Source organism: Pantherophis guttatus, chromosome 2, assembly GCF_059756535.1.
Source record: "Pantherophis guttatus breed Tessera chromosome 2, ASM5975653v1, whole genome shotgun sequence".
Lineage (NCBI taxonomy): Eukaryota > Metazoa > Chordata > Lepidosauria > Squamata > Colubridae > Pantherophis > Pantherophis guttatus.
This window is the reverse complement of record NC_142064.1, coordinates 2,141,051-2,212,848: the sequence shown is the minus strand read 5'-3', so window position 1 is coordinate 2,212,848 and position 71,798 is coordinate 2,141,051. Positions and strand designations below refer to the sequence as shown.

General features: G+C 47.0%; 1 protein-coding gene and 1 long non-coding RNA gene across 2 annotated transcripts; both read right to left on the bottom strand.

Moving 5' to 3' along the window:
- Positions 1-20,447: 20,447 nt before the first annotated feature.
- On the bottom strand, positions 20,448-58,013 carry LOC148115008 (maestro heat-like repeat-containing protein family member 7). The gene is made up of 7 exons (XM_087885455.1): positions 57,960-58,013; positions 52,793-52,915; positions 23,837-24,013; positions 22,781-22,930; positions 22,404-22,529; positions 21,959-22,061; positions 20,448-20,923 (listed from the first exon to the last, which is right to left on the bottom strand). Exons 1-7 carry the CDS (start codon positions 58,011-58,013, stop codon positions 20,832-20,834), a joined length of 825 nt encoding a protein of 274 aa, XP_087741581.1. The 3' UTR covers positions 20,448-20,831.
- Positions 25,501-26,514, bottom strand: LOC148115009 (uncharacterized). The gene is made up of 2 exons (XR_015732018.1): positions 26,377-26,514; positions 25,501-25,935 (listed from the first exon to the last, which is right to left on the bottom strand). It is a non-coding gene; the product is annotated as an uncharacterized LOC148115009 (long non-coding RNA).
- Positions 58,014-71,798: the final 13,785 nt, after the last annotated feature.

The window sequence follows — 71,798 nt, the reverse complement described above, 5'->3', positions numbered from 1 at the left end:
CCCATGTAGAGAGCGTTGCAGTAGTCAAGGCGAGAGGTGACGAGGGCATGAGTGACTGTGCACAGGGAATCCCGATCAAGAAAGGGCTGCAACTGGTGGATCAGGCGAACCTGACAAAAGGTCCCCCTGGTTACAGCCGTCAGATGTTCCTCCAAGGACAGCTGCCTATCCAGGAGGACTCCCAGATTGCGAGCCCTCTCTGTGGGGGCCAACGACTCGCCCCCAATAGTCAGTGATGGAGTCAACTGACTATATCGGGATGCCGGGAGCCACAGCCACTCAGTCTTGGAAGGGTTGAGCCTGAGCCTGTTCCTCCCCATCCAGATCCGCACAGCCTCCAGGCACTGGGACATCACTTCAAGGGCATCGTTGGGGTGGCCTGGGGTGGAGATGTACAGCTGGGTGTCATCAGCGTACTGGTGGTATCTCACCCCAAAGCCACGGATGATCTCACCCAGCGGCTTCACATAAATGTTGAACAGGAGGGGCGAGAGGACCGACCCCTGAGGCACTCCACATATAAGAGGCCTTGAGATCGACCTCTGCCCCCCTGCCAACACGAACTGTAATACGGTGCCCCCCATCCCCAACTCTTCCAACCGGTGCAGCATGATACCATGGTCGATGGTATCAAAAGCTGCTGAGAGGTCTAACAGGACCAGAACAGAGGAACAACCCCTGTCCCGAGCCCTCCAGAGATCATCAACCAACACGACCAATGCCGTTTCCGTGCTGTGTCCAGGCCTGAAACCCGACTGGAACGGATCTAGATAGGATGTTTCCTCCAAGAATTGTGGAAACTGTCGCGCGACCACACTCTCAACAACCTTCGCCAGGAAGCGAAGGTTGGAGACAGGACGATAGTTGGCCAATATTGCCGGATCCAGGGACAGCTTCTTGAGGAGAGGCCTCACCACCGCTTCTTTTAAGGCGGCGGGGAAGTGACCCTCACTCAACGAAGCGTTGATAACACCCTGGAGCCAGCCTCGTGTAACCTCCCGGGAGGCCAGTACCAACCAGGAGGGACACGGGTCCAGTAAACATGTGGCCGCACTAAGTCTCCCCAAAATCCTGTCCACATCATCCGGAGTCACAGCATCAAACTCCTCCCAGGTAACATTCTCAAGACTATTCCTCGTCACCCTGCCCTGATCTACCCAGTCAGAGTCCAAATCCCCCCGGATCTGAGCGATTTTGTCATACAGGTATTGTCCGAAATCCTCCGCCCTGCCTTCCAAGGGATCCTCCCGCGCTCCCGGATGGAGCAGGGAGCGGGTTACCCTGAACAGGGCGGCCGGACGATTCCCTGATGATGCAATAGAGGCGGAAAAGTAGTTAAACTTTGCCGTCTTTATCGCCACTAGGTAGGTCTTAATATGCGACCTTACCAGTGTTCGGTCAGATTCAGCGAGTCTCGGCTTGTCGTTCGTTCAGAACTGTGATAGGAAATAATCACCAGTAACGCACAGAGAATCAGGGTTTACTTTGGCAATGATAAGCTTGCAGTCAAAAGTAAAGTACAAGTCGGTGTTTTGATTCAAAGTCAGCGCTGGGTGTAATCACACCACAGTGCTATTTAACAAAAACTCAGCCCCTTAAACATACATCCGGTGATTATCAATCAAGCACCCCCCACTCCCTTAACAGTAACAGCTGCGAGCACCAGAGCAGCGAGGACAGCAGAATCGGAGAGGCCCAGCAACGTCATCAATCATCGCCCTGAATGCTGCTATCCAGGAACTATTTGTGTGTTCGCTGCGGCTGCTTATCTCCACTCCTTTTCCTCCCACACCCTCCATTGATGGCGAGCTCCGGTAGGACTCGACAGGCGGCCCCCCCTACCGGGAGCTCATCGATAAATAGAAAGCATACAAATGTTAGTCACTGTTACGATCCTGTATTAGGTTTGTCTGGGTATTTCCGATGGAACCGTTGTATCAATCGGGCAGCGTGAACATCGGGTGCTGCCACCCACGAGGCCTGTGTTACAGGGTATCCTTTCCACCGCACAAGATATTGTAACATCCCCCTACGAACCCTGGAGTCCAATATTCGGTCTATCTCATATTGGTTGGTGTGCACGGGACCCGGTGGAGTAGTCGAGGTACCTGGCCTTTCTATCGTCACCGGTTTCACCAAACTGCTATGGAATACGGGATGTATCCTACTGAACAGAGGGGGAAATTTAAGAGCTACGGTTACGGGATTGATGACTTGTGTTATGGGAAATGGTCCTATATATTTAGGTCCTAATTTTTTACTGGGCAGTCGGAGTTTAAGGTATTTCGTAGATAAGTATACTTTGTCTCCTATCCGGAATGGTTTTGGATCAGCTCTTTTCTTGTCTGCATATTTTTTGTACTCGTCTGCTGCCTTTTGTAATGCTGTTTTTACACTTGGCCATACATGACTAATTTTATCGGCCCAACCGCGTGGCGTGTCACCGTCTATCATAGGGGGATCTAACTCTGGAATGGCTGAAAACTCTCGGCCATATATTACTTGGAAAGGGGAGAACCCAGTACTGTGGTGAGGTATGTTGTTATATGCCACTTCGGCGAAAGGCAGGAGTCCTGACCAATTCGTCTGCTGGTAAGAAACGTAGCATCTGATATATCTTTCGACCATGGCATTGGCCCGTTCAGCCGCCCCATTAGTGCTCGGGTGGAATGCTGAACTTAACCCTTGAGAGGACCCAATTAAACGGACAAATCGTCTCCAAAACTTAGAGGTGAATTGAACACCGCGGTCGGATATAATCCTCTTAGGTGCTCCATGGAGACGATAGATATGTTGTAAAAAGAGTTCGGTTAATTGTCGCGCAGATGGTATGCTTTTACATGGCACAAAGTGGGCCTGTTTCGAAAACAGATCTACCACCGTCCAAATTACAGTGTGGCCATGGCTAGGGGGGAGATCGACTATGAAATCCATAGCGATCTCTTCCCAAGGCCTGCTAGGATTCGCGACTGTCTGTAATAGTCCTAACGGTCGTCCAGACCAGGGTTTGGCGGTTGCACAGGTTGTGCAACCTTTTACGTATGTTTCTATGTCCTTACGCATTCGTGGCCACCAGAATTGCCTCCTCACAAGGTGTAGAGTTTTTAAATACCCAAAATGGCCTGCTGACTTGGCATCATGTCACCTGCATAACACTACGTTCCGTAAACGTTCTGGAACATATATTCTATTCTCCCTCCACGCTATTCCATCATTATAGCTAACCATAGAGGGGTTTTGGATTACCCATTGATCCTGTTGTAAAGCTGTTTTAAACTCGGTACGTAAGTGACCATCTACTTCTGTAAGTCTTAATAGGATTTGGGAAGGTGCAATTAGAGGTTCTATCACTTCCTCTCGCTTGCTATTATACTGTGGCATCCGGGACAGCGCATCAACCAGGAAGTTTTTCCCAGCAGGAACATACCGCAACCGGAAAGAGAAACGCTGAAAATATTGTGCCCACCTTATCTGTTTGGGAGATAGTCGCCTGGGCGTTTGTAAGGCTTCTAAGTTTTTATGGTCCGCCCATACCTCAAAAGGATGAGACGCCCCCTCCAAGAGATGTCGCCATGTCATCAACGCCCAACGGACCGCGAATGCCTCTTTTTCCCAGATCGCCCATGCCTGCTCTGTCGTGGTTAACTTTTTAGACGTATAGGCACAAGGTTGTAACCCTCCCTGCTGTGTTCTTTGTAGGAGTACTGCTCCTACAGCCACGTCGCTAGCATCTGCCTGGACTACGAATGCCTGCGTTGGGTCTGGATGCTTGAGTACTGGTTCTTGAGCAAAGAGTGTTTTTAACTGCTCGAAAGCCATTTGACACGCTGACGACCACGTCAACGCTTGTCCCGGCTTTGGTTTAGCCGTGGCCGGTTTGGTCCGTAACAGATCCGTTAGTGGTAGGGCTATTTCAGCAAATCTGGGAATGAACTGCCGATAGAAGTTTGCAAAGCCTAGAAAGCTCTGCAATTGCTTTCTGGTTCTAGGGGCCTGCCATTCAAGCACTGCCTGGACTTTTCTGGGATCCATCTCTACCCCGCTCTCTGATATTCTATAGCCTAGATAATCTATCCTCTTTTTGTGAAACTCACATTTGGATAGTTTCACGTACAGCCTAGCAGCTAATAATTTGTCTAAGACCTGTCGGACCAGAGATATATGTTCCTCTTCAGTTTGCGTGTAAATTAAGATGTCATCCAAATATACAAGGACACCCCTGTACAGATGTTCATGCAGCATTTCATTGATGAACTGCATGAACACCGCAGGGGCGCCCTGTAGTCCGAACGGCATGACCTGGAACTGATAGCTTCCCAAGGGACAATTGAATGTTGTTTTCCACTCATCCCCTGGTTTGATTCGTATCCTATAATACGCTTCGCGTAGGTCGAGTTTCGTAAAGATACGACCGGTGGCTAGGGCAGCTAACAGGTCCTTCATTAAAGGAAGTGGATAGAGGGGCTCCACACACACTGCATTGAGATCTCTGAAGTCAACGCATAAGCGTAAACCCCCATCTTTCTTCCCACGAAACAGGACAGGGGCAGCCATCTTTGATCGACTAGGTGTGATAAAACCCCGGGCCAAGTTCTTGTCTATATATTTTCATAATTCTTTTAGTTCGGGTTGTGTCATTGAATACATCCGGGGCTTGGGTAGCTTCGCCCCGGGTATTAACTCAATACTGCAATCCGTAGGCCGGTGAGGAGGCAGGGTCTCACATTCCTCCTCACTAAAGACTCTGGCGAGATCCTTATACACATTAGGATACGTCGTGTCTGCTGGTGGGCTCTCTACTTCTATTCCCCCTGCTGGCTCCTTTGCCTCCTTGGTAGGGGGAGGTCCCAACGGTAATCGAAGTTTGCGAAAACCCCCTTCCCACCATATCGTAGGAGCCCACTTGTCCAACCATGCTAATCCTAAAATTACTGGTTCTAACATTTTCTCCACTATAATAAACTGAATAGTTTCGGTATGCTCCCCAATATCGAGGTGCACCTTTTCTGTTATATGAGTCACTGGTGCCCCTCCCAGCAATGAACCATCCATTTGTTCAAATGTAATAGGGGTTCTCAACCGCACAACCCGCAGCCCAAGTTCGTCAACTATTGCCCTACGAATTAAACAACGAGTACACCCTGAGTCAATCAATGCCTCATATCGGCATCCAGTGGTTGCCCGTGGGTTTCGGAGTACGACTGGTACCACAAAAGGTCGGATGGGGTCGCTCACCATCGGGTCGTGTTGGTCCTCATCGTCGTCATCACTATCCGCAGCCACAATCGGGAATTTTTCCGCCACCACTTTCTTAGTATCTGTAGCCATGGGATCCCTCTCCATACAGGATGTTTGAGTCATTTGGGACCGTTCGGATGTTGGTCGGCCTCTGCCTCTCAACACAGCTCTAGGAGGGGGGTTTTGGTCCGAGTTGCGGGGCATGGGATGAGGACAGTCAGCTGCTCGATGACCAAGGCGATTACATCTGAAGCAACGAAACGCAGGCCGCTGGATCCTTTCCCCCAAGCCGGAGCCAGCATTCGGTTTAGTCTCCTTGGGTGTTTGTGTGCGTTCTGCTGGTCGTTTTCCTTGACTTGCAACCCCTTCACCCTGTATACGGAATTCTCGGAGACCGACATCCAATTCGATGGCTGCCTTGTACCACACACTCAACTTGGGGGGCAAGCCCCGGTACACGCAGGCTTGCCGTAAATCACGGTCTAGTCCTTTATGGAATTGGTGCACCAGAAGACGTTCTGGCCACCCCACCAACCGAGCCGCAATCTTTCGGAACTCCTGTACATACTCCTTTGCTGGTACGCCCCGTTGCTTAAGCGCAAACAAATCCCCCTCTGCAACCTGGGCGCTTGTTTCGTCTTCAAATCTGGCACGAAGAGCCTCCAGAAATCGTCCCATGTCCATGAGTTCCCTTGCATGTTTAGCATGGAGGCCTGCCACCCACTCAGCCGCTTCTCCCGTCAGGACCCCCGTAACAGCAACCACCATAGCCCACTGGGAGGGATACCACTGTCCATATTGGTCCATATGGCTTATCACCTGGCTTAAGAAAAGAGCCACTCGTTCAGGGCTTCCGTCAAAGGAAGTCTGCAGGGCAGGCGGTCCCCAAACAGCCTGCGGGACCCACAGCCCCGGCGGGGCCCCCGGAGGCCAAGGCATGGGGCCTGGGGTCCTCGCTGCTCCAGTCGCTCTCCTGTCCTGCCTAGGTCGGTCCCTCGTCGCCCCGCGACCCCCAACAGGTAAGCCCCCTGCCAATTGCGTTGGTTGGGGCTCAGGACCGGCTCCAAGGTCTCCCGACGAGGCACCTTGGTCTTGTTCTGGAGGGGGTTGGTCCATGGATCGTCTAGAGGTCCGCTCCATCCTCAATTTAGGACTTGTGAGCCGGAATTGGGTCTCCGAAGCAGTCACCCCTGTATCCTGCCAAGAAGAACCTGGAGGCTCCAGCCCTGCAACCCAGGGCTGCCAGGATGGGGCGTCACGAAATCCAGATTCCCCAAAACGCTCACGTAGCATATCCATGGTGCTGGGACCGGATGAGGCAGGATTCCCCCAATCCCCTTCATCCTCCTCAGTCCATCGTCTTTCCCTCCAGCCCTCCACATCTCCACCACACTCCTGCTCTTCCAAGGCTGTCCCTTCTGCCATATCCCCCTTTGCTGCAAGCCACAGGGACTCCTCACCTCTTGCGAAAAGGAACCAAGCACTGACTTTCTCTTGGCTTGTCGTTCGTTCAGAACTGCGATAGGAAATAATCACCAGTAACGCACAGAGAATCAGGGTTTACTTTGGCAATGATAAGCTTGCAGTCAAAAGTAAAGTACAAGTCGGTGTTTTGGTTCAAAGTCAGCGCTGGGTGTAATCACACCACAGTGCTATTTAACAAAAACTCAGCCCCTTAAACATACATCCGGTGATTATCAATCAAGCACCCCCCACTCCCTTAACAGTAACAGCTGCGAGCACCAGAGCAGCAAGGACAGCAGAATCGGAGAGGCCCAGCAACGTCATCAATCATCGCCCTGAATGCTGCTATCCAGGAACTATTTGTGTGTTCGCTGCGGCTGCTTATCTCCACTCCTTTTCCTCCCACACCCTCCATTGATGGCGAGCTCCGGTAGGACTCGACAGTGAGACTGGCCCTCCAACCGCTCTCTAGGCGTCTTTTCTGGCGTTTCATCTCCCTCAGCTCCTCGGTGAACCAAGGAGCCGCGAGGGATCGTCACCGGGTCAGAGGCCGCAAAGGCATGACTCGATCCAAGGCCCCACCAGCCACCCGATCCCAGGCAGCTACCAGGTCCTCGGCCGAGTCGTGTGCCAGATCTTCAGGAATTGGCCCAAGCTCTGTCTGGAACCTATCAGGATCCATCAGGCGCCTGGGGCGGATCCATCTAATTGGGTCCGCCTCCCTGCAGCGGGGTGTAGCGGTTCGAAGGTCCAGACGAAGGAGTGAGTGATCTGACCATGACAAGGGTTTCATGTCTATATCCCCTATAATAAGACCACTCAACCACTGGCCAGAGACAAAAATCAGGTCCAGCATGTGTCCCCCTCTGTGAGTGGGGCCATGAACTAACTGGGTCAGGTCCATGGCCGTCATGGAAGCCATGAACTCCCGAGCCATCTCTGACATTTCACCAACGGACGGCAGATTGAAATCACCCATGACCATAAGCCTGGGTGTATCAACTGCCACCGTGGCTATCACGTCGAGTAGCTCGGGCAGGGCCGTTGCCACGCGGCAGGGAGCCAGGTACGTAAGCAGCAAGCCCATCTGAACCCCATGACCCCATCTCACAAAGAGGGACTCACATCCGGCAATCTGTGGCACAGTTGTCTCCCTCAGACCCAGACCTTCGTTAATAATAACCGCCACCCCCTGCCCCTCCCCTGGGCCCTCGGCTGATGGAATACTCTGAAGCCTGGTGGACACATCTCAACCAGAGGGACCCCTCCCTCCGGGCCCAACCAGGTCTCCGTAATACCCGCCAGGTCCGCTCCCCCCTCTTGAATAAGATCGTAAATGAGGGGGGCCTTATTTACCGCGGACCTGGGGTTGCACAGCATCAGCCGGAGGCCCAGGTCCTGAGTATCTGAGCCACCTAGTATCCGAGGGGAGCCTTGAGGACCGGGGCGTGCAATCACTCTCAAGTAGCGAGTGCGCACCCCCGACACAAGATAAGGTCCTCTGCTCCCACCATATCTGCCCCTCCCATCCACCGTGCTGATGACATCCCCAATCCCTCGTCCTGCGCCCTCTAAACCGTTACCCTGTGCCAGGCTGGGCCCTGACCTAGGTGGATTACACCCCCCATCCCCTTTGGTCGCCCTTCCAGTTCCCCTTAAAAGATTATTAAAAACCCTAATTAAAAAACCCCTCAATCCCCGCTTTAAAACATGCCACCTCTCGGGGCTCCAAAGCCCGTCCTTAAGGTAGGCCTTCGATAGAGTGGAAGGCCATCGCCGCGAGAGGGGGCATCTCGCAGCGCAAGCAAATCTGCCGAGGTATAAGCCATACAAGTATGATGAGTAACATTGTCATAACAAGTAACATAACAAGTAACATTGCCATCCAATCGGTCAAGCTGACTGAGGAAGGGGGCTCCCTTTGGTACTCTGGCATGGGGACGAAATCCATACCACTTGTTAAGGATATTGGTGTTGTATTACCAACCAGCAGAGTAAATGCACAAGGAAACGTTGCTGAGAGCAATGAATAAGAGATGTGCAAACTGGTTTATCAAAAGTTTACTTTATAGTGAAAAAACAATCTCATAGTCTTTAAACAAATCCAAGTCTTTGCCAGTTAAATCAGTCCAGTGATACAAAATCTTCTTACCACACAAACAGTAGTTGGTTAGAATAACAAACTCACTCTGGTTCACAAACCATGATGGTAGCAGATCCATCCAACGATGATAGCACAATGGATAGCAACTCCTCACACTATGGTAGCTTATCATCAACTGAATACGTTACAGTACCTTTCTTAAATATGTTCACAACTAATTACAGCATGACTCAGTATTACAATGAATCATCAGGAAAACTTTAAAGTCACACAATACATATTCACATTAAAGTCACAGAACACATATATTGCCTGGACAACTTGTTAGGCTCAAACCATATCCTAACACCACTCACTATTTTAAACGGGGTTAATACCGTGCTATATAACAGCACGGTATTAACAGCATTATTATACGCGACCTCCGCAAAAGATAGAAGGTCTGCCCAATTGGACTGTTGGTAGTTGACATAGCATCTTAGGTATTGCTCTATCATGGCATTCAGTCTCTCCGTCCCCCCATTGGTGCTTGGGTGAAATGCTGAGCTGAGGCCTTGGGATGATCCTATGGATCGTAGGAACTCCCTCCAGAATTTTGCTGTGAACTGGACCCTTCGGTCAGAGATGATACTTCTGGCTACTCCATGCAGGTGGTAGATGTGTTTCAGGAACAGTTTGGATAACTGGCGGGCTGAGGGTAGCCTGCTGCAGGGTATAAAGTGTCCTGTTTGGAGAATATATCTATTACAGTCCAGATCACTGTGTTTCCACCACTCCTCAGCAGTTCTACTATGAAATCCATTGCAATCTCCTCCCATGGTCTTGTCGGTTCAGCTACTGGCTGCAGCAGCCCGGGAGGGCTTCCTGGTCGTTTCTTCATCATGGCACAGATGATACAACTTTTCACATAACTGTCTACGTCCTTTCTCATGTGGGGCCACCAGAACTGTCTTTCTGGTACTAAGTGCAGAGTCTTTAGGAAACCAAAATGTCCCGCTGGTTTAACATCATGGCTTCTCTTGAGGATCAGGGTACGTAGAGTCTCTGGGACATAGAGTTTTGTTCCCTTCCATGCTAGGTCATCCCTTTTTGTCAAGAGATGTTGATTGTCTTGGAACCAGGGGTCTGTCAATGTTTCATTTTTGAGTCTTGTCGTTAAGTCACTTGCAGGTTGGCCTTGCTGGTCGCAACGTTGCCATCTGGTGACTACTTGACTTACTCCTTGGGCAGAGGGGATGATGGCATTCACTACCTGCTCCCGCTCACTGTTGTATTGAGGCATTTGGAAGAGGGCATCGGCCAGAAAGTTCTTCCCCCCTGGGATGTGTTTCAGCTCGAAGTTAAAACGATTGAAGTATTGGGCCCACCGGACTTGCCTAGGCAACAATTTCCGTGGGGTCCTGAGGGCTTCCAGATTCTTATGGTCAGTCCAAACTTCGAACAGTCTCTGGCCTCCTTCTAGCAAGTGTCGCCAGGTCAACAGCGCCCATCTCAGTGTGAACGCTTCCTTTTCCCATGCCGCCCATCGTCTTTCTGTGTCGGTGAGTTTGCGGGATGTGAGGCACAAGGCTGTAGGTTCCCTTGGCTGTTCTTTTGGAGTAGCACAGCCCCCACTGCCACATCTCTGGCATCTGCTTGGATGACGAAGGGTTGTTCGGGGTCAGGATGCTTTAAGACCGGTTCTTTTGCAAACATTTCTTTTAGTGTTTTGAATGCCTGTTGGCAGGCTAGGTCCCACTGTAGAGGTTGTCCTGGGCGGGGTTTTGTTGCTGGACTCCCTGTTTTTAGGAGGTCTGTCAGAGGTTTGGCAATTCTTGCAAAGAGGGGGTGAATTGTCTGTAGAAGTTCGCGAACCCCAGGAAGCTTTGCAGTTGTCTGCGGGTGCAAGGGGGTTGCCAGTTTAGAACTGATTGTACTTTGTCTGGGTCCATTTCTATCCCCTCGTTTGACACTCGGTAGCCTAAGTAGTCTAGCCGTGACTGGTGAAACTCACATGTTGATAGCTTGACATATAGGTTCGCCCCCAGCAGTTTTTCCAGCACTTGGCAGATGAGGGGTATGTGTTCATCTATGGTTTCCATGTAAATGAGAATGTCATCTAGGTAGACGAGGACCTCCTTATAGAGGTGCTCATGTAGAACCTCATTTATCAATTGCATGAACACCGCCGGGGCTCCCTGCAGTCCAAATGGCATCACCTTAAATTGGAAACTCCCTAGGGGGCAGTTGAATGTTGTTTTCCACTCATCTCCTTCCCTGATGCGTACCCGGTAGTAGGCTTCGCGGAGGTCTAGTTTGGTGAAAACTTTCCTTTTGGCCAGGTGGGCTAGCATGTCTTTCATGAGGGGAAGGGGATATAAGTTGTGTATGCAGACAGTGTTGATACTTCTAAAATCAACCACCAGGCGCATAGAGCTGTCTTTCTTCTCTTTGAAGAGGACCGGTGCTGCGACCGGTGGTTTGGCTGGCTCAATGAAACCCCTTTGTAGGTTCTTATCTATGTAGTTCCGCATTTCTTGCATTTCACGGGGTGTCATGGCATACAATTTGGGTTTAGCTAGTTTCGCCCCAGGGATGATCTCGATGGTGCAATTGGCCTCATGGTGGTGGGGCAGAATGTCACACTCGGCCTTGCTAAACACCTCTGCAAGGTCTTAGTACTCCTCTGGGATTTGTTCTGTCTCATGGGAGCTGTCGGATGCAGCCGCCAGTTGCTCTTGTGTACCCTTAGGGAGAGACCCTTGTTGTGGTGGGAGGCATTGGGGCCCCTGCTTGGGGGGCGTCTCGCCTGGTTGGAGCGGCAGGGGTTGGGGGCCCTTTGCTATCCTCAATCTGCGGGTTCCCTCTTGCCACCAGATGATGGGGCCCCATTTGTCCAGCCAAGAGAGTACCAGTATGACTGGATCTGTCATTTTGGGGGCTATTATGAACCGAATCGTTTCCCAGTGATCTGCTAGCTCCAACTTCACTGGTTCGGTCAGGTGTGTGGCGTAAGTTCCCCCCACTAGAGACCCATCAACTTGTTCAAATCGAATTGGGTGGTTGAGCTTTTTGACTCGGATCCCTAATTTTAGGACTGTAGGTAGGTTAATCAGGCACCTCATGCAGCCCGAATCTATTAGGGCTTGGAAAGTCCCTTGGGTCCCTGTTTTTGGGGCCGTTAGACGTATAGGGAAGAGAAAAGGGTGGATGGGTCCACTCACCATTGGGTCATCTTCACCCTCATCCTCACTGTCATACGATTTGGGGGATTGATTTCCATCATCTGGGATCCCCCTTGTTTTGGTTAGGTAGGCGAAGACCTCTGGACCCTGGGGGATTTTCCGTGGTGTGTTGGTGGTGCACTTGGGCCCTCGTTCCAGTTGTGCCTTGGGCGGTGGGTCTGATCTCGGCCTTGGGGTTCCACACGCTGCAGCCAGGTGACCAATCCCCCCACACCTGTAGCACCTCAGCGGGCTCTGTGGGACGACAGGCCTCTGGGTAGGCTGTGGTGCTGTGGTTTCTCGTCTAATGGGTGGTCCCTGGTCCGGTTGGCCTCTCTGCTTGCCATCTGGTTGCTTTGACATGTCGTTGGCTCGCAACCCTCTGTCGACTTTTATTGCTACTCGGAACCATTCGAGAGTCGGTTCGGGATGTCCCAATAAGCGGTCACTTGGGCGATTCGCTTGTCCAGGCTTGTTCTAAAGAAATACACCAGTAGTCGCTCTGGTAAGGGAGGTAAGGTCCCAATGACTCTCCTGAATTCACGGATATGCTCTCTGATGGGCCTCCCCTTCTGCATTAGGTTCCTGAGCTCATCCTCCACATAGGGGTCCTCCTCTGCCTCCTCGAACTGGGCTCGTAGTAGTTGTAAGAACCCATCTGCGTCTTGCAGTTGGGGGGGGGCTGTTCTTGTAGAGGGCTATTGACCACCTCCTTGCTTCTCCCTCCAACCCTTCTGAAATGCCACTCACTAGGGCTCTGGGAAATGGGTAGAGGTGTCCATAGCGCTCGATGTAGATCTCAGCTGTGTCGAGGAATTGGGCTAGCTGGTCTGGATCACCATCGAACTTCCCTCTGAAATGGGGTGGGTCCTCCCTCGCTGCCCTCTCCTCCCAGTGCAGGGCTTTGTAAGCCTGGCCTCGGTGCTGCTGGTCCTCCTCCTCATCTCTCATTCTAGGGTAGGGAGGTGATGTCCTATCCAGGCTGCTCTGCTTGCTGTGTAAGGGAGGAACCCATGGATGCATCTTTGGGCTCCTTCTCCTTCTGCTGGGGGGAGGGGGAAGGGCTGTGCTTCAGTCTACGGCCTCTCGGTTCATCAGCCCAAACTGGCTCCCTCTTCTCCTTTGGCCTGCATGATGGCCCCTCCTCCCGAAGGATGGCACGGTCAAATTTCTCCTTCAATTCATCTATGGGGCTCTTGAGTGGCTTCCCTGAAGCTTTTTGATGCCTGGCCTGCTGCCAGTCCCATATCCAGTCTGCCCTCCCCAATTCACTTAGGGGTTTCCCCTTCCCCTGAACGCTCGGGAAGGGAAACTCAGCCTCTGCGGATTTTGGCAAAACCCCCGAATACTCATCTTTTCTCTTCTTGGGTTGTAGCACGATCATCTGATCTTGGCTGTCTGGCAGCTTCGATGGGTGGGGGGGGGGGGTTGAGACTCTGTAGTATCCAAGCTGGCTGGGATCAGAACTGGCTCTTTTCCAGTTGCCTGAATTAAGCTCTCCTCAGACAGTTTACTTTCTGCCATGACGTCCGGGCTGCGTCTCCATTCACTCCATACATCTGGAAATGAGCTGGAGGTTTGGAGGTCAGCCAGCTTGGCTTGGAAAGCAGTGATGGCTATCTGTCAGGTTTCAGTGTCATCTCAAATAAATTGCATTTCCAAACAAATATGATGAAATCTTTCATTTATTAAGCACGACAATCTGTCCCCGATTATATCATAGCCAACACTGACTTCCTGACCCCAAACCTTCCCTTTCCGTTCTCCAATTCTCTGCGTCTCATTGGCCATCTTCCAAATCACTCTCCCCATATCTACTACTTCAGCTCCCAGGAATGTCCTCCCTCCCATCCCATCTCCTAGGGGATATTATCTTCAGGGAAAATAAGTAGGTGAAAAGTCAAGCATCCTCTTGCCAGCTGCCCCCTCTTCTCCTCCTTATGTCAGCACTGGAACGAATGTAGTTTGGAGTGCTGACAGTAAGGAGTTCACTTCCCGAGTCTGAAGTTGCAAGTGCAATTGAGACGTTAACTGCATTCTTTGGAACTGATTTTCAGTTACTCCTTGCTCAATGTGAAACTGCAACTCGTATTAATACTCCCTCGATATCTACAACCCTCTCTTCATCTGTTGTAAATGGGGCGGGCACTCTCACAGTGCCCCCAGTTTTTGGAGCTACCTCTTTTGGACTATACCAACTGAAGTTGATGTTCCAGGAGTACACTCAAGGTTTTCTGCAGGGGGGCAGCCGAGGAGGTCTTCCCATTCTGCATCACAGGCATGGATGATTTCTGAGCACATACAGCCTGAGAATTTGACCCTCTCCATTGAAGGGGGGGCCATTATTGAGTGACCAACTGGCAGTTTTTAAGCCAACTGCCGTGATTCCTATGCCCTATTGTCAGTTTAAAAATCTGCGGCATCATGGGAGACAGCATTTTCCTAATTCTATGCCTACAAATGCAAATATTTTGCCATCTGGTTTTAAAACCTTACACATTAGTCATTACAAAAGGAATTGCCCGTGTAATGCTAGAGCATGCCAAAGGGCGCCCTCTGGTGGTCAGTATAAGAAAAAATCACCCACCCCACATGGGAAGTCACAAGGTAATACTTCTAATCAGAGAAGGGGTAAATGGTTGAAGAAAGATGATAAGAAGGACACATTTGGTTTTGCTGAGAACTTTGTTACTGTGGTTGAGACATCTGAATCAGATCTCTCTAGAAAGCAACGTGTAAAATTGTGGCTGTTGGATAGTGGGGCAAGCAAACATATTGTGAATAATCGAAGGCTGTTTACTGAATTGAGAGGATCTATGGTTAAGGTTGCAAATGGTAAAAGGGTAAGAGTTACTGGCATTGGTAAGATTTTTATTCCTGGGCTTGGGGAAGTTAATGATGTTTTATATGTACCTGACATTGATCATAATTTGCTCAGCACTTGAAAATAAGTGAGAATTCTAAGATAGAGATATTGTTCACAGAGGGAACTGCTGTGGTTACCAATGATAAGCATGTGGTTGGGGAAGTGTTGAAAATCAGCGGTTTACCTCATTACTCTCCCATTTCAAAGGCTGAGGAATCTGATGTTACTAACCAGTTTACCACTCTTGATAGTGATGATGACGAATTTCAATTTGATTCAGATGATGATTTTGGAGGTACACAAGAGAAGGGGAATTTTAAAGGTAATTGTAAAAATGTTTTAAGCAGTAAGAGGTCTGTAAGTTTTAACTTAAAACAGGGAAGGAGTGAGCCTGAGAACGCCAATGCAATCTCCATTGGCAAGCCGTTACATGATGAATGTGCTCATCTCATGCATCGTAGATTGGGTCATGTAAGCTTCCCAGTAGTACAAAAGGTATTTGAATGTTCAAATGGAACCAGGGTTAAAGATTGTAATATTTTTCTGGACTGTTCTATTTGCAGGATTGCGAAGTCAAAAGTGAGTCCTGCACCCAAGAAATCCCAGAGATATTCTGAGCACATATTCCAGTTTGTACATATGGATCTGGTGGGTCCCCTGAAAGCCTCTTTTGGTGGGAATTGTTACTTTCTGACAATTGTAGATGACCATTGGACTTGTTTACCCTATCAAATCCAAGGATCAGACATTGTCTAAATTTAAGGAATTCTGCCGCCTAGTGGAGAACCAGCATAAGGTCAATATTCAAAAGATCTTGACCGATAGAGGAACTGAGTTTAATTCAGCACAGTTCTCTGATTGGCTGAAAAGGAAAGACATAGTACATTTATGCATGGCTCCCTACTCCGCATTTCAAAATGGAATTTTAGAAAGACGGAATGGCGTGCTGCAGACAATGGTAAGGTGTGCACTTGAGGATGCTGACTTAAGTTTTTCATATTGGGCGGAAGCTGTTTGGTATGCAAATTATACACTCAACTGGGTATGGTCCAGTGTGGTACAAAAGACCCCATATGAGATAGTGTATGGCCATAAGCTGAAATTGGCGCATCTTCATGTATTTGGAGTGATGGCTGATATCCACATCCCAAAAGAGCTTAGAAAGAAGGGGGATAAAGTCTCAGCCAAACTGAGGTTTATGGGCTATGAGACAGGTTCTAAGGCTTTTAGGTTTGTGCACTCAAATGGGAGAATAGTAATATCTAGGTCAGCTACTTTTTATGAAGGCACTAATTGGAGCAGGATCCATGCAAATGAGATCCTGGCTCGAGATCTCCCTTGTAGTAAAAATAAAAACACAGAAAAAGTGTCTGAAGGCCTATCTACTGATAGCGACACCTCTGGTTTTGGAGATGAGGAGGACAGTACACCCCCCCAAACCCTTGAAGGGAATTTTAAAGTGGAAGACGGAGAGAGCATGGAAAGAAGGGCATAAAGTGGGATGGTGATGGTGAGGAGGACAACTTATCAGATAGTAATGGAGTGGATGAAGAATCAATTAAAAGGCCAGTTCGATCCACTAGGGGGAAGAAGCCAAAAAGGTATGAACGTTTTATCACTTCTGTTGACCAGGTTTTGGTCATATCCCAAAGGTATGAAGATGCGTTAATGCTATCTGATAAAGAACAACAAAATTGGCATGCTGTGATGGATACCGAATTGCAGAGTTTGAAAAAACTAGAGGTATTCACACCAATGGAGTTACCAATGAACAAAAAGGTAATTGGCACAAGATGAGTCTTTTAAAAAAAGCCCATCGAAGATGAGAAGTTTATTTACAAGGCGAAGTTGGTTGCACAGGGTTTTTCACAAAGATTCCCTGATGATTATGTTGACACTTTCTCACCTACAGTGCGGCCTGAAAATGTGAAGACCGCACTCACTATAGCTGCCACACAAGGGGAGAGTGTACCAATTCAACGTACAAACGGCATACTTACATGCCACGTTAGATAAGAAAATATACGTTAAGGCTCCTCAAGGTGTAGATCACCAGGAAAGTGATATTTGGCTTTTAAACAAAAGCCTCTATGGTCTTAAACAATCTGGCAGAAGGTGGTATGAATGCCTTACCAGTAGTTTGAAACAGATGGGTTTTACAATCTCATCAGCTGATGAATGTGTGTTCATTAAAAATCATCAGGGTATTAAAGAAACAGTTCTGGTTTACGTGGATGATATTTTGTATGTCTGCAAGTCTGAGGACAGATGTAAGATGTTTTCCAAGAAGTTAAGTAAGAATTTTGTCCTAAAGCCTCTAGGTTGAATTGATAAATTCTTAGGAGTCCAATTTGTAAAGATGGAAAAAGGGTATGAACTCTCCCAACAGGATAAGATTATAGAATTGGTAGAAAGATGCAACATGACAGAGGCCAAACCTTGCGACTCACCCATGCAGACAGATTTCCTGAAGAATATGTATGCTGAAAGTGAACCTTTTGAGCAGAAGACATTTTATAAATCAGTAATAGGATCATTGCTGTATATTTCAAGCTGGACTAGGGCAGATATTAGTCTGGCCGTAAACGTTCTGACCAGGCATTGTGAGAATCCCACTCAATACCACTGGAGTGGAATTAAAAGAGTTTTAAGGTACTTAAAGAACACTGTTAAACATTCACTTTTATTGGAGCCAGATACATCAGATAAACCAAGTTTATGCTGTTACACAGATGCTGATTGGGCAGGGGACATTAAGTCCAGAAAGAGTACCTCAGGTTATGTTATATTTCTGAATGGGAGTCCCATCCATTGGTACTCAGGTAAATAGAAGTTAATTGCCACTTCCACTGCCGAGGCAGAATACGTGTGTTCATCGAAAGCATCTAATAATCTGGTATGGTTTGATGATCTCCTAAATAACTTGTGGGAAGAACCAGTGTATCCTATTGAGATTTATGAGGACAACATGGCTGCTATCAATATCTCACAGGCTGATGCAGTGGGACAGAGGTCACATCACATTGACATCAAATATAAACATGTCAGGCAATTAACCAGGATAGGTTTCGTTAGGACAGTTTTCGGCGAGACAAAGGAGCAGATAGCAGACTTGTTCACGAAGCCATTGCCTAGGGATCAACACCAATATCTCTTGGATAAGATATCTATGATTATGTAAGATTGTATTTCTTACTACTATGATGTATATGCTCATGACTTGTATGTACATGCATTTCTGTAACCAATTATTGCAGAGAAGGGGATTGTGAGAGGAAAAACCTCTCAGCATATTGCTGCAGCTAATTGATTGATTGGTTTGAACAGTTTGAATGAACCAATCAGAGCACAGCTTGAGTTTCCCACACTTTCCAATGGTCCGTTGTTCAGTATATAAGCAGTAGCAGAGCACAAGAGCAGAGTTCACTGAAGAGCGCAGCAGAGAGCAGCAGATCATGGCCAGAGACCTCACCTGAGACCTTACTCCAGAGCTGAAGTTGCTACAAAGAGCTGAGTCACTGCTTTGCTCCTGAGAAGACTGACAAAGAACACAGAGAACCTCCCATGCTTGGGAAGAAGATTAGAGCTAATGGACTTTGCTGAGAGGAGAATCTTTTAGGCTGTTGGTGCCTTCTTGTAGGTTTTGTTTTTATGTGTTTTTATTAAACCAAGTAGTTTTTCAAGGCTCCTCTGTCAATTTCCATGCTTCAGTGCGTTTGTGTGCATATCGGGTCACGGTCCATTCGAATACAGAACCTTTCCTTCACAATTTCCCACAGTCACATGATCCAGATCCAGATACTTGGCTACTGATTCACATTTACGACTGTTGCAGTGTCCCTGGTCATGCTATCAACTTTTGTGACTTTCTGATAAGCCGAGTCAATGGGGAAGCTGGATTCGCTTAACGATGGTGTGACTAATTTAACAAGTGCAGTGATTCACTGGCTGGAAAGGTAGTAAAATGAGGCAAAACTCACTTAACAAATGTCTCACTTAGCCTCAGAAATGTTGGACTCCATTATGGTCGTAAGTTGAGGACCACCTGGGTTTAGCATCAGGCAGTTCTCGACTTACAACCATTCATTTAGTGATGCTTTGAAGTGAAAACAGAAAAAAGAGTGGTTGAGGACCATTTTTCACTCTTATAACCTTTGGAAATCAACCATGTTTCAACGGTCATCAGTGTGAAAATGGGACGTAAATCACTTTCTTCAGTGTTATTGTAGCTTCGAATGGACACTAAACGAACAGTTATAAGTTGAGAACTACCTGTACTGATATTTCTATGCCTTTTTGGTCCACCTTTCTCCACTTTGGGGCATCCACCATAATTAGACGCTATTCTTTTCTAAAGAAAAGAAGAATTAGGGGGCGACATGATAGCAGTTTCCCAGTATTTGAGGGGCTACCCCAAAGAAGAGGGGATCCAATTATTCTCCATAGCATCAGAAGGCAGGAGAAGAAACAATGGAAACTCATCAAGGAGAGAAGCAACCTGGAATTAAGGAGAAACTTCCTAAGAAATAAGACAATTAACCAGTGGAACAGCCTGCCACCAGAAGTTGTGGGTGCTTCATCAGTGGAGGCTTTTAAGAACAAATATTTATCTGAGATAGTATAGGTTCTCCTGCTTGAGCAGGGGTTGGACTAGAAGACCTCCAAGGTCCCTTCCAGCTCTATTCTATTCTTCTTCTATTCTTAAAAACAATTTCCCCTAGGAGAGGCACATGAATATATGATTATTTACAATGTCTGTACTTTTGAACAACTCCCTTAATCCATTCAAAGGTCATTAAATCGATCACGGACCCAAGGTGACCTGGTTTATGACCGGTGCAACTTACAACCTATAAGGCTGAGCTCATTCAGGGCTGAAAGTTGAAACGACTGCCAGGAACAGATATGAGGAGGGGACCAGTGCTCAGCCAACTTCTGGCTTAACAAACTAAGTTGACAAACGTCTCATGCTTTCCAAATACAATCAGGGCCCATGGGAAGACGCTTTTGGGATCCAGAGGTTTTCATGAAGGCTTTTATTCAATGCTCCATCTATGTGGATAATAATGAGCATCTTTTTGGAGGACATTTGATCTCCCCCCATGGGAGTGTTCAGCTCTCTGCATTTGCCCTACTCTAGGCGTTCCTATTTCTGCTGGAAGATGACCAAGAGTGGAGGTGTTCCAGATATCATCGATGGTTGATGGTTGCTACCTTCGTTCTCCAATAGCATTTGTGGCTCTGTGACCTTCTCATGGAACCTTCTCCTCTCTGAGATTAAATTATCCTGTCTCAGGTGCCCAGAGAGTCATTGGTTGCCCCCTCCCCACTTTGGAAGAGCTTTATACCTCCCACTGCCTTAAAAAAGTTCAAAACATCCTTAAGGATCCATTTCATCCTGCCCCCCCCTTTTTTTGAACTATTACCATCTGGGAGACGGTACAGGACAATAAAAACAAGGACAAATAGACTAAAAAACTGCTTCAATCCCAGAGCAGTAACTGTATTGATTCTACTGTAGAGTGCAATATTAATGCAATATCAGGGGTTTTCAATTCAATTGCATACAATGTGAAGGAGGTGTGTTTTTGTTTTATTTTTATGGGGTTTTTTAAAATGTATAATATACAGTGAGGATGGCACTTAATTTCATTCTATGAGATGCCGTGACAATAAAGAAAACTATTACGCTATTAACTATTATTGCTTGGTCTCGGAGATCCTCCTGATGACCTTGGAGAGGAGTTGACTACTAATAAGATCCGGATTGATCCGATGGCCACACTGTCGAAAGATTTCTTCCATTGAGTCAGCTGCAGCCTGAGCCACCGAGGCTTCACAATCGCCTTGCAGATCCCGGAGACCTGAAACGAATCCAGAAAACAAATGATTTCTGGGATCTACATGAGAACCAACCCTGATCAGCGAAAGAGCTTCCGGAGAACAAATCACCGGTTCAAGTGAGGGAACTTTGAAACTCACCAAGGAAAACTTCTTCGATTTGTTTTGAAGTCACCACATCCGGTTGCATGTATTGTGCGCAGCAGCCTAGGCGCATAAAAAGAAAACGTTGGTGGGGTTCACAGAGATGGCTAAATCGACTGATTCAAGAAAAAAACACGCAATTCATTGGTTTCCACTTGGAAGAGTCGCTTTGGGACTTTACGGGATGGTTCCAGGGATTGGGTATGTCTAATAAAAAGAAGGACTTTTTATTAGGAGTAGTTTTATTAGGAGTAGTCGTTCTTCGTATGTTTTTGTCTCCAGGCCTCACTGGAGGCTTTAAAGAAGAGATTAAAGAAGAGATTGGACAGCCACTGGTCTGAAATGGAAGAGGGTCTCCTGCTTTAGCAGGGGGTTGGACTAGAAGACCTCTAGGTCCCTTCCAACTCTATTATTTTATGTTCTAGGACTGTGCAAACAACCATCATCTTGGGAAAAAACCTAAGCAGCCTTGAATCCAGTTAATACTAGAATGGGAGGCCAGCTGGAAATATTTCCAGAGAAAAAAACACTGCTGTGGGGTTGCCTATACAAGAGAGAGGGATACTGAGTCCTTCGGGAGAAGGGTGGTATAGAAATAAAATTATTATTATTATTATTATACAGGCCAGGTAGTCCTCGACTTATAACAGTTCATTTAGTGACCATTCAAAGTTACAATGGCACTGAAAAAAGTAACTTACGACTGATTCTCACATTTACAACCGTTGCCACACCCCCAAGATCAAAATCTGGATGCTTGGCAAACAGACTTGTATTTGTGACGCTTACAGTGTCTTGGGGGTCAAAGATCACTTTTTGCGATCTTCGGATGAGCAAAATCCAGGAGGAAGCCAGATTCACTTAACAACCATGGGACTAACTTAACAACGGCAGCGATACCCTTAAGAAAGAGGGCAGGAACTGCCTGAGAAACCGTTGTGCAATCGTAGCAGTTCTGGAGAAGCCACACGGTATAAGAGCAGCTTCCAGTCTGATTAAGCGACATGGCTTAATTCTGCATAGATTCTTTTGGTGATAAGGCCGCCCGCCTGTCTTGGGTTTTCCTGCCCTCCTTCCAGAGTTGGCATTGGTGATTACCAATTAAGAGGGCAGCTGCCTCGCGATGGGAAGAGTTCCGGCTCCTCAGGAATCCCAGCATCTGATCCAACATCGCAGGAAGGTTTTGCTTGCATTTATTCATCTGGGGAAAACAAGGCAACAAACAAGCCACTCAACTAGAGAGCTTCCTTTTTTTTTTTTTTTTTTTTTACCAAGGGGCCGCTTTCTTGGTCAAAGCCAGCTGGGTGACTTTGGGAGTTCTAGTCCCTCCTTAGTCATGATGGCCAGCTGGGTGACTTTGGTGCAGTCCCTCTCTCTCAGGGCAACCCACCTCACAGGGTTGTTGTGAAGAAAAGAACAAGTATTAGGGATGTCCACTGTCTTGAATTATTTATAAAAATAAGAAAGGCAGGGCAAAATAAAGAAATAAACGGTTAGTATACTCTAATCTAGAAGAAAACTGGCCAGCTTGGCTCCTACTTACAACCACGAAGCAGATGTTGGAGTACATGCTATGGAGACTGGTATACATTTCATAGTCAAACAAGTCGCTGGGAACATCCCCCCAGTTCATAAAGGACACGCAGGAGTCAAGGGACTTCCTGGAGACCTGGCCGAGGGAGGAAAGAGGGAGATGCTGTCACCTAGTTAGTCATGAAACAAGTCTTCAAGGAAACAACCAAGTTCAGGGAGCACCAAGGACCCCATAACTTCAGGATTGTCCAGAATCACATTGGATACTCCAGAGTGTCCACATGGTACAACCACATTGCTTTGAGTGAAGATGGGGGTACGGGGTGGTCTCACTGAGAAGGTAGCATGAACAGAGCAGGAGCTCAGATTACACAGCCTTCAACTCACCTCTTTCGTCCAACCATTTGACAGTTGTATGAGTAGGGGAACAAAGCTGTTCAGGATGTTTTCAGCCATATTACTATTCTGTATCTCCTTCAGTCCTTTCAGGAGCATGCCAAAAATGGTGATGGAGGTATTCCTCAGTTCGATGTCGTCCTACGAAGGAAGAGAGACAGGTTAGTCCCTCCAATAGCAGAATAGCCATTCAGAAGCTTCTTGAAGGAGAACACACAAGTTCAGAGCCCACCTATTCCCAGTTCAATGTCCATGGAGATGGTCAATCATCCAGGTCATGGTTGCCCCAAAGATGGGGACCCCAACTCCAGTATGCTGGCTGGAGAATTCTGGGAGTTGAAGTCCTCATCTCTTAAAGTTGCCAAGGTTGAGAAATCCTGATCTAGACCAGTGTTGTTCAATCTTAGCAGCTCCTTCTGGACTTCTCAGGCCAGCAGAGTTGAAGTCCACACATCTTAAAGTGTCTGAGATCAAGCAACACCAATCTAGATGACCAATCTAGGGCATTTTGCTAGATAGGCTGTGTGGTGTTGTAGATTTTCTAGGTGGACACCTGGTTTGGTGAAGCTGAAGAGAGGGGCAACCTTCCTTCTCGTCCACCTCCTCTGGCACTTCTCCAGCTCTCTAGAAGGGCTCAAGAATCATCTGCTGTTTCAGAACAGCACAACACAGTTGTTGCTGAACTTTCTAAGCATTTTCGATAAAATTAGAATTCTGCAGACCCAGGCCTTCTTTATGGGAGAAAGAGAGAGATAGAGAGAGAGGGAGAGGGAAAGGGAAAGGGAGGGAGGGAGGGAAGGAGAGAGGAAGGATGGAGGGAGAGAGAAAGAGAGAGGGAGAAGAGAGAGGGGGGAGAGAGGGAGGGAGGAGGAGACAGAGAGAAAGAGAGAGAGGGGGGGAGGGAGGGAGGGAGAGAGAAAGAGAGAGGGAGAAGAGAGAGGGGGGAGAGAGGGAGGGAGGAGGAGAGAGAGAGAAAGAGAGAGAGAGAGGGAGGGAGGGAGGGAGGGAGAGGTGGAAACCCAGTTTTTTATGATTTGGTTGACTTACATCATGAAAATATTTTAGAAGGAGCGGAATGAGGTTGACTGCCTTCCATGCATGGGTTTCTATATTGAGGTATCTGAGGAGGAAATGCAGGGTCCTTATAGCTTCCTTCGCCACGGTCTTCTGTTCGTGAGAAGCACAGTTTAGCACTGGAATCAAGAGTGGCTCTAAGATGTTTTTCTGGAAGAAGCAGGGAAAGAAACGAGCAATTAAACACGGTCACTGGAGTTCTCTGAGTCTCGCAGCGATCATGACAAACACAAGAGAAGCCCACAGAGCAGAGAAGAGGGTTGAAGAGGAACTTGGAGGTCTTCTAGTCCAACCCCCTGCTCAAGCAGGAGACCCTAGACTCTGCTGGACAAATGGCTGCTGGTCTCTTCTTGAAAAGGTCCAGTGATGGAGCAGCCACAACTTCTGGAGGCAAGTCGTTCCAAGGATTAATTGTTCTCAGGAAATTTCTCCTTAGTTCCAGGTTGTTTCTTTCCTTCATTAGTTCCCATCCATTGCTTCTCATTCTGCTTTCAGGGGCTTTGCAGAATAGGTTGACCCCCTCTTCTTTGGGGCAGCCCTTCAAATACTGGAAGACTGCTCTCAGGTCTCCCCTGGTCCTTAACAGAATCCCAGAGATGGAAGGGACCTTGGAGGTCTTCTAGTCCAACTCCCTGCTCAAGCCAGAACCCCTAGACGATTTCAGACAAATGGTTATCCAAACTCTTCTTGAAAAGCTCCAGTGTTGGAGCACCCACAACTTCTGGAGGCAAGTCGTTTCACTGGTTAATTGTTCTTGGTGTCAGGAAATTTATCCTAAGTTCTAGGTTGCTTCTCTCCTTGATTAGTTTCCATCCGTTGCTTCTTGTTCTGCTTTCAGGTGTCCTCCAAGAGGATCTGGCCTCTACTTGCTCCTTCAGATCTTCCAGGGGTGCAGCCATCTTTGTAGAAGAGACACCACTCTAGCTGTCCTCTTTCTGCTGGTTGCCTTCTTCTTCTCCTTCTTCTATCCTTCCCAGCCTTGTAGACTTCCCAGAGAGTGAGGTCACACCTGCTACTACCTTGGAAGCCACTCACTTCCTGCCCCCCCATCTCTTACCTCAAACGGGTGTTGGATGAGGTTCCCCAATCCTCTAACGCTGAAGATCTGTATCAGCGGATATGGCTGGCTCATCCATTCCATCAGCACCTGGAGGATGTCTTGGATGACAAAGAATTGGCAAATTTCCGGATGGTACAGCAGCTGAGGAAGAAGAGTGGAGATACGGAGCATTAGCCAAGCAAAGGAAGGGAACTTCCCTGAGAGCCTCGACTAAAGATGCCACTTTCAGCCATTACGGGGAGAGAAAAAGAAAATAAATACAGTCCTGGTTTGGTGACTGCTGAAAGTCTCAACGGCACTGACAAAAGGGATACGTCCATTTTTCAGAATTATGACCATGGTAGCATCATCATGGTCATGTGATCAAAATTTGGGTACTTGCTGGTCCATATTTATGACGGTCGCAGTGTTTCGAGGTTACGTCATCCCTTTTGTGACCGTCTGATAGGTAGTGTAAATGATAGTTGCAAGAATACAAAAAATAATGCAAAAAGTAAAAGGAATTTGGGGTCATTGAGTCTTCCTTCCTCCCTTTCTCCCATCCTCCCTCCCTCAATCTCCTTCCTTCCTTCCTTCCTTCCTTCCTTCCTTCCTTCCTTCCTTCCTCCCTCCCTCCCTCCCTCCCTCCCTCCCTCCCTCCCTCCCTCCAACTTCTGGAGGCAAGCCATTCCACTGATTAACAGAATCCCAGAAGACCTTGGAGGTCTTCTAGCCCAACCCCCTGGTAAAGCAGCAGACCCTCTACCATGTCAGACAAATGGCTGTCTAGTTTCTTCTTCAAGACCTCCAGTGATGGAGAACCCACAACTTTCAGTTTCCAACCATAAAGTTCTGTTGAACCCTGGGCAACTTTCCTTGAGCTCCAGAAGGTTGGGATGCATCTCAAGGTCTCCTCACCTCCGAAAAGAAAACCATCCCAATGGTTTTATGTCGTAAATCGGGGTGGCGCAGGTAGGTGTTGGCCTGTCGGAACATGACCTTCAGCTCATGTTTCGAGTAGGTGAACAAGTTCCTAAAAGAATAAATATGGAGAGATCAGACAAGATCTGCTGGTTAGGGAGAAGAAAATCACCAAGCTAGAGAAATCATGATCTGAATTATCGATAAATGAATTACTCAATGAATTATTCCATTTAGAGAATTTCTCACTCTCCCTCTCTTCCTCTCCCCTTCCTCTCCCTTTCTTTCTCTCTCTCCTTCTCTGACTCCCCCTCTCTCCCTCTCCCCTTCCCTCCCTCCCCTCCCCTCTAATCTTTTGTCTCTCTCACTTTTGCCTTCTGTGTCTCTCTCTCTCCCTCTTTCTCTCCCTCTCCCCTCTCTCTCCCCTTCCCTCTCTCTCCCCTTCCCCCTATCTCTCTGCCTCTTCTTCTTCCTCTCCCTCTCCCTCTGCCTCCCCTCCCTCTCTCACCCACTGCTCCTCGTAGCCAAGCTCTTTTGACTTTTAATTTCTTACCGGACCAGGTGGAAAATGCCTTCAAACACACTATCAGGACTCATCAGCATCTCCCAACATTGAAGCATATCTAAATCACTGAACTCCTCCTGATAGCCAGTGCACAAGATTAGGTGTTTGACAGCTTCGACTGCGTTGCTAAATGAAACAAAGGAAGAAGAGATGGTGCCAATCATTCAGCTGATCCCCCTGCACTTACGACCGTTACAGTATCCCTATGGTCATGGGATCAGAATTCAGACTCTCGGCAACTGACCCATATTTATGACGGTCGCAGTGTCTCAGAGTCACGCGATCCCCATATGCGACCTTCTGGCAAGCAAAGTCAACGGGGAAGCCAGATTCACTTAACAACCATGGGGCTTAACCAGGGCAATGATTCACTTAACCACTCTGGCAAGAAAGGTTGCAACATGGGACAAAGTTCACTTAACGACTGTTTCACTCAGCAACAGAGTGAAGTGGGGCCCCGTTGTGGTCGTAAGTCGACCTGGGGAAAACCTGTAGGCATCTCCTGAGCTTTGCAGAAATGGAGAAAGGATCCAGATTGGGCGTAGGAGATTCCTTACCCCAGGTGGTTGCTTTCCTCTGACCCGCTCTTGCCTGCTCCCAGCAGGAAATAGATCTGCGTCACGAGCGCCAGGAGCAGGCTGGAGAACTTATTCTGGACAGTGCCTGCTGCCTCAGGAAGCGAGAGGAGGAAGGAGAGCGCATTGGTGGCCTAGAAACAGGAGGAAAGGAGAGTCAGCTCGGGCTCATCAGGTTACTTAGATTCATCATCATCATCTTCTTTTAACGACCCCATAATCCGTTGCGGGGTGGAGTCTGGGCAACTGAATGGAGCTGAGGGTTTACTGGCTGGATGTCTTCTTCTCGCCAATGCAGAGTTTTGTTCGGCAGATACATCCTCATTGTGCCCAGAGAAAGAAAAAAATCCTCATGTCCATGAAACCTGAGCCAGGAATGTCCATGTCTGAGACACGGAGCAAAATTTTGCTAGAAGTGGGACTTCTGAAACTCCCATTCTACACCCCAGCCAGACTTTGGGAGGCCAGTGGGGTGTAGATACAGGACAAAAGGGAGACAACGAGTAGCACAAGTGAGACAGAACTGGGGACAAAGAGATCGGTAACCTCACGTTTCTCTGTCTTCATTCCTAAGTGGCTCTTGACTCTCCACCTATTAGGTGATTGGAGGGGTCCTTGGTGCTGTCTGAGTGTGTGTTTTTTCATTGCAGATGTTTCATGACCCCACTAGGTAACATCATCAGTGCTCCAAGAGTTAGGCTTAGAGGTAGGGTCATGAAACATCTGCAAGAAAACCACCAAGCTCAGTAAGCACCAAGGACCCCACAGTTCAAACCTGGACTACAAATCTATTGGTCTTAATTAATCAAATTTCTACACCGGCCATCTGAGCAATCTGACACTGGGCAGTTTAGAACAATGTAATAAAACAATATAATACATAATAAAAATACAGATTAAAAATATTTAAAATAAGATATGACACAAAGTACTCCGTTGGGTGTTTGCCTTTGTTGGTTCCTATCATGTATTTTCTTAAATCAAACTCTTTTTTAGTTATTTCTGTAAGAAATAACTCAAGAAATGAATAAAGGAATCCATCAATGAATGGATACATGAATGAATGGATTAATGAATAGATGAACCGATGGATGGATGGGTGGATAGATGATAGAGTTGGATGGATGGATGGATGGATGGGTGGGTGGATGAATGGGTGGATGAATGGATGGATGGATATCAAAGCTGTTCAGGCAAGGAAGCCCACTGATGCCTCTACATTCAATGGGGCATTTTGGGGTGGGGAGGGGCTACGTCAAATTTTGCTTCAATTTCAGTCCCCACCAGTTTGCCCTCTGCTTCCCTCCAGCCAGGGCATGCCTGCTCCTGATGAGGAGACCCCCGAGGGCGACTCTTCTGCTCAGCCCCTTCCCCCTTCCCTCAGGCGTGGCCCACCTGCAGATCTAAGGAAAGGAGAGCCACCAGTTGAGGGCTTACCGCAATGGGCATGATGGATTGGCTGTTTCTCCTGCCAAAAGCTTCGGTGGTGGGGTCTTCGTTTTGAAGCCTTTTGAGGAGGGGCTTCATGATCTTCAGGTTAGCATAGGGGTCTTCAGCCAGTGCCCTCCATAACTCCCTGGCAGTTCTGTGCAGGTGGAAAAATAGTTTGGGAGAAAAAAATCAAATTCTTTCCCTATTTTCAAAGAGACGGCCAGTCCAGATAGATTAACCCCCACAACGGAAGCAAGGATTAGAGAACCAATGGCCAAATGAACTGCTTTAATGCAAGGAAAAAAAAATATCTACAGGTAGTTCTTGACTTGCAACCGTTTGTCTAGTAGCCATTCAAAGGAGGGCCTCTGTGCCACCGGAAGTGCCAGGGAACCCAGAACTGATCAAGGGAGGGAATGTTTCTAGGAGCAGTGTTGTTATGTATGTAGTTTTGGCGGGAGATTTAAACAACAATGGCTCACTTGTGATGGGTCAGCTGCCCGGCTGGCTGGGTATATAAGGAGGGCTGTTTGCCTGTAACCTTCGCTGAAGTCTCACTCTACATTAAAGACCTGTTGTCAGTACCTTGCTTCTGCCTCCTCAATTGCCCAACCCAACATTGGCGACGAAGGTGGGATTGAGGCACTGAGAAGCAAGCCGAAAAAGAGCTACCTACAGCGGATTCAGCCAGGCTGACAAGCCGTACACAACAGGACTACGATACCTGCATTCGTACCACCAAAGCCTTTCGACCCAGCCAGAGAGAAGTGGGGGTTGTACATGATCCGGTTCGAGTGCACCCTGGAAGCCAGTGACATGCAGGGTCTCCCCGGAAACAGAAAGAGGGTCCTGTTCCTGAGCCACTGTGGGCCAGGGGTCTTTGACATGGCAGAGTCACTCTCGGAACCGACACCGGTCCAGACCATCTCGTGGGAAGTGCTACAAGCTACGCTCAAGGCGCACTAGGCCCCGGTCCCATCGAAGTTTGTGCAATGCTACAAGCTCCAGCAACGAGTACAGCGTGAAGGAGAGCCGATCAGCGCGTACATGGCCACCCTGCATAAGGCTGAGACGCACTGCAAATACTGGGATCTCGATGACGCGCTCCTAGAGCAACTAATCTGTGGAGTGCGAGACATACGCTTACAGAGAAGGTTGTTCGCAAGACAAAATCTGACTCTACCCATCGCTCTCGACGAGGCCAGGGCACATGAGTCATCGACCAAGGCTGCGGAGATGCTGCAATGACCAGCTAACCCAAAGGAAACCCCGAGGTCGGCGCCAGTCCACCGAGAATCCACCCAGACCAGCAGTGAGGAAGAGTCAGAGGAGGACATCTTCCAAACAGAGAGGCAGGCACAGGAGCAGAAGGAGCAATGAGGAAGCTGCTTGAGCTGCGGCGGAGCACACCAGAGGCAAACCTGTAAATTCAAGGATGCCATCTGCTGGCGTTGCGAGAAAAAGGGGCATCTGGTGAGAGTCTGCAGGGCAAGCCTACCAGTCAACCACAAGCCCCGAAACAACTTCAACCAATCAGAGCCGGCGCGGCACAAGCGGGCCAGTAAAGATGGCTAGAGTTGCCAGGTGTCCACTATTTGAGCGAACAGTCCACTTTTTTCACATTATGTTCACTATTTTTTTTCACAAAATAGTGGACATTTTTTTTATTCAAAAGCTTTATGATGAAATGGTACGTAATCTAAAGCTGTACAGTCTAAGAGAATAAGGAGAGGAGAATCATGTTTTGTCTTTTTTTTCATAAGTTAGAATGAGACAAAGATCGAATATCCATTGAACTCGAATCTCTGAAAAAATTAATGATGAGATTAAAATAAAAATATATTATAAAATTATGTATAGTTCATATTTTTAAAATGTATTGTAGCTTGTGTCGACTGACCTAAAATGGCGTCGAATGATGAGAGTGACAGCGGCGAGATTTCAAATTCTTTAAAACGAAAGAGAGGAGTGTGCAAATACATCAAAGCCTGGGAAGCTACTTTTGCATGGATTACCAACAATGAAACCGACAGAACAAATATGGCGGCCTACTGTAAATTGTGTCAGAAATTGTTCACAATTGAATATAATGGTATAAATGCTGTCACACAGCATGCAAGCACAAAAAATCATTTAGATAAGGAGAAAATAGCTTCCAGCAACAAGCGAATGAATGAGACGCTAAATTGTTTCAATCTAATTGATCGCAATAATCCTCCAACTTTAGAAGAAATGACGAACATCTGGTTATTATCACCATGGCGAGAAGAACTTCCACCCAACACTCTCTTCGATGAAATTTCTGCCTTAGAAGAAGTTTATGTTCATCTGCAGGGCGATTCATCCCTTGATAAGTGGACATACTTTTTCAAGAAAGAGCCAGCTCCGAGTTTACTGAAACTGTTCCAGTATTGTGCATCAATTCCGGTATCAAATGCAAACGTTGAACGAATTTTCAGCGTCATGGGAAATTTGTGGACTGACGAACGTAACCGACTGCTTGTACCATCAGTTCGAAGTGAACTTTGTATATCTTTTAATATTTCTCAACGTTGTACTGAAATTAAGAATTATTCCTTAAACACAAAGAATTGATCAAAGCTGCGCAGTCAAATAAAAAATACACACGACAGCAAAGTAAAATGTAATTTAATATTTTACATATTATTATAATATATTTGATGTTTTGAATTTTAAGTAAAGTTTTGAAGTGATTATTTTAATACGTGTTAAAATGTTTGTAAGAAAATATATAATTTAATTGTAATTTTTTTTATTTTTTTACTACTTAAACCCCGCCCTCCCGCTTGTCCGCTATTTTTTGGAAGCAGACCTGGCAACCCTAAAGATGGCGACCAGAGGAAACGACACGAATTTCAAAGCCACAAGACCTGCAGCACCTTCATCGGAAGGCCAGCGCGACCATCGAGAAAAAGGTCCACACAACAGTCGAGATTGAAGGCCAACCCTGCGAGATGAAGATTGACACTGGGTCATCCCTGTCCATAATGCCCTGGGCTACTCTGAAGGCCGCCCTTCCCAACATCAAGAAGAGCCGGCTCCAAATCCAACAAATTCGGCTGCGAGACTACCAGGGGAACAACATCCCTGTGGCAGGAGTTGGCATGTTCCAGGTCACTTATGGCAAGTACCAGAAGGAACTACCCCTCACCGTGGTCAGCAAGACACTCCCGAGCCTCCTAGGGCTGGACTGGTTCAAGGCCCTAGGAATGGGATTCACCGGTGACCACAGCGCCAGTGGCAGCACCCTGAAGGAAGACCTCATGAAGGAGTTCCAGGACGTCTTCGACGACCAGCTGGGCAAGTACGTGGGGACCCCTATCTCTTTTAACTTAGACCCTAACGTAGCTCCAATCAGACTGAAGGCTAGACGAGTGCCGTTTGCACTCAAGCCCAAAATTGACTTGGAACTGGATAAGTTAATCAAGCAAGGGGTGTTAGTCCCAGTAGATCACACCAAGTGGGAGACCCCAATAGTGACCCCGGTCAAATCAGATGGGTCTGTGCGCATCTGCGCAGACTACAAATGCACATTAAACAAGGTTCTTCAGCAGAGCGCATATCCTGTCCCAATTGTGCATCATTTACTCCATTTGCTGGGCCCTGGCAGGATCTTCGTAAAACTCGATCTTGCGCAGGCATACCAGCAGCTACCGGTAGATGGCGCTGTCTGTAGATGCACAGACTATAGTCACCCATAGAGGTGCATTCAAATGCACCAGACTGCAATTCGGAGTCAGCATAACCCCCGGACTTTTCCAAAGTACCATGAAGCGCCTGTTGCAAGGGCTGCCAGGGGTCATGCCCTACTTTGATGATGTACTCATTAGCGCAACAGACGAGAAACAACTAGGGGACAGACTAAGGCGGGTGTTGGCCAAATTCAAGGAGGCTGGACTGCGTGTAAAATGGACTAAGTGCATGATTGCAGTCCCCTCTGTGGAATTCTTGGCGTACCAGGTGGATGGATCGGGAATACACTCCACCGAGAGCAAAATAAGGGCCATCCAGAATGTGCCCACACCAAAAAACAAATCGGAGCTACAGGCTTTCTTGGGTCTCCTCAACTTTTATGCCATATTCCTAAGAGACAAGGCAACGGTCGCTGAGCTGCTACACTGGCTACTGGCCAAAAATGCACCTTGGGTCTGAGGGAAGGCTGAAGCTGCCGCATTCAACGCAGTGAAAAATCTATCCGCGGACAGTTTTCTGATTCAGTATAATGCGACGCTACCACTTGTTCTAGTCTGTGATGTGTCTCCCTTTGGCGTGGGAGCCGTCTTGAGCTGTAGACTTCTGAATGGGCTAGAGGCACCCATTGCCTACTACTCGCGAACCCTGTCCAGTGTGGAATGGAACTACAGCCAGCTGGACAGGGAAGCCCTTGCAGCAGTGTCGGGAGTCAAGAAATTTCATGAATATCTATTCGGCCGACATTTTGAATTGGTCACGGACCATCATCCACTTTTGGGCCTCCTGGCTGGGGATCGGCCCACCCCCGCTGCCTTGTCTCCACGCATGACACGGTGGAGATATTCCTGGCAGCATACTCCTACCAACTTGTCCACCGACCGGGACTGAGTCTGGGGCATGCTGATGCCCTCAGCCGCTGCCCGCTACCGGACCTCTTAGAAGACCCAACTCCGGAGGCACCAGTTCTCCTTATTGATGTTTTGGACTCAGGGCCTCTCACCTCAATGAAAGTAGCGAGAGCCTCAACTAAAGACCATGTGCTGGGAACTGTCATGAGTTGTGTCACGAGGGGTTGGCCAGCAAAGACTGAGGGCAGGGAATTCAAAGCATTCTTTACGGGAAAAAAAAATGAACTGTCTATGCAAGGGGGTTGTTTGTTATGGGGTGACCACGTCATTGTGCCCTTATGCTTAAGGGAAAAAGTTTTTAAAATGTTACATGAAGGGCACCCGGGAATTGCACGAATGAAGGGTCTAGCGAGGAGCTATGTATTGTGGCCCCAAATGGATAATGACATTGCCAAGTGGGTGGGGAAGTGTGACCCCTACAAGAGTCCAGGCCAGATCCCCCCACAGCACCGGTCAGGGAATGGGAGCGTCCCAAGGGCCCCTGGTCAAGGATTCATGTAGATTTCACAGGGCCTTTCCACAGCCAAACCTTTATGGTGATTGTCGACGCCTTTTCAAAGTGGCTTGAGATCCTTCTCATGCCATCCATGACTGCCGAAGCAGTCATAAAGGCACTCTGCAAACTCTTTGCCACCCACAGGCTGCCCGACACCTTAGTGTCGGATAATGGGCCCCAATTCACTGCCACACAGTTCGAGGGGTACTTGGCAGAATTAGGCATCCGGCACGCACTCTTGGCCCCATTTCATCCAGCCAGTAATGGATTGGCTGAGAGATTTGTAAGAACGGCCAAAGAGGCACTGGCATAGCTGGACACAGGAGACTGGCAAGCCCGAATAGACAAATTCTTAGTAGTCCAACACGCCACCCCTTGTACTACCATGGGGCGCAGCCCAGCCAAACTCCTCATGGGTAGACAGCTCAGGTGTACCTTGGACCGATTGCGCCCCAACTACTCGCTAGATGGGTTTAGAGGGGCCGACCAGAGGTTATGCGGGTTTCAGATAGGAACACTGGTGTTCGCTAGGAATTACTCAGAGGGTCCCCTATGGGTGGTCGGGGTGATCTCTGACATGAAGGGGCCCAAATCATACACAGTGGACGTGGAAGATAGAAGGATCTGGCGTAGCCACATCGATCAACTTAGAAAGTGGTTGGCCGGACAGCCAGAAATGTACTCAGAAATACCAGGCCCTGACTTCCAAAGTTTTCCTACAACAGCTAACTCAAGCCTGAGAAGGTCAGAAGACTTAGCTGCGGACTCCGGGTTCCAGCGTTGCCCCAGCGAGACGCCACTCCCAACCAAAGACTCCAACGGCCCCAACGAAATCCAGGAGGTTCCATTGGCAGAGCCGGGAGAAACAAAAGGTCCCTCCGACCGGCTCGACACCATGCCTCAGATTGAACTGCGCAGGTCAACTAGGGCCCGGACATGCCCTGGTCACCTGCGCGATTTTGTATGCAAATGTATAGACTAAGTGCCTTCTGGGAGGGGAAAGGGAGTTATGTATGTAGTTTTGGCGGGAGATTTAAACAACAATGGGTTACTTGTGATTGGTCAGCTGCCCGGCTGTCCGGGTATATAAGGAAGGCTGTTTGTCTGTAACCTTCACTGAAGTCTCACTCTCCATTAAAGAGCTGTTGTTACTACCTTGCTTCTGCCTCCTCAATTGCCCAACCCAACAAGTGTGTCTACAGAATTAACCCAAAGGTGCTTTTCACAGAATGACCGAGTTGGAAGGGACCTTGGAACAGTGGTGAAATTCAAAAATTTCCCCAACCGGTTCTGTGGGCGTTGGTTGGTGGGCATATGACCAGGTGGCCATTTCTTGGTGGTCATATGACCAGGCGGCCGTGGCTTGGTGGTTATGTGACCAGGTGGCCGTGGCTGCACAACTGATTCACACACAATGCAGAACCTCACTGAATCACAGAGAGCTCAAAAGCAAACTATCACACTTTACACAAAAGTAACACAAAAGCTACACAACTGACTCACATACAATGCAGAAGCAGATGGACTTTACACAAAATGGCCCCTGCAACAAACAGGAACCTCAAAGACAATCAGGCACAGCTGATTTTCTCACAGCTGACTGGTAGTAAAAAAATGTTGAAATTAGAAATTAAAAAAAGGTTCTGACATTGCCCGGCACAGCATATTGTCACACAGCTGATCTGTTAGAAACTGGATCTAGCCCAATAACTCAAAGACATAGCCCAATTCTTTTCAGTAGTTTTATTGTTGATCAGTTGGTACTGGAGGTCACTGACCTTGTACCTTTCTCTTTCAGGTATACATCTGGAATGAACTGTGGACCATGCGGTTGGACCTTTTGTACCCAGGAGGAGGGGTCAAGAGGTAAGGAGTGGTTATAAGGATTATGGGATATGTGGTTAGTTAACCCTTGAGGGTCCGGGGGATCAGGGAGACATGGCAGTTAGGCATTTTATCATGACAAAACCCCCTCTAAATGCCTAACTGGGTACCTGAGGCGGTGTTAGCATACATACAGAGAATACACTGGTACGGACATGAATTATAAGCAAACACGCATTTTTGACATGAGGTAAGCATGTTGTTTATGTGGTAGGGGTTTAGTGAGAATATCTGCTGTTTGCTCCTCTGTGTCACAGTGCACTGCCCTAATGAAGCCTATCTCTGAAAACTGCCTGACGTGTTTGTATTTAATGTCAATGTGCCTAGAACGCTGACCTATGGCATCGGCCCTAGAGATTTCTATCGCTGCCTTGTTGTCTTCGTGGATAACTATTGGATATGAGGGTTCAGCCCAGATGTCGCAGAGCAGGTCATCGAACCATACTAAATTGTTTGCGGCCTTTGATAGGCAAACAAATTCTGCTTCCGTGGTTGATGTGGCCACCAGTTTTTGCTTTCCAGTGTACCAGTGGATGGGGCAATTGTTGAGTAGTAGCACGTAGCCTGAGGTGCTTTTTCTGCACTCTATGTCCCCAGCCCAGTCGGCGTCAGCGTAGCAGGTCAGCTTTGGTTCCTTGGATGTTTCTGGTTCTAGGCAGAGTAGGGCATCTGCACTAAATTTTAAGTATCTAAGTAGTCTTTTGATGGCGTTCCAGTGTGTTACCGTAGGTTTGCTTACATGTCTGGACAGCAGGTTGACGGCCAAGGCGATGTCGGGCCTGGTCCAGTTGGATATGTACAGCAGTGACCCTATCGTTGATCTATATAGTTTGTTGTCTGTGAAGGGTTCAGATTCCTCATACATGGTTTTCAGGAACTCGGGTTGCATGGGGGTCTCGCTGGGTTTTGCTTCGGACATGTTGCATTTGGACAGCAGCTCGATGATCTTTTCTCTCTGGGAGAGTCGGAAGCCCTTGTTGGTTTTTATCACTTGGACCCCTAGGTATCTGTCAATCTTTCCAAGTGACTTTAAGGAGAAGTGGCTACCTAGGTCGGTGGCGAACTTGTCACACCTGTCCTTGTGCTTGCTGATGTACAAGATGTCGTCCACGTAAACGAGCACACCTTCGAATGAGTCGTTTTCTCTCCTCGTAAAGAAGCATTTGTCAGCTGAGGTGGCCTCGAAGCCCATGGATCTGAGGGCCTTGGCCAAGCAGTCGTACCACCTCTTGCCCGACTGCTTGAGCCCGTACAGGCTTTTGTTCAGCAGCCAGGTTTGGTTCTTGTCTTTGTTGTACCCAGGCGGGGCTTTGACGTATATTTCCTTATCCAGCTCGGCGTGCAAGTATGCTGTTTGTACGTCGAATTGGAAGACCTCCAAGCCCAGGATGGTGGCCACCACCAGGGCGCTCTTGACGCTCTCTGCCCTGACGGTTGGCGAGTAGGTGTCCGTATAGTCTTCGGGGTATCTTTGGGCGAAACCCTGCGCGACTAGTCTTGCCTTGTATAGGACCTTGTTGTCCTCTAATGTTTTAACCCTGAACACCCATTTGGTTCCTATTGGTTTTTTGTCCTCTGGAACTTGGGCAGGTGAGTATACCTGAAGGTCCTTTAGGCTTTCCATCTCCTTCTCCATGGCAAGCATCCATTTTTCTTTCTCCTCCCGGGGGAGCTCGAGGATGTCTTCGTATGAGCTGGGCGTGAAATGGGTGTTGTGGATGGTCATAACGTAGTCCTCTAGCTTCTTTGGTAGCTTGTTTCTGGTTTCTCTGATTGGCCTACTGGGGGTTGGCTCGGTCTCCTGCATGATGTCTGCCTCTTTGTCCGTCAGGTCATCTATCTTCAGTGAAGGGTGCCCTTCTTTCCAACCTTTGACGCTTGTCTTGCGATGGTTGGCCTTGTGCCCTGTGACCTCTCTGACCTCCCTTTCCTCTTGGCCATGTTCGAACGTGACTCTATTGGCTGGGATGTCGTTGGAGTGTACCCTCGACCAGTTTGCGTTTTCGTGGAAACTGGCTGATCTGGAAACCACAAAACGGTTATTGTTGTCGACAAATCTGTAGCCCTTTGTGCCCGGTTCGTAACCCACGAACCTTAACCTTTTTGATAATTTTTCCCCTTTTCTTCTTAGCTGTCTGGGAATGTGGACATCAGCTGGGGCGCCGAATATGTGTAAATGTGCGATGTTGGGCTTTCTGTTGTATAGCATCTCGTATGGTGTCTTATTGATAGAGCTTGACCACAGTCTATTCAGGGTGTAATTAGCGTAGTGTATTGCCTCTGACCAGAAATGCTGCCCCATCCCAGCATCCTCCAGGGCGCATCTCATCATGGTTTGCAACACTCCGTTCTTTCTCTCTGAGACTCCATTTTGAAAGGGAGAGAAAGGTGAAGAGGTGTAATGCGCTATGCCCTGCTCCCTCAGCCACCTTGTGAATTCTTTGGCCATGAATTCTGACCCCCTATCAGTCATTATCTGCCTTATTTTCATGTTATGTTGCATATCTACTCTTCTGTGGAATTCCTTAAACCTTTGGAACACTTCGTTTTTGTGTCTGAGGGAGTAGACATACCCGTATCTGGTGTAGTCATCTACAATCGTGAGGAAGAATCGCTTCCTATGTCCTACAGAGGGTTTCATTGGCCCTACCAAGTCCATATGCACCAATTGGAAGGGGTATTCCGTGGTTCGTTTGGATCCCCTGGGGATGGCCTTAACCTTGATCTTGGAACGCTTACAAACTGAACACTCTAAGTAGTTTTCGCAGTTCTTTACTTTGAGACCTTCGGTACATTCCATCATTTTCTTTACAATGGGGAAGCTTATGTGTCCCAGTCTCCTGTGTAGGAGGTGGGCGCAGTTATCATGTAATGGTTTGCTGATAGATACAGACTTGTTTGTCTTCTCATGGCTACACCCTGCCTCCTGCTGCACCCCCTCTGTTTCTGGATACTTATCTACCTCATGGTTTGTGCTGGCATCAATGCCTTCTTCCTCCCTTGCGTTGGGTGTGAAGTAGGGAAGCCCCTCGTGTATGGTTACCTTTCCTATCTCTTTCCCTTGCTTGATCAAGTGTGCCTTTCCATCTTTAAATTTTATTTCTATATTTGTGTCTCGTGTCAGCTTTGTGATGGCTAGCACGTTGTGGGGGATTTCTGGTACGTACAGTACTCCTTTTAGGTCCCCTACCTGTGTGATGTGTACGTTTCCCTTTCCCACTACTTTGACCTTGCTTTGGTTTGCTACCTTTATTTCTGAGTCTATTTCTGTGAGTGAATCTAGTAGCTCTGGGTTACAAGTAGTGTGACTTGTGGTCCCTGAATCCAGGAGCCATGTGTTTCTCTCTGCCTTATGTTTGTCATTTGGGTCATCGTGCCTGATCCCATACATGGAGCCAGAGTTACTGTCCCTGGAGTGGTCTCTGCGCTCATGGTGTTTCCTGGGGTTGGGTGACCACCCTCGCCCTCTTTCCTTTGGGTGCCTGCGTTCGGGTGACCTTCCCCCTCTACTGTCGTGCTGTCCCCTATCCCTATGGTTCCTGGGGCAATCCTTCTTTAAGTGGTTCCTTGATCCACAAGAATAACATTCTGAGGTATCCCTGGCCCTATCCTGGAAATCCACCCTTTTTGTGGGTCTAGGGTCCCCTTTGGCTAGTTGGCGTTCCCTCCTCAGAGTGTCCTCTGCAACGAGCTGACTGGTCAGTGCGCTTAGTGTGAGGTATTGCAAGTTGAGGCTATTTAGTTGGGTCATGAAGATGTCCCAGCTGCTATCAAGAGAGTTTATGATTATGCTTATCATGCTCTCTTCAGTGATGATCTCCCCCCTCTGCATGAGTTCTGCCCTTGCAGCATTCATCTTTAAGATGTGCTCACTCATGGGGACCCCTGCCTTATGCTTGGTAGAGTGGAACTCCCTAGATAGTCTAGTGGTGGTGGCTCTGCTTTGACTATAAAACAGGTTACATAGTTTTTGCATAATATCATAAACAGTTAGATTGTCCTCAATAGATGGATACATAGCAGATGGAATGGAGGTTAACATGATACAAAATGCCCTGTGATGAATGCAGTCAATTTCCAATGACCAGGGCTTTTGGGGAGGTTTGTTAGCTAGGAACAGTGCATTCTCTCTCATGAGAGCAACCCTTAATTGTTGGCTCCATTCTATAATATTACCCCCATCTAACTGCAGTTTTGGCAAATTGGCATAATTTGCCCCAGAAATGTTAGTAAGGTTACTTACTGGGGGGAGCTGTCCATGGTCCAAGTTGTGATTAAACTCACAATAAGGCTTTGGGATGTCTGTGGCCATTCTGTACTTGCTTGGATCTATGCAATTTGCTTCTCTTATTACAGGCAGGTACTGGGCATGCGCGAAGCTCATTCCGCGCTGGAGTCCATCGGGTGAGGTTCCTGTTGCTGGAGCTCCCAGGCCTAGGCCTAGGCCTGTCGGTGGGAGGCTGGACCCGCCTCCGGTGGGTCCGAAGATCCCCCCTGAGGCTGGACACCACTGCTGGACGGCCGGATCCCCGGCGAAGAAGGGGAGAAGGTGAGGGGGCGACGCGGTCGTAAGTCGAGGACTTTCGTGGGTCGGCGGCGCGGCAGCAGCGGAGGTCGTAGGTCGAGGATTCCCTGCATCCAGCGGCTCGGCGGCGATGGCGGCGACGGCGGCTGATCCTCCCTCGTGGTCGCTGGTCCCTGGTCGTGTGGACTGGCCTGATGGGTGTCGTGGCGTTGGTGAGTAGCCGGTTCTTCTTCTCTGCCTCGGGCCTCGCGTTGCCGGTGTAGCGGGTGGTGAGTTCGAATCCTGCGGTTGATTTTTCCTGCAGGTGGGCGGTCTTTTGTGCCGGTTGTTGGTGTGCGCGGTGTTTTTAGTTGGCTGTGACTCGGTTGCCCGGTCTTTGTTGGTTGTCCTGGCCTTCTTGTGCCCTCCAGGATTTCTCTTTGATTTTTTGAGTGCCGCAGGGGGCTCGAAAGCGGAGCCTAGGGCAGCGGTGATGGTCTCGATTGCCTTTTGCAATTCGAGATCGGTAGGCGTTTTTCTTTTTGTTATTGCGATCTCTTCGTGGTCGCTCTCAGAGCTGGGTTCTTCGTAGTCGCTTTCTGAGCTCCCCTCGTCTGTTTCGGGGTTCGGGCATTTTCGCGCCAAGGGATTCAAATCCTGGCTTCCCATTGGCTGGTGCTCGTCCCAAGATGGCCGCCGGGAAGTGGGCACGGAAATGGATTCTGCCGGCTCAGGATCATCGGGTTGGGGTGGCTTACCCTTTTTTGCTGGCTTTTCTTTCTCGGTTGTTTTTGGGGCCTCGATCGCTGCTTCTTGTTGTTCGAAGAGGCTTTGAAGGTCCGCGATGAGGTTTTCTTTGTCGCTGTTTCCCTCCATCAGTTTCAGGATGGAGAGTTTGAATTTTTTCATTTTTTGTGTTGTTTCTTCTTCCGGGGCGGTGATCTCCTTGGATGGCCCCTCTTCATCTGATTGTGAGTCCAGGCTGGAGTCCTGCTCGCTTCCAGCTTCTGTCTCCTCCATGGCTGTGGCTTTGGTGGGAAGCTTCTCAGCCATCTTCTTGGTAAGAGCTCTGGTCTGTGCTCTGTTTGCTTCTTCTGGGTAGGTGTTGGGTTCAGTCATTGTCTGGAGTTATGGGCAACCGACCTCTGCTACCAATTTGTTAGAAACTGGATCTAGCCCAATAACTCAAAGACATAGCCCAATTCTTTTCAGTAGTTTTATTGTTGATCAGTTGGTACTGGAGGTCACTGACCTTGTACCTTTCTCTTTCAGGTATACATCTGGAATGAACTGTGGACCATGCGGTTGGACCTTTTGTACCCAGGAGGAGGGGTCAAGAGGTAAGGAGTGGTTATAAGGATTATGGGATATGTGGTTAGTTAACCCTTGAGGGTCCGGGGGATCAGGGAGACATGGCAGTTAGGCATTTTATCATGACATGATCGTGGAACTTTTTTTTTCTTTTTAAAGCATTTAAAAAGATTCAAGGTGTTGGTTACCACCTTTAGAGCGCTCCATGGCTTAGGACCTGGGTACCTATGAGATCGCCTTCTGCCACCGATAGCCTCCCATCAATCAGTACGCTCCCACAGAGAGGGGCTCCTCAGGTTGCCGTCGGTCAAACAGTGTTGACTGGCGACCCCCAGGGGGAGAGCCTTCTCTGTGGGGGCACCTGCCCTCTGGAACGAATTGCCCCTGGAGATACAGAGGATCCCCGACCTTTGCACCTTTCGCCGGGCCCTCAAGACGCTTTTATTCCAGCAAGCTGGGCTGGCCTAAAAAAAATTGAATTTTAATTGGGAAATTTTAATTTTTAATTATGTTCTCGACCAGGTTATTTAATTTGTTTTAATTAATTTTAACTTTTATTTACTGTTGGTTTTATCGTGGTTGTGCACCGCCCTGAGTCCTTTGGGAGAAGGGCAGTATAAAAATTCAATAAATAATAATAAGTAATATTTTTTTTTTACTACAGTTTGGGCGCATAGGTAGTAAAAAAATGCTTTAAAAAAGTAAAAAAAAGTTCCACTGATCACGCAGCACAGCTGATTGTCGTACTTTTTAAAGTGTTTTTTTACTACCAGTTCGAGCAAACGGTAGCAATTATTACTATCGGTTCAGGTGAACCAGACCAAACCGGTAGGATTTCACCCCTGCCTTGGAGGTCTTGTACTCCAAACCGCTTCTCAGGCAGGAAATCTTATCCCATTTCAGACAAATGGCTGCCCAATCTCTTCTTGGAAACCTCCAGTGATGGTGCACCCACAACTTCTGGAGGCAAGTTGTTCCACTGGTTAATTGTTTGCACTGTTAGGAAAGTTCTGCATATAGTAGGTTGCTTCTGCCTTTGATTCGTGTCCATCCATTGCTTCTTGTCCTGCCCTCAGGTGGTTTGGAAAATAGGTTGACCCCCTCCTCTTTGTGGCAGCCCCTCAGATGTCAGAACGCTGCTATCCTGTCCCCCCCCCTCAATCCTTCCTTTCATTGAACTAGAGAGACCCAATTCCTGCAACTCTTCTTCCTATGTTTTAGGCTCCGGTTCACTAATCATCTTCGTTGCTCTTCTCTGCACTCTTTCCGAGTCTCTGCATTGTTTCTACAGTGTGGCGACCAAGAAAGTTAAAAAACCAAGGAGGTCCAGCTGCCTTTTGGGAAAGCACCTTTGGGACAACCATGACCTGGATGGTGGAGACAACCAGCCTAGGAAGCCCTCAGAATTCAGATCGACTGCACAGCCAACCAGCAACTGCACTGGCCCTCAACCAACCCAATGCAACCTCCCCCCCAATCAGCACCCCAAAACCCACCCCAAATCCTTCATCTGTGACCCACACCTGACCCAACAGAAGACCCTCACCTCATGCGACCCTCATCTGATGTGTCCTCCCCATCACAAGACCCTCACCTGACGTGATCCACAACTGACCAATGACCACACCCTCACCTGACATGACCCTCACCTGACGTGACTTCTCCATCATAAGACCTACTGACCACACAAAGCCCTTACCAGCAGAAGAACATCAACACTGGTGTTCCCTAAACTCCGCTGAAGATGTTACCTGGCCTGGTAATGAAACGTTTGGAAACCCACCCAGAAGCTCAGAGAACCAACCTCCATCCTCATCCTCCACCCGAGCTACAGCTATTCACCCCATCGCAAATGGTTGAGAATCTCTTTGGCATATAAGAAAGCAGGAGGCACATCTCCTTGAGGTTCTTCTTACCCATCGCAGGCCACCGAGCTCTCAAGGAGAATATCCACGACTTTGTTCACCCGTTTGGATGCCAGGTGACACACTGCCTTTAGAGTTTGTTCTTTGGTGGCAGGGTCCGAGATCTTCGGGAGACGCATGTAGATCTCCTTGAGGATCATGGGCAGCTATGGCAAAAGAGAGATCCGAGGGATGAGACCGTCTGCAACCGTCATAATATGGAACACGTTTGCTAAGCCCCTGAATTTTATCCCGTGACCCTGAGGATGCTTAAGAGCCTCAAGAGGTCGTCCAAACCCTGCTTGGCCTTTGTTTTTTAATGTCAACTGGAATGGATCCAGGAACAGATGAGGAACATCCAAAAAGACTGATCTAGAACTCAGGAACACCCCAGCCACTAGCAAGAAACCCTGCAGTCCATAGTTCAAATGTTGGGTAGCCGCTAATTCCCCATTTCTGTGCTTTTTCTGGTCTCTTGGACTACCACCTCCATTATCCCCGGTCAACTCCAGATAGGATGCCTGAAGGCAACTTTTTGACTGATTGATTGATTTGTTTATTTAACCCCACCTTTATTACTTTCACGGATAATTTGAAGCGGAGAAGATATCCAGCTTGTACCTTCTCCTTCCTCTTTCCCCCACAATCACCCCCCTGTGAGGTGAGTTGGGCTGAGAGAGAGAGAGAGAGAGAGACTGGCCCAAAGTCACCCGTGTGGCTTTCATGGCTAAGACAGGACTTGGCCTTCTCCTGCCTTCTAGCCTGGTGCCTTAACCACTGCCCAACTGGCTCTCCAACTGTTATTTCTCATGAAAACAATAGGGCTATTTGTTTTGCCCTTACCTTCTTCTGGAAGGCTTGACCAACTTTCTCAACAGCCCTAAGATCACCTGGTGGTCTCCCATGCAGCCCTAGCCTTCTTCAATCCAGCCAAAGTGTTGTCACTAAGCCAACAAGGTCTCACCCATTCTCATCTTTCTTTTCTCCAAAATCTCCTATATCCCTTTTGCTCCAAACCTTGCAATTTTCTTACCTCCTCCATCTCCATCCCACATTCCTCCAAGAACGAATTGAGCAGGAGTCCTGCAGTGTGTGAAATGTTCTTGTCCGGGTCTGTCAGAGCCTCCAAGGCTTTTAAGATCAGGTCGTTTATTTGTGACGGGCTCAGATGCTCGCCAAAGGCCTATCGGAGAGAAGAAAAGGAGACCATGAAGGGTTTTGACTCCCTCCTTCTCTCAACAAGCCAGAGACTTTGACCCAGATTTGGGGACAGCACCCCATGTAGAGGGCAGGCCTTATTCCGTGTCATCCATCAGGTGATATTAGGATGTGGGGGAAGGAAGCCAACATGGCAGCTGCGATCGCCTGCTCCTAGACATTGTGTGTGTGGGGGGTGGATATCCACCCTCCGGCCTTTGGAGCCTGCCGTCCCCACTGTGATATTGACTTTTTTGAGTATCTCCAGGTCAAGAGGAGGAGAGAAAGGAAGGTCAACAAGAAGCCAGGCAAAGTGCTAAACTAAAACGTACCTTAGCCATTTTGGAGACATTATTATAAAATATGGTTGGGCCCGAAAAGAAGAAGTCTTCCCTCAGCCAATTGACGATGTTCCCCTTCTTGTTCTTGGGTTTCTCTTCCATTTCTTTGGCTGTGGAGGGAGGAAAACAAGAGAAGGTCAGATTTTGGCATTCGGAGCTTCTGAAGATCCTTCGTCTGACGGCCGCTTTAGTCGTCCCAACAGAAGAGAAGATCTGCAGCTCAGGGCTGACCTGAGGGGTCCCTGGTGCTCTCTGGGCTCGATGGTTTTCTTGCAGACGTTTCATTGCCCAACTAGGGAAGATCATCAGTGATGATGACCATCAGCACTGAGAGGCCAAAACTCTCAGTGAAAATCATCTCTGCCCAGCCCAATGACCAGCAGGCTGGGACACCCAGGGCTCTCCTGGGCAGGGCGCATCCCTGGGCTCCTGGCAGCCCTTGGGGTCCAACTTTCTCACCCAGTTTGCTCATGATGAGGTGGTGGAGGTGGTAGGCGGCCTCTGCGGACATCTGGCCAACTTCTTCGCTGGTGTCGCCAACGTGCAGGCCCAGCAAAGCCACCAGCTGTCCCAGCAAAGAAAAGTCAGCTGTGGTCTAATGAAAGGAAGCAGGAAGGAGGGGAGAGATGAGAAGAGGGGCTCATTTAGGTTTCAGCCAGCTGAAATCGGAGAATATGAATCATAGCACCATAGAATCCTAGAATCACAGAATCTTAGATACAGAGAATCTTAGAATTTTAGAATCATAGAATTATTGAATATTTGAATCTTAGAATCCTAGAATTTTCAAATCATAATCACAGAATCTTTGAATCAATGAATCTTTGAATCAATGAATCATAATCATAGCATCATAGAATTTTGAATCAATGAATCTTTGAATCTTCAAATCTTTGAGTCTTCATATCATAGAGTCATAGAATCATAGCATCACAGAATCTTATATACATAGAATCATAGAATCTTTGAATAATAGAATATTTGAATCTTCAAATCTTTGAATCTTCAAATCATTGAATCATAGAATTTTGAATCATAGAACCTTAGAATCATAGAATTTTAGAATCCCAGAACCTCAGTTGCTGGAAGGGACTGTGGAGGTTTTCTCCTCCAACCCCTTGCTCAAGCGGGACTCCTTATATCCTCCTGGTCACATCCCAAAGATGCTTTTTCCAAAAGGCAGCTGGACTTTCTTCTTTTTTTCCCTTTCTTTGAAAACATCTTATCCCAAATGGTGACTTACATCGAAATTGACGTTTTCAGAAACGAACTTCAGGAGGTGCCTGATGCTCTTGATGGCCCTCTCTCTCTCGTGACTCTTGGGGGATTCAATCCAGGGATTCGTGTGCTACCAGAAAAACAGAGGAGGAGGAGGAAAGGAAGAATTTGTGATTCACAGTTGGAAGAGCCACAGAATTTGCCAGGACTGGGGAGAAAATCTAAAGAACTAAACAAATTTGAGATGGTGATCAATTTAGGTCTATTCTAGACTCAAAACTAGAGTAGGAGTTGAAGATTTCTGGAATACAGCTAGTCTTACGACAGTTCATTTAGAGCCGTGGTGGCACAGTGGTTAGAATGCAGTATTGCAGGATAATTCTGCTGACTGCCAGCAGTTCAGCAGTTCGATCCTGACCGGCTCCAGCCTTCCGTCCAGAATCCATGACAGAATTGCCAAATCCAGCCTAACCATCTGGTTGACAGTGCGACCAACCCCAAGAAAGAATCACTCTTTACCGTCAAGATCTCCTGCAGGGAATCCAAACTGGGAGCCTCGGACAGCAAGCCGGTGAGCATGGTGTTGCAGGCATTTGCCGTCTGGTGATAAAAGTCCTAAAAGAAGAACAAGAATGTCCGAAGGAAGAAGTGGCATAAAGGAAGGAACAGCGCCTAAAAGAGGAAGAAATCCAGGGGTGGGGAAGTTAGCCACACGGTTCTTAAGTGAATCGGGCTTCCTCATTGAGTGGTGCGACTGTTGTAAATCTGAACCGGTTGTTAAGCGTCTGAATTTTGAGACTACCTAGGAATCATAGCTAGTGAGTGCAGAACATGGTTATTCTGCCCCACCGTGGCCCTTCTTTTGTTCGGGGCCAAAGGGGGGAGATGGGAATTGGTCTTGAGAAGACACTTCAACCAGAACATAAAAGAGAAGTGGAGGAAGAGAGAAAAGATGGCGAGGAAAACCATAGGGAGATGCTTAGGACTTAATAATAGTCCTATGCTCCAGAAACTTATAATGAGAAGTGGACGCATACTTTCAGGACCAAAAATGAAGGGACAGGCCAAGGTGCCATTGGGATCGAAGGATGGATCTAGAGTTTTTGAGGAGATCTTGAATCATGTTTACCAGATCCTTGTTTCCAGGTGGATCTCAGAGGGCTTTGCTCCATCTGGACTGCTCACCTGAATTTGAGTTGATTGCCCTGGGCTGTTCGCTTTCAGTGTGGTCATCTTGAAAGCCGGCAAGGAAAACACCTTCTGGATGCTTTTGCTCACCACTTTAGACCTCATCTCAGAGTTCAAAGCGGGTTTCATACGGCTGATGAAAGGCAAGAAAAAAGGAGGAGGGTGAGAAGATCATAGACTCATTGGGCTAAAAGGGACCTTGGAGGTCTTCTACTCCAACCCTTGCTTGATGGTCCTTCAACCATCCCAGTCATTTGGTTGTCCACTCTTTTCTTAAAAACCTCGAATTATGGAACACCCCCAACTTCATTGGAGTTTGGGGAGTGACGTCAAGCTGGCCACACCCACCCCGTCGGCCACACCCACTCATTTGGTGACCCCCGCCCATCCATCCCCGAGGTCAACCGCAACCCTGATGTGGCCCTCAGTGAAATTGAGTTTGACACGCCTGCTCTAGAGCATGGGGACTTGGCATTGAAATCCCATCACTGGGTCCAACTCCAAGTTCCTACCAAGTTGGTGGGAAGATGAGGGCGGAGCAGGTAGGTACCTCATGCAGGTGATGGTGACGATCGCTTGATGGAGAATTACAACGGACAAGGGTCTCGCGGGCTGATCTTCAATGACTTCCTGAAAGAAGAAAGAAACACATCTAAGAAAGCTCCTGAGATATGGCCACCATCCAGCTGGCCCTCTTCCCAGCCCTATGCTTTTTCTGGTTGACGCTGGAAGTCCCCAATTTACAACTGGTCGCTTAGCCACCATTTAAAGTTTTGTGGGATCTCTCCAGGACTACTTATGACCCAGATGCAAAGTTCTGAGAGGCGTCTCTTCCTCAGGGATCATATGACCATATTTCGGTCACTTGGCAACCAGCTTGCATTTATGGCAGTTTGCAGTGATTTAAGTCTGGGATGGGTAACTGTGGCCTGTTTACGATCTATATAAAATTGGGAAGCCAGATTCCGTTAACCAATGTGAAATTAATTTAACGAAAATGATTCTGCTAACAACGGTGGCAAGACGGGTCATACAATTGGCAGAATTCACAACAAATGTCCCATTTAGCAACAAAAACATTTTGGGCTCAATTGATTGGTATTCAATTCGATTCAAATTCACTTTCAAAAATAAATACGCCCAGGAGCACCTGCCTCCCTTCCCTCTCCCCACTTACAATGATGTTTATGACCAATTCCTCTTTATGAGGCAAATTGACATCTTGCCTCCTGCTGTAGGCAACAGCTTTGGTGATCATGATGATAGACCTCATGAACGCTGTCTTCAGCCCTTCGTCCTGGGAAATACAAGTGGGAATATGGTGGGGTCAGAAAAACCAAAGGAAGGACCTCCGGTTGAAATTCCGGTGCCTTCGGAAGTGAGCTCGATGGCCCTGTTCCTAGCTCTCCCTGTTGGGGGCTTCATTTGAAGCCATAGCCACCCTGTAGGGGTGGTGAAGCAAAGGGGGACCACCTTGCAGGTTGAGGAGAGCCGCATCTCTCCTCCCTGACTCGGAAAAACCTCTCATCCAAAGACTTGGAGCAGCGGCATTCAAAAATGGCTGCCGTGAAGCTGGGGAACCATCAGAAACCATCAGTTTGTGCAGGAAAAGAGAAATGGTGAATGATGTCTTGTCTGGGTGAGATATAAAAATATATATATTGGATATATAAAAATGACTTGAGGAGTGGAGGATCCCTGAAGCAACTAACTGATTTGATTGAACATTGATGAAACATTAAAATTTGACCTGGAGGCTTGGTTTCTGAACCGATGATTGTGGAGACTTAAACGGAGTGGAGTATGATTCAAAGCATTAAGGACCTTATACTGGAACTACACAAAGACATGGTGGAAATCTTTGATCATATAGATAGAAGATGGGAAAATTGTATACAATAGACAAGGAGCAAAGACAAGGACAAGAAGGAAACCAGCAAAAAGAAGATAACAAGGAGAAGACACTCTTAAAATTAATAAGGGTTGAGGAACCAAAGCAGGGGGAAATCACTTTAAAAGATTTTAAAAAGAAATGGGAGGAACAGGAAGAGGCTTGGGAGGAAAAGATAGGATTTAGAACAGAAAGCTTTCAAATTAAACAGTGGGAAAGGGCAGGGCAAGGAGAAAAAATTAAATGATAGATTCAGACTATAAAAGACTTAAGAGAATACTATTGTGTAGGTAATATGATAAATAAATATAGCTATGTGTAATAATAGTAGAATTTTATGCAACAAGAAAACTAGAGCTTGAATGAGAAAATTAGAAAAAAAATAAGATAGGAATATGTTGAATGTTTTAAATGATTGTGATTGATATTAGAAGTTCCTATTGAGATATTAAATAATGGAAGAAAGAAATGAAATTTAATAGAAAAGAAGAGTTAAATAATGGGAATATGAATAATAAAACAGATTATCATGTCTTTGAATATAATAATGTGAAGGGAGGAAAATGTTAAAAGTTTAGAATGGAAGGGTGGTAAAGCAATGTATTAATGATATGGAATAAGGAAAATGGAATGTAATAATTATGAATATGTTTATTTGTATTGAATTATATGATACTCAGATACCACACCATTCACATAATGATATGTATAAACTACACAAATATAAACAAACTTTATTCAAAAAAAGAAAGAAAGAAAGAAAAACCAAAAGGAAGAGGATGTATTTATTTATTTTTATTTTATTTATTATTCAAATTTCTATACCGCCCTTCTCCTTTCGGACTCAGGGCAGTGAACAGCCAAAATAAAACATTTATACATAAAGTACGATTAAAAATAGATTTAAAATAATTAAATTTGGCCCATAGTTTAAAATTTATCAATTTAAAATCCATATCAAAATTTAAAATCAACCATAAAATCATAAAATCAAGACAGACCGGCTAACTGAAAGAGATGAGTTTTTAGGGCCCGACGAAAAGTCCGGAGGTCGGAGATCACTCATATCTCTGGGGGTAGATTGTTCCAAAGGGTAGGTGCCACCACAGAGAAGGCTCTCCTCCTGGGGGTCGCCAGCTGGCATTGTCTAGCCAACGGCACCCTGAGGAGGCACTCTCTGTGGGAGCGAACTGGCCGGTGGGAGGCTATTGGTGGCAGAAGGCGGTCCCGTAAGTACCCTGGCCCTAAGCCATGGAGCACTTTAAAGGTGATCACCAACACCTTGAAGCGCACCCGGAAGTCCACCGGAAGCCAATGCAGCTCACGCAGGAGAGGAGTCACATGGGAGCGCCCCGTCGCTCCCATAATCCCCCATGCAGCCGCATTCTGCACCAGTTGGAGCCTCCGGGTGTACCCCAAGGGGAGCCCCATGTAGAGAGCGTTACAATAGTCCAGACGAGAGGTGACGAGTGCTTGAGTGACTGTGCGTAGGGAGTCCCGATCCAGAAAGGGGCGCAACTGGCATATCAGGCGAACCTGATAAAAAGCCCCCCTGGCCACGGCCGTCATATGCCCTTCTAAAGACAGCTGTGCGTCCAGGAGGACGCCCAAGTTGCGGGCCCTTTCTGTGGGGGCCAGTGATTCGCCCCCAATAACCAGCGATGGCGTCAGCTGGCTATACCAGGACCCCGGTAGCCACAGCCACTCGGTCTTGGAAGGGTTGAGTCGAAGCCTGTTTCTCCCCATCCAGATCCGTACAGCCTCCAGGCACTGGGACATCACTTCCAAGGCATCGTTGGGATGGTCTGGGGTGGAGATGTACAGCTGAGTATCATCAGCGTACTGATGGAACTCCACCCCAAAACCACGGATGATCTCACCCAGCGGCTTCACATAAATGTTGAACAGGAGGGGCGAGAGGACCGACACTTGTGGCACCCCACAAACAAGGTGCCTCGGGGTCGACCGCTGCCCCCCTGTCAACACGGATTGCGACCGGTCGGAGAGATAGGAGGAGAACCACCGCAAAATGGTGCCCCCCACTCCCTCCAGCTGGCGCAACATGATACCATGGTCGATGGTATCAAAAGCCGCTGAGAGGTCTAACAGGACCAGGATAGAGGAGTAACCCCTATCCCGAGCCCTCCAGAGATCATCCACCAACGCGACTAATGCCATTTCCGTGCTGTACCCAGGTCTGAAGCCGAACTGGAGCGGATCCAAATAGACAGCTTCATCCAGGTACTGTGGAAGCTGTCGCGCCACCACACTCTCAACAACCTTCGCAATAAAGCGAAGGTTGGAGACTGAACGATAGTTAGCCAAAACAGCCGGATCCAGGGATGGCTTCTTGAGGAGAGGCCTCACCACCACCTCTTTCAAGGCGGCTGGCAGGACACCTTCACTCAAAGAAGCGTTGATAATTCCCTGGAGCCAGCCTCGTGTAACCTCCCGGGAAGCCAGCACCAACCAGGAGGGACACGGGTCCAATAAACATGTGGTGGCGTTCAGCCGTCCCAAGATCCTGTCCACGTCCTTGGGAGCCACAGGATCGAACTCCTCCCAGATAACACTCTCAAGGCCTGCCTCGGTCATCTTGTCTGAACTAACCCAGTCAGCGGCCAAGTCTTCCCGAATCTGAGTTATTTTATCATCCAGATACTGTACAAAATCCTCAGCTCGGCCCTTTAGGTAGCCGATTGTCTTTGGTTGAACTCTGGGGGGCTCACAATCAAAACATCACTGGGCATTCTAGGTTCTAGTCCTGCCTTAGGTGTGAAAGCTGGATTGGTAACTTTGGGCCAATCACCAGAAGACTGTGAGTTCTAGTCCCTCCTTAGGATGAAAGCCAGCTGAGAGACTTTGGGCCAATCACCAGCAGACTGTGAGTTCTAATCCTGCCTTAGGCATGAGGGCCGGCTGAGTGAGTTGACTTACACAACACAGAGTTGTTGTTGTGTGGAAAGGAAGAAAGCGTATAATGCACATGCGCTGCCTTGAGTATAATAAATGCAGCATGACCATAGATCCTCCTCCTCCTCCTCTCCCACAACATGCTAGTTGGGTCATGAAATGTCTTTAAGAAAGCAATCAAGCTAAGGACTCTGGATTATAATTGTTCTCATAATTAAAGTCAGCATTAAGAGAAATATAGGGTGGAAACCAGCCTACCTTGTTCCTGGTGGAATACTGGTCGAGTATTTCTGAAATAATGTTGTCCAGGAGAGGCACCATGTCTTCTACTTGTGCTCCTAGGACTGCCTGGCCGTAGCAGAGGATTAGTGTGGTCCGAATCCATCTCTCGGAGAGAGTCTGTGAGTACAAAGACGAGGGGGTCAAACTATTTCCCAGAGCACCAGAAGACAAGAGAAGCAATGGATGGAAACTAATGGAGCTTCTTAGTCATCCAGGTCATGGTTGTCCCAAAGGGGCTTTTTCCAAAGGCAATTAGACTTTGTTTTTCCTTGTTTCACTTCTTATCCAAGAAGCTTCTACAGTTCTGACTTTGGTCAAAACAGAAGAAGCTTTTTGGATGAGAAGCGAAATGTCTTCAGGAAAAAACAAAGCCCGAGCCTTCTGAAAAAGCACCTTTGAGTCTACGTGAGATGTTTGTCGGGGCAACTCCTAATCTTCTCTAGCCTTATAAAATAGTTCTCCGGGAGATGGAGAATTTCCAGCACCACCTATATCCTCAGCGCTGGACTCAGGTCTTTGAGATCTATGACCAATCTGAGGAGACCAGACAGCCTGGTGCATAAGTCCTTCCAAGCACATTGGACTTTCCTTCCCAGAATCCCCCAGCCTCCTTCTGTACTTCTGTTCAGCCCCATCCCTGGTCTTACCTCAATGGTGGCTTCCAGCGTAAAAGGTGCCTTGGGCTGCCTGAAATGTCCAGCCTCTTTCAGGACCTCCAGAATCTCAGGCAGGTGGCAAAAGGCAACCATTCGAATGGATTCCGAGATTCCCTAGGCAAAGCGATGTTTGTGAATTAGGACATTTGCACATTTCTCTTTCTCTTTATTTTCCGCTTTCTCCTCCCCTTCTCCACCTCCTGTTCCTCCTCCTCCTCCTCTCTGCAAACCCCAGGCCCTTCTAGCACTGATGAAATTGCCTAGCTGGGTAATAAAATGTCTGCAACAAAACAACCAAGCACAGAGAGCACCAAGGACCCCACAGTCCGCCTCCTCCTCCTCCTCCTCTCTCTAACCCCCATTCTCTTCTAGCACTGATGATATTACCTAGCTGGGTAATGAAACATCTACAAGAAAACAACCAAGTTAAGAGACCCGACAGTTCTTCTCCTCCTCCTTCCTCCTCCTCCTCCCTTCACGCTGCAAAACCTTTTCCTTTCTAGCACTGATGACGTGACCTAGTTGGGTCACTAAACGTCTGCAAGAAAACATCCAAGCTCAGAGAGCACCAAGGACCCCACAAAGATGGAGGTCTCAGCCCCCGCAGGCATCCCACTCCCACTCACCTCTCGGTCTGTTTCTTCCTGGAATGAAAAATTTAGAAGGCTTTTGAGCTGTTCCGTCACCAGGTCCTTCTGTGTTGAGTTTCGCAGTTTAACTCCATAATATTTGTATAGGTTAATCTGAAAGTGGGAAAAAGAGTCCATGAGTCCTAGGGAGCTCCACCAATCGGCCAGGAAAAGAAAATATAGGACAAATAATGATCAAAAATGGACTCTGTGTAGCCAAGCACAAGGAAAGTGGTCCCGGGTGACCTGACTGGGGAGATGGGCAGCATATTAATCTAATAAATCAATAATTGCCATTTTGACTTTCTTCTTCTTCTTAAAAAGCTACTTTAACCCCCACCCCATCCCCATAGGTGCCCTTGTTGATTCTCTGTTTGGGGGTCCTGATATGCTTTCTGTGGAGATTGTGCAGCTTCATCTTTTTAAATGCAGTAGCTCTCCGTGGTGGATTTGGACAACTTGCCATGGCCCTCTTGGCATGGCCAGCTAACCATGGCCAACTAGCCATGGCTTACTTGCCGTGGCCTACTCACCAGGGAACAAGAGTTACACTAATAGCAGGGTTCCAATATCTCAGGGGCTGCCACAAAGAGGAGGGGGTCAGCCAATTCTCCAAAGCACCCGAAGGCAAGACAAGAAACAATGGGTGGAAACTTGTCAAGGAGAGAACCAATCTAGAACCAAGGAGAAACTTCCAAACAGTGAGAACAATTAACCAGTGGAACAGTTTGCCTCCAGAAGTTGTGGGTGCTGCATCACTGGGGGCTTTTAAGAAGAGATTGGACAGCCATTTGCCTGAAATGGGAAAGGGTTTCCTCCTTGAGTAGGGGGTTGGACTAGAAGACCTCCAAGGCCCCTTCCAAGTCTGTAATTTTATTATTCATTTGTCTGTCTAATATCGAAGAAACGGTGGAACAGAAGAGTCAAAGAAAGGATGCCAAAGGAAGGACAAAACGATACATGAACGACAAACATTAAAATGATTTTTAACATTATTGGAGAGAAGCGAATTGGTGAATTAACCTGCAGCGAGTCTGCCATGGCTCGTGGACAGCGGTGAGTTGGCCCCGGCAAGCTGTCCTCTTCTGACGTTGCATCTAAGACAACTGCGGCCCTAAAAGTGTAAAACCTCCACATATTTACCTTGTCTTTAGACAAGACCTGGGACGTGCTTTGCTTCTGGTCGATGGGTGGCAATCCGCTTGTTTTCCTCCTGTGGCTTGAAGGAATCTGCTTTGCCAACAACAACAAGAACAACAAAAAAGAAGTTGTGAGAAAGTGAAGGAGCAGAGGAAGGAACAGCTTTCCCTGTGTTTCCAAGGGGAGGGTTGGTTTCCCTTCTGTGTCAGGATGCATATTATAATTAATTCGACTTTTCTAGCTGGGACAGACATGAAGCACGTAACAAGGATTGTATCAGCTGGAGCTGAGGCAGCTTTTGAGATGAACAGTTGGAAAATCTCTGCCAGAAATTGTGAGAACTTGATTTATCACCATTTATTGTTATGGCCCTCCAGCAGCCGAATCAGAGGAGGAAGAGGAGGAGGCGTGGGAGTCAGGGCCAGCATCAGGGCAACCTGAGAGCTCCGAGGGGGAAGAGGGAATGGAGCTGGCAGAGAGAGAGAGAGAGAGGAGGAGCCTGGACATCTGTCAGCCCTCAGATGGTGAGTCAACAGCCCCCAGGTCTGGAAGTGACTGATGAGGAAGAGGAGGAACAGCTGGGTCCAGTGCCTGAAGCACGGATGCGCAGAAGGCAGAGGAGAGGAGAGCCAGTGGAAATCTATGGGCCGGTCCTCAGGACGGAAGAGACACCGCTGCTAGCGAAGCTCTTCCTAGCTCTGGGAATAAAAGGCAGGGGCGGAGATGAATAGATGTGGCAGACAACTATTCTTCTCCCTGCCGGATGGACTTCTTAGCCTGCGGTGAGAGAGGAATTTTTTGTTGGGGCTGCTGGCTCTCCTCATAAAGGAATCTTTGAGTTCACTTCAGAGTGTTTGTCGTGTTTGGGTCAGAACATTTATTTACTGACTGTTCGAAGTTATAGCGAATAGTTTACAACTGAAAAAAAGGGACTTTGTTTTTCACACTGAGGACCATGGCAACATCCCTGTGGTCATGTGATCAAAATCCAGATGTTTTGCAACTGGCATGTACTTGTGCCGGTTGCATCGTCCCAGGTCATGTGACCCCCTTTTGCAACTTTCTGACAAGCAAAGTCACGGGAGAAGCCAGATTCACTTAACAACCGTCTTACTAATTTAACATCTGCAATGATTCGCTTAACAGCTGTGACAAGAAAGGTCATGAAATTCGGGCAAAACTCATTTACAAAATGTCCTGCTCAGCAACCTAAACTTTGGGCTGAGTGTGAGGTTGTAAGTTAAGGACCACCTGTACAACTCCCAGTCTCCCTCACTATGGGCTGGTGGGTTGGGCTTGCAAGGACTACAGTTCAGCAAATGGAAAAGAATATTTGTAGCTCCGGGTTGAACTGTGGGCTCCTCTGAGCTCAGTTCTTTTCTTGCAGACGTTTCATGACCCAAAGTTGGTGACATCCTGAGTGCTGGAAGGGGGTGGGGTTTGTTGAGAGGAGGAGGAGGAGGAGGGGGAGGAGGAAGAAGAGGAGGAGGAGGAAGAGGAAGAGGAAGAGGAGAACTGTGGAGCCCTTGGTCCAACTAGGGAACTTCATCAGTGTTATAAGGGAGTGGGTTTACAGAGTGAAGGAGAAGAAGGGGAGGAGGAAGGAGGAAGGAAAAGGAAGGGAAGGGAGTGGAGGAGGAGAAGGAGGACTGTGGGGTTCTTGGTGCTCTTTGAGTTTGGTTGCTTTCTTGCAGATGTTTCATGACCCAACTAGGGACCTTCATCAGTAGTAGAAGGGATAATGATGTAGTTGGGTCATGAAATGTCTGCAAGTAAAGAGCCAAGCTCAGAGAGCACCAAGGACCCCAGCTTCTTCTTCCTAGCGTATTCCCGCAGGTTTTTGGGTCCACTTTTTGGGTCATTGAATGCCACTTTGTGTGGACAGCTGCGTCTACAGGATGCTGGCCCTGGCTTGCACATCTTTGTTTCCAGCAAGAACGCACTAGCTGTGTGCGACTTAAATAGGCTAAGGAAGTGGCCAATTATCCTCAAGCCTTACTCTCGAGGAGACCTCCTCCTCCTGAGTAGCCACTCCTGCCTTTTGGCAGCCCTGCATGCTCGAGCATTGAGAAGAGGCTCCTCCACTTCGCTCTCTCCACTTGAAGGAGCCTCTGGAGGTTCTGAAGGCCCAGGCTGAGTCTCTGCCTCTGGCACCACATCCTCTTCAGCCTCCTCGCTGTCCGATGCGAGCGCCGGCCGCGCAGGCTGCTGGCACGACACCACACCAGCCTCCTCGTCATCAGGATTAGCCACGATCCGTGCAGGCTGCTGGCGGGCCACAACACAAGGAGAAGAAGGGGAGGAGGAAGGAGGAAGGAAAAAGAAGGGAGGGGAGTGGAGGAGGAGGAGGAGGAGGACTGTGGGGTCTTTGGTGCTCTTTGAGTTTGGTTGCTTTCTTGCAGATGTTTCATGACCCAACTAGGGACCTTCATCAGTAGTAGAAGGGATAATGATGTAATTGGGTCATGAAATGTCTGCAAGTAAAGAGCCAAGCTCAGAGAGCACCAAGGACCCCATCTTCTTCTTCCTAGCGTATTCCCGCAGGTGCAGGGTCCACTTTTTGGGTCATTGAATGCCACTTTGTGTGGACAGCTGCGTCTACAGGATGCTGGCCCTGGCTTGCACATCTTTGTTGATGGGATCTTGCCATCTCTGTTTTGGACACATGCGAAGTCACCGGCCTTTGACTTCTAGTTGGTAGGCAGTCTTGGCCACGGTGGAAGATGCTGCTCGCTGGACGTGTCCATACCATCGGAGTCGGCCATCTCTCATCTTCTCTGTAATTGGTGCCACACCGAAATGCTGTGGAATGATGTCATTTGTGATGTAGTCAAGAAGTGAGGTGCCCGATATCCAACGGAGCCTTCGCATTTCCATGGCATGCAGAGAGCTTCCGGTCCCTGTTGTTGCTGCCCAGCATTCAGTGCCAGACAGTGCAACAGGGAGGATGGTTGTCTTTTAGATCTTAGATTTAAGATGGGTTGCCATTCATCTGTCCAATAACACTCTCGCCAATGCATCTCGCCAATGCATCCATGCTGCATTCACCTTTGCTCGCACCTCACCATTGATGCCACCATTTCCCTGAAGATAGGACCCAGATACCAAAAAATGTCCACCTTCTTTAGGTTTTCTCCATTGATTTGAAGCGTTCCAGGGGTGGTGACAGTCTCTAAGTGCATCTCTAAGTCTTGGTCTTTAGGCGGAGTTCAAAATTGTTGAGGCGATCATTCCAGGGTTGTTCCATGATCCTTCCACCAAGGGCCCCATAGTTTCTCGATAACCAAATTTGTCTACTTTTGGGATAAATGATCTCCACCAAGGCAGTCCTGGCTTCTGCAACCAAGATGGACGTCCGGGCCCACTGCGACACAAGCCAAGCTGCTTACCTGGAAAGGACGAAGATGGTCCAAGATGGTCTCTAATATTTCTCTCTTGTCCATCAAGTCCAAGACTTCTTTGACTGGTCTCCCTTTTAGCGCCTTCTTGCTCTCCCACAGACTTCTGAAGCACTCGTCAGAGAGTTCTGAGAAGAAGAGACAGACAGAGATTGATGGGCAATTCGACAGGACAAGCCTTCTCAAAGGAGAGAGAGGCAAGGTATGCGTAGTGGATCACCAGGCTGAGCCTGAGGGAGGGGTCAAACCTGTCATACGTCTTGAGTCCCTGATCTTCATGTCCTTAGACAACCATCTTATATATGGAATTGGAATTTTTTATTGCTTTGAAATTTCATGATGTCGTAATCTTATAATTTAGATATAGTCTTTGAAAAAGGCTAAGAGGGAGGGGTCTTTCCTCACCTCTGCGGGCAAGATGTTCCCTAATACAGTGGCAGCGGTAGAGAAGACCCTCTTCCTAGACCCCACCAGTCAAAACTCTTTGACTGAGTTTCCATAACATCCCTGCCTAATGAAGGATGGTTGCAGGATTTGGATTTGGGTAGTCTAGAGAAAAGAAGGAAGGGTGTACTTGTGACATGAGAGCAGTCTTCCAGTATTTGAGGGGATGCCACAAAGAGGAGGGGGTCAACTAGGAGAAACTTCCAAACAGTGAGGACAATCAACCAATGGAATGGCTTCCCACCAGAAATCGTGGGTGCTTCATCACTGGAGCCTTTTAAGAAGAGACTGGATAGCCATTTGTCTGGGATTGTATAGCATCTCCTGCTTGAGCAGGAGGTTGGATTGGAAGACCTCCAAGGTCCCTTCTGGCTCTGTTCTGATTGATTGATGGATTGATGGATGGATGGATGGATGGAATGATTGTGTGGGATGGGCTGATGTGAAAGGACAAGGCTGGTTCCATAGGTAGCCCAGCCCTGTAGCGTCTATACCTGGACACGAAGGCAGGACAGCATCTGGAGAGCGTTTTCTCCCCGGAGCCCTTTCCCTCTCGGGCCTCCTTGGCAAGGGAGGGGGCTCTTTCTGGCCAGCCTTGATCTCTCCCTGAGGAGCCCTCGGAGGGGTCCTGGCAGTTGTCTTGTGCACCAAATCGGGCAGCACCAGTGCTGGAGGCTGCACCTTCTTCCTGATGTCCACTGGAGCTGACTTCACAAGCAGGGGCAAGACCTGCGTGGTTCTTTGGGTGGCCGAAGAAGTGGATGGGTTGGCTTCTTGGTTGTTCCACTGCCGTGGGTCATTACTGCTGATTTGTGGATGGGACTCCTTGCTGTCCTTCTTCTTTAAGAAGGGCAACTTCTTCAGCATGTGGTCCATCCTTTCTTGAACTGGAGGGAGATCCTGTCAATAAAGGAGAAGTTTTGTAACTCCAGGTTGAAAGGAGGGGTCCTTGGTGCTCCTATCTATCTATCTATCTATCTATCTATCTATCTATCTATCTATCTATCTATCTCTATTTATCACATGTTCTTCCTGTGTCAACAAGCTCAGACTGCCCAAGGAGCTGCTGATCTACAGAGGAATTTTGGCGTCTCTCCTTTTTGCTTCTACAACTGTCTGGTTTGACACAGCAACCAAACTAAAAGTCCACTAAAGAGAGAAGAGGGCAAGGAAGTTACAGGCAACAGAGAGAAAGCAGAGCTGCTTAACTCATTCTTTGCTTCGGTCTTCACGCAAAAAGAAACTATAGCCCAACCTACCAAAAACGTAACTGTAAAAGTCAGACTAGAAATAAAAGTTAAAACAGGGAAAAAATAAAAAAAGAGAGAGAACACCTGTCTGATGCTGAGGAATATAAGCCACCAGGACCTGAAGGATTACATCCCAGAGTTTTGAAGGAGCTGGCAGAGGTTATCTCAGAACCATTGTACCATATCTTTCAAAAACCTTGGAGCACTGGGGAACTACCAGAGGAAAACCTTGGAAAAAAGCTGATGTGCTTCCCATCTCCAAAAAGGGGGGGAAAATCAGACCCAGGAAATTACAGACCAATCAGCCTAACATCAATACCTGGGAAGATACCGGAAAAGATAATCAAAAAACAGAGGTGCCAACATCTAGAAATAAATAAAGTTCTAGCTAGAAGCCAGCGTGGGTTTGTTAAAAACAGATCAAAACAAAACAATCTTATTTCATTCTTTGACAAAGTGACTAAATAAGTAGACCAGCGAAATGCGGTGGACATACTCTACTTAGACTTCAGCAAGGCCTTTGACAAAGTAGACCACTCCGCTCTGCTCTGCTCTGCTCAACACAACTCAACTGAGCTCAACTATCCTCCTCTCCTCAACTCTCCACAGCTTCCCTCTCTTCCCTTTTGCCTTTATATCTCTGCCCCAGGGGCTGTGACATCACCGCATTGTGTTCTCAGGGGGGACAGCTGGTGTCATGACCCAAGGGGCCTCTTACTTCCCAAGATAATAGGGATGGGATATGGAGGGTCCCCTGGATAACCCCCTTGATAACATTAGCGACATTATGGGGAGCAAAGCTGGGGGTTACTATGGAATGACCCCGTGTGATGGTGTCCCTCAACTTGCTAGATCTCAAAAGAACCTAACCAAGCTTAAGGCAGATCAACTTTGTTCTTTGATTGGCTAAGTCTTCTACTGAGCTTGGTTTTTTATTTATTTTATTTATTTATTTATTAAATTTATATCCCGCCCTTCTCCCCGAAGGGACTCAGGGCGGTGAACACCCGAGAATTAAAATAACATGCAATATAAAAGTTAAAATAATTAAAAATAAATTAAACGGCCGCCCCAATTTAAAACCCCTAGCAATACAATTAAAAACCCCTAAAACCTATTCAGGCCAGGCCGGCTTGCTGAAATAAAAACGTCTTCAGGGCCTTACGGAAAGTGTGGAGATCCGGGATCAGTCGTATTCCGGGAGGTAGCTTGTTCCAGAGGGCGGGTGCTCCCACAGAGAAGGCCCTCCCCCTGGGGGCCACCAGCTGACATTGCTTGACCGACAGCACCCTGAGGAGGCCCTCTCTGTGAGAGCGTATTGGCCAGTGGGAGGTTATCAGTAGCAGCAGGCGGTCTCGTAAATACCCTGGCCTTAAACCATGGAGCGCTTTAAAGGTGAGAACCAACACCTTGAAGCGCACCCGGAAGACCACCGGGAGCCAGTGCAGCTTGCGCAGGAGAGGTGTTATATGGGAGCGCCATGTCGCTCCCGTGATAAAAAAATATTTTTTATTATGATATATGACATATGAGATATATGAGATATGATATACTGGTGTAGGGTTTCTTGCATGGACAGGGGATTGGATTAGAAGACCTCCAAGGTTCCTTCCAACTATTCTATTCTATTCTATTCTATTCTATTCTATTCTATTCTATTCTATTCTATTCTATTCTATTCTATTCTATTCTATTCCATTCTATTCTATTTTATTCCATTCTATTCTTATGGAGTCCTTGGCTTATAACAGTTCTTTTAGTGATGGTTCAAATTACAACAGCACTGAACAAAGTATTTTTCACACTTATGACCATTCTGGCATCTCCACGGTCATACGACCAGAATTCGGACCTTTGGCAAGTGACTCACATTTATGACAGTCGGAGTATCCCAGGGTCACGTGATCCTCTTTTGCGACCTTCTGACAAGCAAAGTCAAGGGGGAAACCCAATTCACTTAACAACCATGTTACTAATTTAATGTTGGGCTCAATTATGGTTGTAAATCGAGGACTACTTGTATATATGATATATTTTTGGGGCAATTTCTGCACTGCCCATCATCGCTGGAGTGTTGTAGTAGTTTTGGTAAAACTCTCCAACGATATAAAAGCTGCAGTTGAAAACAAAGTTTTTGTGAAAAAAGCGAAACAGATTATTTTTATAAACAAAAAGGTAAAAGGGACAATTGCAGAGTCGAAAGGAGAGAAAGCTCCTTCGGCCCACCAACCCCTCCATGGCTTGCAGGGCCCCCTTGGGCCCCCAGACCAGCTGGCAGAGTTGAGTCTTCGTGCTCCTGGGGAAGGTCAGAAGGCTGGGGGCCTGCCTCGTCTCTGGGGCTGGGCTACCTAGACGTACAGCCACAATTCAGCTCAAGTGGCTTGGCAACTGGCATGTACTTATGACGGTTGCAGTGTCCCAAGGTCACATGATCCCCTTTTCTGACTTTCTAACCAGCAAAGATGATGGGGAAGCCAGATTCAGTTCCCAACCGTGTGACTAACTTATAGGATAGGATAGGATAGGATAGGATAGAATAGAATAGAATAGAATAGAATAGAATAGAATAGAATAGAATAGAATAGAATAGAATAGAATAGAATAGAATAGAATAGAATAGGTCTGAGCTGGAAGGGATGGTTGATTTATGGCTTTTTCCTTGCTTGTTACTTTTGATGATAAACGCATAGGCAATTAGTTTTTAGCTACTGAGGTAAGCTAATTATTTTTTGCAAATATGCCGAAAAAGAAGTAAACAAATACAGAATGCATTCTGCCGAAGATATAGATATCTCTGCTCTCTCTAATGAAGAAATGGACGAAATGCTCCTACAAAGGCTTCAGGAGAAAGATAACAGAAAAGCTGTTGGGGGAGCTGCTTTTGAAGAAAACGTGCTGCAACTGAGGTCAGTGATGTCACCTTCTGAATATGCATGCTCTCAAACAGTCTTCCCAGAACCTTTTGATTTTGAAACGCTTGGTGCAAGGCCAAAGTTTTCACAAACGGCCGAGCATTTTCACCCCCATGCAGAGAGAGAAATAACTTATTATTCTCCTCGCAGCTCTGAGCTCTCCCTTCGTGAGCTAGCTGTAAAAAGCTATAGTGATCTAATAAAATTTTTTTGAACATGAGCTATCCCAGGCAAAAATGGCTTTATCTATGCTTGAGAAAGATAAGAGAGAGTCTCGTGCTTTTGAAATCTCTGAAAACGCCATTTTGTCTTCTTCTTCGGAGCCAAAGACACACCCCCTGGTGGATTTTGTGTCAGGCAAATCAGAACAGAGAGCTGTGCACACGTCACATTTGTCACATGATGTTCTCTCTGATCAAACTACATATCATGCTATGAAGGCAGAAAAATTATCTGAGCTGCCCGAAACTACAGGTGCAGCACCATCTGCTGGCAAAAGTAATTTACTAGAGAAAGCTGAGATGCATAGCAATTTGAGAGAGCAATTACAATTGTTGCAGGAAACTTTATCAGAGATGTCCTTAACTCACTCAGATATTCAGACTGCAATGCCACAAGTGTCTCCACAGGCTCAATCTTCAGCACCCCCTGATGATGCTGGTGTCCTTTTAGATGGAACACAACAATGCTTAATGCAGCAAAGGCAAATGACTGCGTCTCCAGCAGGCCATGTTAATATTGCAGCTCAAGCACAAATAGCAGCTGGAGCACAGCAGATCCCAATGCAACAGCCTCAGCCACAAGTGCATGCATGAATGCCTCCAGCAGCACAACCAGGACCCTTTGTTGGTCCACAACAAGCACAGCAAATACCACAGGTATTTTTACCGGCACAGCCAGCATACCAAATGCATGTTCCTCACCAGGCATTTTCTGTTGCTCCACTAGCTGGTGAGTCCAAATTAAAGATGTCAGGACAGAATTATAAGGCCTGGGTCAGTGAGATTGGATTGTTACTTCGTAGAGAAGGTACTCACTGTATGATTTTTAATCCTCCTGCTCAGCCATGGACTCCTGCAATAAGAGACTTAGAGACTAAAGCTTGCACAACATTATTGATGTCCATGGATACTGAACTGCAGGTTACCTTTCCGCTGGATGCAACAGCCCAACAAATTTGGGTCCAATTGGAAAATTGCTACAGGCCTGTTTCAATTGAATCTTCATGTTTGCTCATGTCTGAGTTCCATGGTTCGAGATTGAAACCTGGTGAACAAATTGGAGGACATTTGACCAAACTGAAAGGAATCAGAAGAGAATTGAGAGAAAGAGGCTATAATATTGAAGATATTCAAATGATCAGCATTTTCATTAATTCTTTGAACTATGAATGGAAAGATGACATTGCAAAGATTAACCAAGTCCCTATTGCTCAACGCACAGTGGACAATGTATGCAGACTTTTAATTGAAGAAGAAGCGCTCATGTTAGCCATGCCACACTTGAGAGGACCACCCGCATCAAGAGCTCCAGCTAGGCACCCCTTCCGAGGAAGAGCCTATGTTCCAAGGATGCCAAGATGCAACATCTGTAATCATGTGGGACATGCCACCCAGGATTGTCCCCAACGAGTCCCAGCTCCCGTCTCGTACCAGCCCAGAGGAACAGATTCCAGAGGAGGCAGAGGCAGAGGCAGAGGCAGAGGACAAGCTCGTCGTGGTCCCAGGCATGATCCACAAGCTCCACTCGCCACATTGGCTTTAACCAATGATCCACAACCTCAACCAGAGTTCTACAGATGACTCCTGTGGACTTTGGACAGTGGTGCAACTTTGCATGTTACTTACAGAAAAGAACTTTTTACAGAGATGCACGAGCCTGAACCTGAACTACATGAACTTTATTCTTTTTCCAATCATCCTTGTCAGGTCAAAGGAAAAGGAACTGTTTATGTTGAAGAGCTCGATGCATTCATTCCTGATGTTTATTACATACCAACAGCAACTAGTAATTTGCTTAGTCAGAGTCACTTGTCTAGAGCATTAAAGTTCCAGGTTCACCACCTCGAGAAAGCAAGTTACATAGTTAAAAATGGAAATATTGTTGCTGAAACCATGTTAATTGGTGGTGTTTATTACTTAAAGCCAAAGCCTAAATCGCAAACATAGGCAAGTATACCAAAAGAGGAGAGCACAGGCCCAGAGAGAGATGCTCCAGTGAGAGATCCTGTTGCTACTCCAAAGGCTCCTAAAGCCAACAAAATGAAAATTAGGAAACAGGTTGCTCAGAGCAAGCCTGAGGTTCCTCATAAAACTGTTAATGTTGAGAATTCACTAACTGGTAAACCTTTGCATTCCAGGTGTATCCATAAATGGCATAGAAGATTGGGGCATGCCAGTTTCCGTGTTCTTAGGAAGATGCCAGAGTTCGCAAAAGGTTTGGATCTAAAGGGGTGTAAGGTGTTTTTGGATTGTGCTGTATGCAAAAAGGCCAAATCCAAAGCAGCAGCCATTCCCAAACACGCTACACGCCTGTCAACACGCATTTTTGATTTGGTTCACACTGACATAGTTGGTCCTTTCCCGCCATCATTTGGTGGTAGAAAATATTTTCTAACAATTGTTGATAATTACTCTAGATATGGATATGGATATCCTATGAAAGAAAAATCTGAGACTTTTCAGATCTTTAAAGACTTTGCTGCTCTTGTTTCTACCCAACACCAAGTTTGCATCGCCAGAATCCAGAGTGATCGTGGTGCTGAATTCATGTCTCAGCGTTTCCAGGACTGGATGCGTAAGAATGGAATTCTTCATCAGATGTCGGCTCCTTACACACCGGCTCACAACGGAGTCATAGAGAGATGACAAGGGATCCCGCAAACCATGATGCATTGTCTCCTAGAAGACACCAACCTTAGTAACCCATACTGGGGTGAAGCTATCAAATATGTAAATTACATTGTCAACCGTACTTGGAGCAGTGTAATAAAATCAGACTCCTTTCTTCATGTTGTATGGGTACAAGCCCGATCTCAAAAACAGCCATATTTTTGGACTTCCGGTTGGCACTGCAGACGTCGTGGACCGTCTCTCCAGACCGCCAGCCCCGCGATTTTGTAAAAGCCGCTTTGACAGCGGCTAGCGGCTTGAAAACCTCTCCATTGGGAGAAGAAGGAGAGGAGAGCTGGTGGGTGCGAGTAGAGCTCTTTGAAAGCCCTCTGGAATAATTCCAGAGGCTTGGAGGGTGAGAGCTCCCTGGTCAGCCCACTAAAAAGCTCCGGATCTGGGACGACTCTGTTTTAAACAGAGCCAGACGTCGCGACCAATCCTGCAGGCAAAAGTGAGTTTGATTTAATACAAGCGCAGGCAGAGCAGAAACAGGAGAACAAGCTTTACAAGTAACAGTGCTTAACTCCGGATTTACATTATTTCTAATTGAATCTTTTTGCGTTGGAGGCTGAAGATGGCGCCTTTGTTATGGGTGTGAAAGTGAAAGTTAGAAACGAAAGTGTTTATTGAGAACTTTACACTTTGAGAGTGGATTAAAGCTGCTGGGAACTGAGAGCTTGAGGAGAAAAGATTATTTTGCTTGATAAATTATAGACTATAAATTACAAGCTTTTGAAAATTATTCAAGGGACTTTGTGGCTGTAAAAGGAAAAAAGACTTTTTTTTTTTAAAGATGGCTTCTTAAACAAGTTAAGCCAGGAGCTTCTAGAAGTGGAGAAGGTTCTCCAGTAGTGTCAGTATTGACGCAGAAAGCACAACTTCCGGCTGATTCACAGAGTCAGGAGGCTTCTTTTAATGAACTCAAAGGATTTATAAAAGAAGCCATGAATAATCAAGCTGCAGCTATGAATAACCTAACAGTAATTGTGGAAGGGAAATTAAAGAAATTTGAGGAGGATATAAAGTCAATTAAAGAAGTTGTTGAAGAAAAGCATGATGAAATAAGAGATGATATTGTTTTAGCAGTCTCAGGATTGGCAAAACTTATTATTCAGGTGGATGAGAGAGTGGAAGAAATCAATGAAGCCAATCTGAACTTGGAAAACAAAGTAGGAGACATTATGACTAAAACAGAGAAGGTGGATGATGAATTGGTAATGTTACAATACAGATCTATGGAATTTGCCCTGAGACTGAGAGGGCTAAAAGAAAATAGCCGGGAAAATTTAAAGGATATTTGTGCAGAAGCAATTGCAGGGCTAATCAAAGAAAGTCCAGATGATGTGGCAAGCCGAATTGACAAAATCTACAGGGTTAACTCTTGGGTGGCAAGACAAAGGCAGTTGCCAAGAGATGTGGTAATTTATTTCACAACCAGGAGGATCTGAAATGACATCTTACAAAATTGATGTTATGCAAAATGAGGAAAACTTGGTAAAACAGATTAGAGATCAAAGTCAAATGCATATTAAAATGTTGTATAATGCATTACTGGAAATAGATTCAGAAACGGAATTGGTTAAGGATTGTATGATAAAATGGGCACAAAACTTTCAGGAACCAGTGATGATAGAAACATGGGAAAAGATTTGGGTTAGAAATGTTAAATTTACGCAAGCACAAACCTAAGAGAAAATTTTTATAAAATGTTGTATAGATGGCATTTAGATCCTAAAAAATTATCATGTATGTATCCAAATTTGCAAGCTAAATGTTGGAGATGTGAATGTGACGATGCAACTTATTATCATATATGGTGGACTTGTAAGAAAATCAAAGCATTTTGGATAAAAATTTGGTGGGTGATGCAGAATATCTTGAAAAAAAGGTTGAAATTTACTCCGCAATTGTTTTTATTGGGTATAACTACGGACTGTACAGCATTAGAGGCTAAATTGATTTTAAATTTGATATCAGCAGCTAGGCTGTTGGTAGCGCAATATTGGAAGAAGGAGTCTTTGCCTACTATTGAAGAGTGGACACTGAAAGTAACGAATTTAGCGGAAATGGCGAAAATTTCAGCGTATTTGAAGGACTATACACAAGAAAGATACGTATCGGAATGGAGAAGATGGATTGATTATATTCAAAATAAGTATCAGACAAGAAAATATCAAATAGCTTATGAATGAATGTTAAGTTTTAGAAGTATTATGTTATCTATAGTGGAGTTAAGGTTTCAGGGGGGGATTTTGTAGTCTAAGGATAGATAGGTTTATTTAGCTTATGATTGTTAACTGAAATACCCTGTATTTTGTTCTGGGAAGTCTGGGGGGGAGGGTGGGATGCAGGGAAGGGGTGTGGGGGTGGTGGGGGGAGGGAAAAGGGTGGGGAGAATATTGGGGGGGAAATCTTTTTTTCTGTAAAACTTTTCAATAAAAAAAAATCCATATTTTTGGTTCATATGCTATGGTGAACATTCCCTTAGCTCAAAGAAGGAAAGGAGGTCCAGCAGCAAAGAGACTGAGATTTATGGGTATTGATGATAATTCAAAATGGAGCAAATTCATTGACTCCAAACATGTAATTGTGATTTCCCAATCTGCTAATTTTGAGGAAGATGTTGACTGGTCCAGGATTCATCCCAATTTATTTATTTGTTTGTTTGTTTGTTTGTTTGTTTGTTTGTTTGTTTCCATTTCTATACCGCCCTTCTCCAAATAGGACTCAGGACGGTGAACAGCCAAAGTAAAAAACAGGACATACAAAATTTAAAAAACAGTTTAAAATGATTAAATATTTTGGCCGTAAATTAAGACAACCCGATTTAAAATCAATTTAAAATTTAACTCAAGCCAGCCCAGCTAGTTGAAATAAATAGGTTTTCAGGGCCCGACAAAAAATCCGGAGGTCTGTTATTGTACATAACTCTGGGGGGAGGTTGTTCCAGAGGGTGGGCGCCACCACAGAGAAGGCTCTCCCCCTGGGGGTCGCCAGCCGACATTGTCTGGTGGACGGCACCCTGAGGAGGCCCACTCTGTGCGAGCGTACTGGCCAGTGGGAGGCTATTGGTGGCAGAAGGCGGTCTCGTAAGTACCCCGGCCCTAAGCCATGGAGTGCTTTAAAGATGGTCACCAACACCTTGAAGCGCACCCGGAAGACCACCGGGAGCCAGTGCAGCTCGCACAGGAGAGGTGTTACATGGGAGCGCCTCGTCGCCCCCATAATCCCCCGCGCCGCCACGTTCTGGACCAGCTGGAGCCTCCGGGTGCACCCCAGGGGGAGCCCCATGTAGAGAGCGTTGCAGTAGTCCAGGCGGGAAGTGACGAGTGCCTGAGTGACTGTGCGTAGAGAGTCCCGATCTAGAAAGGGACGCAATTGGCGTATCAGGCGAACCTGATAAAAAGCCCCCCTGGCCACGGCCGTCAAATGATCTTCTAAAGACAGCCGTGCATCCAGGAGGACGCCTAAGTTACGAGCCCTCTCTGTGGGGGCGAGTGATTCGCCCCCAATAGCCAGCGATGGCGTCAGCTGGCTATATCGGGACACTGGAAGCCACAGCCACTCGGTCTTGGAGGGGTTGAGTCAGAGCCTGTTTCTCCCCATCCAGGCCCGCACGGCCTCCAGGCACTGGGACATCACTTCAAGGGCATCGTTGGGGTGGCCTGGGGTGGAGATGTACAGCTGGGTGTCATCAGCGTACTGATGGAACTCCACCCCGAAGCCACGGATGATCTCACCCAGCGGCTTTACATAAATGTTGAACAGAAGGGGCGAGAGGACCGACCCTTGTGGCACCCCACAAGCAAGGTGCCTCGGGGTCGACCACTGCCCCCCTGTCAACACAGATTGCGACCGGTCAGAGAGGTAGGAGGAGAACCACCGCAGAACGGTGCCCCCCACCCCCAACCCCACCAACCGGTGCAACATGATCCCAATGATCCTGGAGTTTATTTTCCTAGAGATGATACTGCTGATGCCGCGCAGATCGATGATCCAAGATTCCACTGGTTCTTCTCAACCTGATGTTCCGTCTTCGCAAGCCGCAGATGCTGATGCTAGCGACAAATGTGAGGACGAGGCCGAAGCAGAAGAAGAATGGACAGTTCCGAGATGTTCCAAGAGGGTCACAAAAGGGATCCCTCCACAACGATATTCTTGGCAACTGACAAAAGCACCCTTGCCTTTGATTTGCAATGTTACACTTCCACCTGATTCGTTCACACAAATCAAACATCTTCCTGATTCAGAGCAAGACAAATGGTATGAGGCAATGCAGGTTGAAATGGACAGTCTAAAGAAACTTAAAGTATTTACACCTGCAAAACCTCCAGCAAACAAAAGAGTCATTGGCACTCGATGGGTCTATAGAATCAAAAAGAAGCCAAATGGTGAGTCATTGTACAAGGCCAGACTTGTAGCTCAGGGTTTCACTCAACGTTATCCTGAGGACTACACAAATACCTACTCACCGACAGTCCGAACTGAGAGTGTAAAAATTGCTTTAGCAACAGCAACTATTCTTAGTTTAGAAGCTTTCCAGTTTGATGTTGACACGGCTTATCTACATGCTGACCTAGATGAAGAGATCTACGTGAGAGGTCCTCCAGGGTTCCGACAGCAAGAAGGGGATACCTGGTTTCTAAACAAAAGTCTTTATGGTCTGAAACAGTCTGGTTTAATGTGGTACTTATGTCTTACTGACAAACTAAATTCAATGGGCTTTATTAAGTCCGAAACTGATGAGTGCGTGTTCACAAAAAGACCTAACAAATATGAGATAGTTCTTGTTTATGTTGATGATATTGTTTATATTGGTCCAAATAAGCAAATGAGTGAAATTGTTGCCAAAGCTTTGCAGAGATATTTCACATTGAAATCATTGGGTCATATAAGCACTTATTTAGGTGTTCAGATTGATAAAACACAGAAGGGGTTTAGTCTTTCACAAGAAAATAAAATTGAACAAATTTTGCATCATTGCAACATGAAGGATGCTAACACAACAAAGACACCCATGCAAACAGATTTTCACAAATCTGTTGACACATGAAGCAAGTCCTGAGTTCGAGGATCGAACACTTTATCATTCAGTTATTGGGTCACTGTTGTACATTAGTAGTTGGACCAGACCAACATTGCACTTAGTGTAAATCTCTTGTCTCGACATGTAGGTAAGGCAAAACAGTTTCATTGGTCATGTGTTAAGAAATTATTGAAATACCTAAAGCACACTAAACATATGAAATTATTGTTAGAACCAACACATACTGATTATGCAGAATTATGTTGTTATGCAGATTCTGATTGGGCAAGTGATAAATCACGTAAAAGTACTTCAGGTTATATGATGTTCTTAAATGGATGTCCTTTTTATTGACAAGTGCGTAAACAGAATTTTGTTTCTTGTTCATCTACTGAAGCTGAATATGCTTGTGTTTTAGATGCATGTAATTCTCTAACTTGGTTTGATGCTTTAGTCACAGATATCTGGACACACCCGATCAGACCGATCACCGTGATGGAAGACAATGAATCGGTGGTTTATATTTCTGAATCACATTTCACAGGTTCTAGGTCCAGACACATTGACATCCGTTATCAAAACATAAAACAATTAGTGAAAAAAGGTTTTGTAAAATTGCAGTATCTACACATGATCAAATTGCAGACATGCTCAACAAACCGCTTCCAGCAGCTCCACACAAGTACCTGCGTAAGAAGATGTGCCTTATTTGATGATGTACCTGATATTCACTCAACTGGCAAAAGAAGGGGTTGTCACTGCGTTTTTGTATTTATCAGATGAGCTCTTATTTTTGGACTTTCACACTTACCGTAGCTTGCCAAGTTCTTATCTTTAAGCTAACTGCGCATGTCTACATTCTTTCACTTTCTTCTATCTTTTCTTTGTTCTCCGGCCAGGAGAGGTGGCCGGGAAAGCTTTTCCAAGATGTAATTAATTAGCTAGTAAGATGTTTTATTTTCTTTATAACAAATAAATGAGTTTTTCTTAGAAAACATATCTTCGGGTTTATTTTCTTAAAGTATGCTTCAAGGGAAAAACCTCGATCCACTTCTCTAAATCAAGGTGCAATTACCCAAAAGCAGAATGGGATTAATTGCCACCCTGACACTCTAGGCGTTTGTTTTTCTGCTGGAAGACGACCAAGAGTGGAAATATTCCAGACAATGTCGATGGTTGATGGTTGCTACCACCCTTCTCCATTGGCACCTGTGGCTCTGTGATCTTCTTGTGGAACCTTCTCCTCTCTCTGACATTAATTGTTCTGTCTTTCTCCAGGGCCTTTTTCCACAATCTTCCTGCCAGGT

Coding starts and splice junctions, on each gene's coding strand:
- LOC148115008 (XM_087885455.1), bottom strand. CDS start 58,013: ATGGACAAGAGAGAAATATTAGAGACCATCTTGGACCATCTTCGTCCT. Junction 52,916..57,959: donor ACCATCTTCGTCCTTTCCAG/GTAAGCAGCTTG, acceptor CGCTTTGCCTAG/GGAATCTCGGAATCCATTCG. Junction 22,931..23,836: donor TTCTAAAATATTTTCATGAT/GTAAGTCAACCA, acceptor CTTCCTTCGTAG/GACGACATCGAACTGAGGAA.